This window comes from Eubalaena glacialis, chromosome 2 (genome assembly GCF_028564815.1).
Source record: "Eubalaena glacialis isolate mEubGla1 chromosome 2, mEubGla1.1.hap2.+ XY, whole genome shotgun sequence".
Classification (NCBI taxonomy): Eukaryota; Metazoa; Chordata; class Mammalia; order Artiodactyla; family Balaenidae; genus Eubalaena; species Eubalaena glacialis.
In genome coordinates, this window is record NC_083717.1 from 138,812,587 (window position 1) to 138,884,675 (window position 72,089).

Sequence of the window (72,089 nt, forward strand, 5' to 3'; positions counted from 1 at the left end):
GGGAGCTAAAATATATAGTAATAGCATAATAAGCAAGAGAGAGATTAAAAAAGATTTATGAGCTCTGTTTAGTATCACTTTTTCCTGCAAACGTATTGCTAAATTCAAAATGATGGGTAAAATGTCAATAAATTAAATAGAGCTTAATCTAGATTCACAGGGGGTGATGTCTCTTGAGATAATAGAAATGGATATTATACTCATCTTTATAATAAAAATTTATATTAAAATCTCTAGAGATACCACTAAAAGTAAAGGAATGCCTAAGCAAATGCTAATGAAGGGGAAATATTCACATGAAGAAGTCAAAAACAGAGAGAAAAGGGAACATAAATAGGTATAACATGAAAACTAATAAATATGTGATAGGTCTAAACCAAATACATCAGCAATTGCATTAAATATACTATGCACATATAAAGATAAAAAGAGAGTTTGTGTTGTTTTACCAGTATCAGAAAATGAGAATTTAAGGCAAAATAACAAACCAGAAGAAACAATAACAAAACATGTCTTTCAACAATCTTTCTAGTAGCCAGTCATAACCACTCAGAAAACATAGTGGGATTAAATAGAATGGCATTCACAATCATGTTGAAAAAATTCTAATATTCCTAAGAAATCATGTGAGAAATGTACAAGATCATTATGAATAAGTTTCCAAAATAGCAGTTCTCAAAATATTCAGTAGCGTTATTCAGAGGTTACATATTTGACGCATGTTCTCCGAACAGACTGAACTCAGGAACAGGTATAAGAAGACATCAAACATCTGTAAAAATTCAAAACCATGCTGCTCTTCTCACTATGTTTTGTTTTGTTTCATTTTGTTTTGTTTTGGAAAATATTGTTACTGTTTTCATAAAACATGTTAAATATATTAAAATGCAATGGGTGTATTAATACTATTTTAAATGAATTAATCCATTAATATGTTTTAAATTCCACAGTTCTAATATCTAACAAAATGAATATCAATATATATAATGCAAAGGAGTCCTGAGCCTAAATACTTGGGAAGTACTGCTCTAAACAGCTGACAACAAACATAAAAGATTTCCTACTACTATTGCAATAGATACATGTTAAAAGTGTTACTTCTCTCAAAATCAACCTGTAAAGGCAAAGATGGGTTCCATTTCCTTTTCTTTAGAAACATTTTACTCCATCCACAAATTTACATGTAGGCGTACAGATATATAATTAACTCAGTTTTTAATAGATGATTGAAACTGGGATTCTTGCCCATTAAAAATAAGAGAGAGAGGGAGAGAGAGAGAGAGAAAAGAAAAGAAAGGAGATAAAAAGCTGGTCTCTGAAATCCAGCACCAAGAGAGGTACACTGGTACAAAAAGATTTAAAAATTCTATAGCCTTAAAACTGGCTTTCCGATATGTTAGGAAAATGATAGTAGGGCAAAGCGTTGGGAAAGCTGAAGAAAGTTAGCAGCAGAAGACTTTTTAAAATCTTTCTTAATCTTAAAATTATCTAATTTACATATAGTCAGCAAAGAATCTGGAATAATATGAAGAAAAAACAACTAAGAGCTATACGTTTAAAAATTCCATTACTTTCCTTATTAAATAATTTAGATACTCTGTCTAGATGAGCACTTGTTGTAAAGGAGATTGAATCACAATTAAAATATCTGTATTACTTAACCTTTAAGAGTCTTTTCCATATAAAGTATACTTGGAAATATTTTAAATAATCTCTAAAGAATTGAATATTAGAACTAAGAAATTCTCATTAACATGCTTTTGTTAACCAAATGTCATATTTGGTACTGACTGCAAGCAAGTCAAATGAGAAACTGTCACACTTGACGTATCAGATTAAAAGAAAATGTCTGATGTTACTGTGAACTTTTTTAGAGTACATAAATATACTAAGAAACATTCTGACTTTTCCATTCAGATGAAAGTTAGAAGCATATCTGTCACTTACGCTATCCATTATCACCTTCTAATACATCTAGTTTCTAGGGCATCACATTTTAAGTTGCTTATACCCAAGTGTGCAAGAGTACCAAAATTAATCAATGATTAATATTTGCTTCCAATTTTTGGCACTTGTCACTACACAGTTTATAGATCGTTCATTGCTATCTGTTTTACTTTTTTTGTATTTTACCAATTTATCTTGTGGATTGTCTATCACATGCCCTAAAATATAAGTCTCATGAGGACATGTTTTTTTTCTACTTTGATCATAGCTTTATTTTCAATGTCTATAAATATGCCTGGCTAAGGTAGGTGCTCAACAATTATTTGTTGAATGGAGTAAATTAATCATTCCTAGTTTGGAAATTATACATTACACATCCAACCACCTAACTTTTTATTCAACAAATATTCATTCAGCATCCAATACGATCTAGGTATCCTGATACAATATAGAAATACATGAATGAGCTTGTAGTCTTGTCCAAATGTCATTAGTGAAATTTATGGAATTTTATCACTATGTATCATGCAAAACAAACCTTCAGATTTGCTGTATAATGAAAACTTTTAAAATAGGATTCCATTCTGGATTAGTGGATGCTTTCTATTTCAATGTAAGACATATTGCCTGACCCTGACAAGGTTTATTAAACCATTCAATTGTAAGATAGAGCCCTTCTGCCAACATTTGAGTGTTTTGCCTACAAAGAGTCAGCTGTTCTGATCACAAAGCTATTTCTATCAATTGTAGGTGTTATACATAAAGTAGTTTTATATTCTATAGACCAATGATATATGGGTATAAAAATAATTCAAGTTGATCTTCCTGTAGTTTGGATGGTTCTGAAAGTTTGATAAATGTGACAAAATAAAAACATATTAAATTAGGTATGGGTAAGAATGGGTAAAAAGCTAGTTTAAAAAAAACTATAAAGTGATATCAGATGAGTGTACTTCTCACTCTGTTTTAAGAAAAATCTGAAAATTATATATTAAACTATTTTAAAACATATTGAAACAAGGCACATGTGTAAAATTTTTATGATTCTCTGAAATAATTTCTACCATATGCAAATATTTTGTATGGTGCAACAGAAAGACACTTTACAGTATGATGGACATGAGTTAATCTCAACTGTGCCATTCATAATCTATGAGGATCTATATCAAAATAGCTAATCTCATGGTCTTCAGTTTTCTATTCTGTAAAATTTTGTCATGTGTCATGAGATAAAGAACATAAAGTAAATGGCAAAACAAGATCATTCAAAAATTGAAAGATGACATCACAAACATTTAATACTTAGACATTACCAACAGTAAAAGAAAATTTTAAATCCCACAAAGTGCTTACTGCCCTGAGAGTCTTCATCTTTGTTTCATGACAAATATTTCAGAGATAGATCAATTTATTTCAGGTGGTTTGACTTTGATGGAATGGTTAAAAGTTTATTTGGATTAGGGTACATGTTGTTTCATATAAGCTCATTTCCTTTGTTTAATTATGAATATCTTGGTTTTGCTAGTGTGATCCAAATTGCCTTTTCTAATTAAGATTTTAGTTACTGAATGTATGTTGAAGTACTCCCATGACATTCACATAACTTTATATATTTACTGTTAAATTACTTATAAAAACTGTAGCCTATCTAGAATACTCAAATATTGGATAATACAGAGAGTATTACTCAGTAATAATCGAATGAGGTAATATTCTAATTTCATGGCAGGTTAACAAAATTCCACAGAATCACATATCAAACCTGACAATTTTAAGACCTATTTTGCTTCTCAGTTGTGTTTTTCTGGGCTAGCCAATTATAATATTTGTATAAAAATATATATATAATGTGTATAAAATTATTAGTTTTTTTTTTATTTGCAATTATAACTCATTGTTAGAAGTAGCCAGGGCCACACACAGACGTTTATAACATGATAACAGCTACAAGGAAGAGTGATTCGATTATGATGGTTTCTCTCATACCTGCTCCTGTCCTGCTTCTCTAGAAATAATGACCTTAACCTTCAACTTCACATGGCAGGGTTTGTTTGTCACTCTTGCTTTCTACTTGACAGCAGGGGATTTATTAGAACCAGTAATGTATCTGTATTGATTGTTAAACTTCAGTTCTTCTAGGAGAAGTATAATTTTTTTCCTGCTTTCCCAATTTCTGTACTATTTTTTCTCTAGATCAACCTTAATCTGGTTCTCCATCCCTCTCTATAATTTTATCAGCAGCTCTTCTAGATCAACACCATTTCAGTCAGTTATTTTCTGTGGTCTAAAACATAAGAATAAACAGAGGGTTCTCTAAAGGAAGTAGACTTAATGTAGTCTTTGCAGATGAGGAAAAGCTTCCAGGAAAAGGTGACATCTAAACTGATGAGGCAAGGTCAGAATGGCCATCATTAAAAAGTCTACAGTTCTGTGCTGCATTCAAAATAATTTCTACCAATCTATCTTTCAGTTCACGTATTCTTGCTGTATCTAGTAAGCTATTTAGCCTAAATTTGAATTGTTCTTCTTAATTTTGTTTTCCATATATTTATTTCAAGAGTTTCCTTTTAGTTCTACTTAACTAAACCCTGTCTGTTGTTTTCCATGTTATCTTATTCTTGCCATAGATCTCCGTTATTGTTGTTATCTATTTGATCACTTTAAGCATACTTATTTTAAGATCTCTTCCATATTTTTCTATTATTTGCTGTTTCTGTGCTATGAGTTCTCCAGTGTATTGCATCTGTGACCTTGCTTTGTGGCAATCCGTTTCTTCACTTTTTTTTGGTAAGTTCGACTTATGAATTTGTCTTTTAAGAAATTGTTCCCATGGAAGTCCTGCATGCCTTCATGTGAAGATACCTCTATGGGATTGTTTTATGGTTGACTCTAAGAGTTTTGCCAGTACTGAATTAGTTTTCTGTTAATTTCTCAAATTGGAATTTCCTAGCTTTACACATTAAAGGATTTGGTTTCATATTTCTCTGTTCTCTTTTCCCACCCACTGTCTGTAGTAGTTGGCCTCTATGCCATATCCCTAGTACAGTGGCAGAGTTTTTGTAATCTTTTTTTCAAAGATGGGTCAGCTTTTCTTGGTTCATGATTTTATGTAAAGAGCTCAGAAACAGCACTTGACATTGGGACTGTGGCTGTAATTCCTGTATCCACATTCAGCCCTTTATGTGTATATCTGGTTCTGACACCCACATTGAGAAAAGGAGAAAATAGTGCTTACTTATTGCTCTGGTTTTGAGTTCTTTATTTCTAGCATTGAAAGTTTTCTTTAAATTTGAACACAACTGGGATACAATATTTTAAAATATTTAATTATAAGTTATCTAGCATTTTTAAATAATTTGAGTGAAAAAGTCCTACGTTAGCTCAATCTATTATATAAATTATACATTGAGACTTATTTTTTATTGTATTATTTTGTGTTTGTATTTCAAAATTTGTTGGAGGAAGGAAGCCTTAAAAATTGGTGGGAATACTTTGAATAGGGTGAAATCTAGAGGGCTTCTTAGGGAACTGGATACAAACATTAAATGAAATCCTCCCTCCTTCAATCTTTCTGTCATGGATGAGAAGTGAAAATAATGTTTTTGAAAATAATCACCTGTAGATGAGTCTCAGCCACTCTGTGGCTCTGGTCCATTACTGACCACATTTTCTCACTTTTGTTTTATTTTTGTTTATTTAGTTGGTTGTTGTACACTCTGGAAAAATATACAAACATAATATTTTCCTGTAAATTGATCCACTGCAATGGTGAATGGTTGGATTAAAATAGTTGAAAGACAAAAAAAAAAAAAAAGGTCTACAAATAACAAATGCTGGAGAGGGTGTAGAGAAAAGGGAACCCTCCTACACTGCTGGTGGGACTGTAAGTTGGTACAGTCACTGTAGAAAACATTATGGAGGTTCCTCAGAAAATTAAAAATAGAATTACTGTATAATTCCAGCAATCCCACTCCTGGGCATATATCCAGACAAAACTATAATTCAAAAAGATACACGTGCCCCGATGTTCATTCACAATAGTCAAGACATGGAAACAACCTAAATGTCCATTGACAGATGAATGGATAAAGAAGACATGGTACATATATACAATGGAATACCACTCAGCCATAAAAAGATCAAAATAATGCCATCTGCAGCAACATGGATGCAACTAGAGATTAGCATACTAAGTGAAGTAAATCAGAAAGAGAAAGACAAATACCATATGATATCACTTATATGTGGAATCTAAAATATGACACAAATGAACCTATCTATGAAACAGAAACAGAGTCACGGACATAGAGAATAGACTGTTGGTTGACAAGAGGGAGGGTGGTGGGAGAAGGATGGATTGGGAGTTTGAGATTAGCAGATGCAAACTGGCATATATAGAATGAATAAACAACAAGGTCTTACTGTATAGCACAGGGAATGATATTCAATATCCTGTGATAAACCATAATGGAAAAGAATATGAAAAAGAATGTATATATATGTATAACTGAGTCACTTTGTTGTACTGAAGTAATTAATGCAACATTGTAAATCAACTATACTTCAATAAAAAACAAATAAATTGATGAGACGAAATTATCCATTAAAGTGTCTTCACTATTTAAAAAAAGTGTTTTTATTGTAAGGATCATTTTTCTTTTAGTAAATGTAAATACCAAAGTGATTGTCATTTGCTGAGTCTGTTATACGTCAACCAATCACCTCATCACTGGGTAATTACCTTCAGAGTAGGAACTACTTTTCATAGACAGAAAAAAAAAAAATTAGGGGTCTATTGAGTCAACATGTATCCTTCCTTATAAAGAAGAGTGTCCCACATCCAAAAACAAGCATTCTTTACCGATATGCTTTTAGGTATGGGTGAGTGATTAAATTGTATTTTATGACATCCTAAAGCATTTCATAATTTATATAATAACATTGTAATTATAGTATTTATCAGTTATTTCCATCTAAATATGCCATGATGAAAAGCAAAAGCATCACTTTTTATTACTCTGTTCATCGCCTTTTATAATAAGAAGTCTTCAGAAAATTAAGGGAATTATTAACATTGTGCTTATTCTTATAACATTATAGAAAACTTTAGTAAAGGTCTAGTTATTTTATCCAGAATCTCTTTAATCACAATTGTTCTAATATGACAGAAGTGAATGCTAGGGTAAAGATCTATATTTTTCTCTTGTGAATAACAGCAATATTGACTGGCAATGCTTGTCAGTATTGCCATTGAGCTGAAGCAGTAAATAACTTTTTTATTAGAGGCATTAATCAAATGCAATGTATCCACATTTGACTTGTACTTATATATGAGCTCCATGAATATTTAGACATCATTTTTAAATATGTAAATAATTGCAGTGAAACTGAATATTAAGTATCCCTAGGTAACATCTACAACTTTCAATACATAATTAAATTTATGAAGAGGAGGTTTGGAATTTGACTTAGTTAGGAGATTGATTTGCATAAAATATGGCTGAGCCCTTCAGTATTAGATATAAAATATTTTTTTATTCACTGTTTCCCAAATTCTTGCCAGAATACAACAGAAAATATATGCAGAATAAGCTGCAATACTGAATCATGATGAAGCATTTTAAATCATATCACATTCACCATGGTCATATATGTTTTTAATATTCTTAAAAATGTTTACTTTTTTTTCAGTAAAACTTACCTTCTAAGAGGATATGGAAAATCTCATGGTGATTTTTCATGGGGAAAAGCTCAATATCACCTTTCACATATGGTATATATAAAATTAACAATTGGTCAATAGACAGATACCTATAAAAAAGCTTGTGGCAAATACTCCGCAAATGTCAGGGTGAAGGAAATGTGGTGTTTTATCTTTGTTTCCCTAAACTATGAGAACTGCTGGAGGAAAAAGAAGAGGACATAAGTTACAGTATTATTGAGTAAGTAGTCAATAAATGACTTACACTCAAATGACTAAGGTCAAAAGAAGGGGGGAGGGAGAAGAGTGATGGAGAGAGAAAGAGGGAGAGAGAATCTTGTTGACACCAAACACATGTTTGATTTTTAAGATGATGGTAGAAAATTTGAGATTTTGTATATCTGCTCACAAATAATTAATTTAATTGCTGTTTTTAAAATACATTAATTCTCACTAGAAAAGATTTAAAGTATAACTCTACTAGATTTTCATTAAATTCTCAATGATAAAGGACATATGTCAGATGTCAGTGTTTAGTAAGAACAGTGTTTATGATCCAGTGACAGAGAAACAGTAAATTCAGGGCAGTAAAAAAGGGCAATTGAATTATGGATTCTAGGCTACCTAAAATATTCTAACATCATCAATGCTTTGGGATTATTAAAAAGTATCCATATCAGAGAAAAATATCTGTGCAACTTTGAGACTACATTCACCATTCACTTTATTAATTGCCAGGTAAGATTTTATTGAGCCCATCCATCAATTTTTTTTTTTTTTTTTTCAAATTTCTGAAACTAGTTGTTTTGGGACTGATTGTTCCTAAAGGCTCTTCTTCACTTGTTTTCCCTGTTCTGTTAATATAAATAATTAAAGAAATTTGTGTGTATGCACTGCTCTTTACTTTTAATATACTTGTCATTAAATGTAAAATAATAGCAATAGATCAAGAAACTCTGTAAGATGACAAAACATCATTATGGAATTAAATATTTTCATGAAATGGGTGAAACAACTGTTTTTTAACTTTGAGATTACAATTTACCCTTCCTTTCCTTTTATTGGGGGGGATTAATATTTCATTATATGTGAAAGATCCCACTAAGATTATGTGTTACATATTTATAAGAATCCTGTTTGACCACACATACATACATGCATACATAAATTTTACCTATGAAGACCAAGAGATACAGAATAATAAAAAGAAAATATTTTTAGGATTGATTGATAATTTGTTCCGAGGAGAAAATAAAGGCACAAAAAAAAAAGTGAGAAATGTGTTATTAATAATTTTACTTAAAATTTATTTAATTATATGAATTATTTTAGAGTTGAAAAAGTCATCTTTATTGCATTCAGTGGTCCTAGCATCCTCTTGCCAAAATACAGATTCTCACAGAATATCAAGATGGAAAGAAAGAGATACAAAGAATGTTAAAATATAGGACTAAAGCCTTTTGTCTGTTAACGATATATTGAATGTGTGTATGAGAGCAAATACTTAAACCAATGAATATTTGCATTTTAATGTTTAAAATATTTGGAATTTGCTAGTTGAAAATAATTTAATTTTGATATTGTGATTAAACTATCCTATTATTTTGATTTGATGTTGGGTACATGACTATACATATTGTCCAAAATCATAAAAGTGTATGCTTAAAGTGTGAATTATACTCTATTAAATAATGTCTCAATAAAAAATGTATAAAATGTAAATTATTTCAAACATTCTCTCATAGATCAGACTCTACATATGTTAACAGGAAGAATCTTTCAATGCAAATAAATTGCACAGAATTATTGATTTTACTATTTGAATAATGACATTAAAATTAACTTTAATTTTTGAGAAATAATTTAAAAACTTTTTTAATCTTTAAAATACTGTATATAAGGAGCTTCCCTGGTGGCACAGTGGTTAAGAATCCGCCTGCCAATGCAGGGGACACAGGTTCGAGCCCTGGTCCGGGAAGATCCCACATGCTGCGGAGCAACTAAGCCGGTGCACCACAACTACTGAGCCCGTGCTATAGAGCCCGCGAGCCACAACTACTGAGACCACATGCCACAACTACTGAAGCCCGCATGCCTAGAGCCCATGCTCCACAACAAGAGAAGCTACCACAGTGAGAAGCCTGTGCACCACGACAAAGAGTAGCTCCTTCTTGCCGCAACTAGAGAAACCCCGCACGCAGCAATGAAAACCCAACCCAGCCAAAAATAAAAATAAATAAAATAAATTTAAAAAAATACTGTGTATAAGATTCATGTTTCAAAGATCAATCAAACTATTGGCTTACTGTAAGGTAGGTGATGATTTTAAATATTTGTATAGTAAATGTATTTGTATAATTTTTTTCCTTAAATACCAAGATCTGTTACTTTTCAATAAACTAAAATATTAAATAACAGGGACAGTTTCTTGACTATCTATCACATTCATCTAATCTTTCTCAGAATTTTATAGTATCATTACAGTGTTAATTTTTGGAATTCTGTCAAATATAGTTCAATTTTATTTAGACATTATCTCAAATTTAGAGAAAAGTACAGTAGAGAAACTTTAAAATATTTTTCTGAAGTATTTGAGAGAAAATTACCCATATGATACCTCAGTATTTTTATTTATATTTCCCACATACAAGAATATTATCTTATATCTTTAGTCTTTTCTTGATTGTAAAGATCTTGACATTTCTAGCCAGTTTTTTTTTTTTTTGTTATTGTTTGTTTGGTTTTTTGTTTTGTTTTGCATAATGTCCCAAATCTGAGTCTCTTTGATACTTCTTGTTTAGATACTTTTCATGCATCTTTGGAAGGTATATCAGAGAAGTGATACTGGGTCCTAGCAGCATCCCCAGGAAAGAAGTTTGACCCACTTGGGTTCTGACACCCTGTTCTAGCTATGCCTGGCCATCACCCTCTGGCATAGAAGCACTTACTAACTTCTTGTGAGCCACTATGGCCATACCTTTACCACCACACCAACACAGGAGTCTGTCTGCCTTATTTAACCCTAACTAGTAGCTTTAGGCTGATTCATTCATGAAGGGAAAAAAAGGAGGAAAAATAAGAGAAAGGAGAAATGTAACACATTTTAAAACTGTTAATCTGGTTTAATTTACATAAAATAAAATTCACTCATATTAAGTGCACAGCTCAGTGAATCCACCACCACAATACAGCTGTAGCTTATTTTCATCATCTCTCCCAAATTTTCTTGTGTTCACTGCAGTTGATACTGTCTTCTTGGCCCCAGTCACATGGAAAAACTGTTCTGCTTTCTGTCCCTATAGTTTTGCCTTTTCTAAAGTTGTTTGTAAATAGAATCATAAAGTATAGAATTTTTTTTCCATCTAGCTCCTGACAACTGGAAATACGTTGAGATTAATCCATGTTGTATATACCAATAGTATTCTATCGTTATCCCTTCACCATAATTTGTTTATTCACCAGTTGACAGATGTTCTGATTTGGGATATTAAGATGAATGTTGTTATGAATACCTGCATCTGAATTTTGTGTTAACATGTTTTTATTTGTTTTAGGTTGAACTGGTGGGTTATATGGTAAATACATTTTAAACTTAATAAGAAACAAATTATTTTCCAAAACTGTAGTACCATTTAGAACCTCTCCAACAATGAATGAATGTTCTAGATGTTCCACATACTTTCCAATAATTTGTATCATCATTCTTTTAAATTTTAGCTATGCCTCTGTGTGTGTAAAGGTATCTCCTTGAGTTTTTAATTTGCATTTCATGAAGCCTACTGATCTTGAGAAATGTTAATGTGCTTATTAGCTATTCTTTGTATACTAAATTGACTTCAAAATTTTTTGCCCTCTTTTTATTGAGATTTTTGTCCCATTGAATTTTAAGAGTTATTTATATACTTCTGTGGCCAGATGATTGGTTAGATGTTTTACAAATTTTCTGCCTCCAAGTGTGTACCTTGTCTTTTCATTTTACCAACGGTGTCATGAAATGCAGACATTTTAATTTTAAAAAATTTATTATTGATTGATTCATTCATTCATTCATGCTTGTTGTAGGTTAGGGGTCAGTGTTGGCTGACTTAGTCTGCACATGTCTTTTGTTCACTGCCTTTTTGTATCTTATTTTCTTATTCCTCGGAATATTAAGCATCCATACTCAGAACTCTAGTAGATATCTTGTGACTGTGCACAAATAAGCATAGAATAAGGGTGACTGTGAAGAAAGAGTCTGGGCTCTTAATGACACTAAAGTTCTTTAGTTCTAGCCCTGGACCATCACCTTTATGTTTCTTTTTATGTGGTAAAATTAAAACCCCTAATTTTTTCAAGCTACACTTTTTCAGGTCCCATTGACAGAAGTTAAAAGCAATTCCTCGCTGATGTAGTATGAAAAGTTTTTTTTAATTATAAATTATAAAATGCATTTCCTTTTGAAAAAATTACAATTAACATTCTCTTGACAAAATATTATATTAGTAGTGGAAACTACTTTTATCAGATATTTATTGGATACTTAAATATTGAAAATTAAATATTGAAACATATTTATTCATATACTAGTGAACTAGTGATGTTTGTGGTAAATCAGTATCAATAAAGTACAGAAATATACATTTTGGGGTTCCCTATATCAATTGTGGTAGTTGTAATAAGATTATATACCTTGGTAAGACTCTTTAAATATACACTCAAATAGAAACAGTGAATTGAATTGCATACGATTTATACCTCTATTGAGCTGCTTTAAAAATCTCATGTGACTTTTATGAAGGATTTAACATTGAGTCACTGATTCATATAAATGAATTCTAGATACCACAAATATGAAAATCTATTGACTAAAAGAGAAATTTACCAAATGCCAGTTAATTTTTTTTCACATGATAAAGTAAATACTTGTCAAACCTACAAAGTATGTGAAAAAGAGTTTTGAAACTTCAACTTTGTGCCTATTTTAATGGCTTACTATTGTGAATATTTCCGTCTTTTTTTGTAAAACAAACTAAGCTGATTTAAGGTCGATGGTGAAACTGTCAGCTGTGAATTTCTTAACTTCATTATTCTTTCATATCCTCTGTGAGGACAATCTCAGTTTATATTATATCATTCAATTGAACTTTGTCCAAGAAGGTACCTTTATTTATCTTGAAAATTGTTTTCTATTGCTGTAATATATGCCCACTGGAAGGTTTTGGTTTCGGATTGTTGGGATGGTTAGGTTTGAAATTCATGAAAGGACAATAAAATTCAGATAAGTATAATAATATTATCATTATTATTTATTTTGTTTCAGTTAGTCATACTTCATTGTAACATATTTATTCTGGAAATTAACCAGAGATGCTATATATGCCAAATCTGCATGTACTCTAAAATGTATTTAACTAGGCTGCTACTACTGGAGCCAGCAATAGATTTCCTTTAGGGTTAAGAGGGCTGCACTGATATCTGACAGATGTGTGTAGTGATTCTTCATATTCCAATCAGTATTTGATGCTTTTGAACTTACATGAGCATATGCCTGCATGCACTGCGTTTTCTGAGACTTTAGAAGGAAAAAAAGAAAAAAAAAAACAACAACAAACCTCACAAACAAGAACACTATGCATTTTTATCAGCTTGCTTAGAGAAACAGTCTGACACACTTTATTTTCATTTTGTGTCTGTCAAGGTAAAGTACATGCTCCAGGGTGAGAAAAGAAATAGGGAACAGATATTTCCCTGAATTGACAGACATGACATTTGTGCAACTAGGTAGATAGAATGATTCACAGAAATGGAATAAGAAGGAAGAAAGGTGAAATGTAAAAGCTGGAACTAATGTTATCAACCCAATCTGTTATCTGAGCTCACAAGTTAAATATAGTATTGCAATGTCAGCGTTTCTCCAGCAAAGTAGGACGCTATAAATATCCACTGCATGGAAGCAATATTTGACCTACAAAGAACCACCATCCCAACAGTACTTGGTGCAGAAATTGGATAATGTTTGTCTGCAAAGTGGCAGACTTTGGAGTCTGAGCTGAACAGAGTAGTAAGTTCCATGTAAAGTGGCAATAAAATATGTTGTAAATTTTCAAGTTTGAATTGATATGTTTTACTCATTATACATTTTTAAGAACTACCAGATTTAACCCAGCATCCTGAGCACTGTCTTAACAGAAACTGTGATATTTCAATTCCAAACTGTACTAAAATTCTAGTTGGATGGTGCAATTCTATAAAAATTATAATACTAATTAATGAAAAGGCACTACTATTTCCTGTTTCAAAGCATGTGTTCATGCTTCAGTGCTAGTGACTTAGGAGTGTTTGGAATACCATAAAACACAATTTATAGAATATTTGTAAATTGATAGGCTATCTGTATTTGGGTTTTGTTTGTTTGTGTTTTGGGCAGGTCACAGATATGCAAATGGTACAAATTAATCTAATATCTTCCCATTTGCAGAAAAATCTGTTGATTTTTTTGGATACAGAAACACTGTTTTTCACACTTTTCACAGAACGTGATAACATTTGCATTAGGCAGCAGTCAAAGGGCAAAATATTTATTAAAATATTATTTACCATTTCTGAAACAATTCCTGCCAATTCTGTATTGGTAGCACTGTGACTGGTGCTCCTCTAACATTTGATTTTTTAATCTATTTTACTTCCATCCAACCTGAAAAAATTATATTTCAGCCATGTTCACTATAACAAACATCCATTTTATCTGAAATTTATGTTTCATGAAATATATTTTATAATTAATGAAAATATTCAAAATTATTATTTCAAGATATGTCATAATTCTTCCATAGACAACAAGATAAACAGGTTAATACTGTGTTTTTTAATCTATGAACGTGTTGTTATAGCTATAGCAAAAATAAATGATACAAGTTCTTCTTAATGTTAAAACTCAGAAAAACAGTTCACATTTGGTGAATGCCTTTCCATGTTTTTTACAATAAAATTTATAAAAATAAGTTTACTCTATTCATAATATATTCAAATTTGAACTGCTTTGCTTGAAAATATAGTAAGAACCACGAAAAGAATCATTTTAATAGATATACTTTACTACATTAGGCATCATCGTAGTTTAAATGCCTTGTTGTAGAATTAGGTTATTCCTATTTTTTCAACTACATAAATATTTCTACTATAAATTTTTCTTTGATTATTTATTATTCAATATAAATGCCTAGAAGTTATACATGTAAGTCTTAGGACAGATACTTTTTATAGATTGGGCAAAATAGAAAAAAATTGCCTGCTATTTGTACTATTTTAAGCTTTCACTAGCATTGGCTGAAAGTGCTCATATCTCCAAGTTCTTATCAGTATTGGGTACTACCATCATATTTTGTGGTCGATGGAGAAAAAATATTCTTTTCAATTTCATTTTAATGATTTTTAATAAACATTTAAAAAATATAATAATTGGCTATATTCATATTTTCTCTAATGAGCTGTCTAACCAAACTCTGGTCCTCAGTACAATTTCACTTCTTAGAAAAGTTTCACTTAAGACAGCCCTACATTGAACTAGTTTCTCCAGCTATCCTTTATTAATACTCTTATAATCTTCCCACATATCTCTTTTCATAGTTTAATTAAATATTCATTTACATAATTGCTAATTATCTATCTTTACAATGGAGGGCAGAGACCATGCCTGCTTTGTCAACATTGTCCCAGTGCCTACAATATTCTATAATAAAAGGTACTTGCTAAATATGTTTTTGAATGTTTGGAGGGAATTTTATTCTCATTTTAGAGAAAAAATAGTTTAGCAAGGTTACGTTTTCTAAGTTTACATAGTTATTAAGATTGGGAACTAGAAATATACAGGAAATAGGAATATACAGGAACTAGGAATATACGTATATTCCTGTATATACACAAAAAGCATAATTTATAAGAATGATAGCCTATATTTTCATTTTAAACTCATCTAACTATAATTTGATTTCAGAAAAACATGGTAATCTTTGTTTTTACTCCAATCCTCACCAATACCAACAATATAATCTCTCTTTAGTCACCCAAGAATTTCTTACTGTTTAATCTTCAAATGTTTCCTTTTCTCACTTGATTTATACTTCTAATACTATTTGAGATTTGTGATCTGCCTTCACTGGTCCCACAAAAATAAAATTATTACTTTTAAACTCTTTTTCTACTTTTCTTTTTTTGTTTGTTTAATTCTTTAAAACATAGGCATCTTCCAACCCAATTTGTTCAGAGCAAATTAGGTTTTTAATAGGAGTGTTAAAAATCTAACACTTTAAGTAAAGAAGTCTAAAAATAACAAAAATTTAATAGGAAAAATATGTAAAATTAGAGATTATGAGTTTCATTGCATGGATGAAAAACTATTAGCAAAGTGGGTCATAAAAACACAACTGAGTAAAATATGCTCTCAGGAGAAATTGATTTTGACAAGTTACGTTAGGAATTTTATGAAAATATTATCTTTGGCTTTAAAAATATTCCTGCTTTATTTATCACTTTGTTAATATATCAATTATGAAACCACACAAGCAACCAAACTGTAATCATGAAAATATTTTTTTCTGTACATGATTTAAAAAGTATTTTCCATGTTCAGCCTTACAAGATTCTCATTTTCAGTACCAAAATTTACATTACCATAATGATTTTTTTTCTGTTTCTATTTAAAAATAAGTATGAATCAGGGTGAAACCTGCAAAATGATTTTTTTAATTGCTTGGATATTCTTTTTTAACTTATGTCCATGAAAATTAATTTTTATTTTTAATTTCTCCCATCATTCTTCTCTCCATATTTGTTGCAATTAGAGCAGTATCATTTACTGCACTATGTTACATTTATTTCATTATTCACTTAAATGCATAATATCTGACCTGAATGCTGGGTCCTAGATTTGTTCTCTTGATTAAGTTGTCCATTTTCAATCATTAAAATCAGTTCTTTGCAAATGGTGCAGCTCAGGTCATCCCAGTCATCTCTTAGACCCATCTGGATTTTCCCCAAGCAATTTAACTTGCTGTGGGGAAAAATGTCTAAGAATAGAGCTGACTGTTCTCACTTTGCATTGACGACCAAAGAGTTCAAACGGGTATAATCACTGTCTGGAAATCCTTCTATATTTTCAACTGTCCCAAATAATTATTTCATATCTTTTTTCTTTCACCTAAAACTGTCAACAAGCACTCCCATAACGATGGAAATGAAAGCTATTAAGAACTGCCACATTTCGTATCTACCAAATCAAGCTAACCCCACTGTATCCATCTTCAATGTTTTCCGCATTGCTATAATGAAAGCAGCAACACTGAACACTTGGTGTTCTCTCTTGTCTTCTCAAGGATTTTGCTCCTGTGATTGTTCTCCCTTCTATTTATCATACCTATCAGCATAGTTTTACTAAATACTTCTTTATGAGAAATATGCACTCACCATCACTCTGCTCCCCTCAGACTATCTCTATCTGCTCCCCTCTATTTCACAGGAAAATCCCCCAAACTGTGCATACTCAGTGGCTCCACATTCATCACTTATTCTCTCACTAACCTTCTCTGATAAGGCAAATGTCTCCTCTCTACAGAAATTATCACTGTCAAGTTACCAAAGGTCATTATTGTGCCAAATCCTTTTTATTAGTCAATTGAATACTGTAGAAATCCCTCTTTCCTTACCCACTGTCCCCTGAAGGCCATGATTAGCTCCTGGAGGCTGCCAAAACTTTTCCTTGAAAACCAAACTTATACATTTCCTCCCTAAAATCCCACTGGATGTCTAACAGCTTCTCAAAATTAAGAGTTGAAGAACAGAATCCATGGAATTTTCAGAAAACATTTTCCTACCCTAGATATTTCCATCTTGATTATAATATTGCATACACCAATAAACTCAAAATCTAAGTCTTCTTTGATTACTGTTATTTCTTTACCTACTCATCTATTTCTTCATTAGGACTATTTGTTTTATCCTCAAAATACATCTCAAAGGTGACCCATTCTGCACATTCCCCCGAAGCTTAGTTAGTTAACTCTCCACTGTTTCTGGCACTAACATCAACAACAGCCTCTGATAGGTTCCTTGCCTCCATCTTGCTCTCATATAATCTATAGAAGTCACAGAGACCTTTATAAATCTAATTTATACTAACATCTGACAGACCCCAAGGCCAAAAATTAAATGGAACAAAAATGACTACTTTTAATGATAAAAGGTACAATTCACAAAGTAGGTAGACATTGTGAACCACTGTACACCAAACAACAAAGAAACAAATATATATAAAGCAGAAACCAGAAGAAATATAAGAAAAATATCTATAATCATAGTGAGAATTACTTAACATTTCCCTGAGAATATTTTGAGTGTTGAAAAAATAAATAAGAATGTAAACATCTTGAATAATATTAATAATTTTAACATAACAGATTTAGAATCTTATATTCTACACAAATATACTTAAAGCTTTGCCTCATACATTGCTTTTAAATGTCTATAGGACATTTAGAACAACTGGCTAAAAGACAAATATTACTAAATTTCAAAAAGTAGAAATCTTGTAAGATACATTTTTGACTATAATATATTAAAACTGGAAAGAAAAAAACTTATACGTCTGTGTGTGTATATATGTATTATTTGGAATTACATATATATATATAATTCTAAATAGTTCTTGCATCAACTATAAAAAAATTCCTAGTAGTATACCAGAAGAATAATGTATCCTTTTGAAATATATTTTATTACAGGAAGGCAAAACTAGATACACATTAGGAAATGTATTAATACAATTTTTACATTAAAGGAGAAAAACAATATTCTAGAAGTTAAGAAGGAATTTGAGAGAGCCATTCTAAGTTAAGAGTCTTAATAAAATAGGAATAGAATGAAACTTCTTTAACAGGAAAATAAATATCCATATAAAACCAAAAGAAACAGCATTTTTGCCATTAAAGTAAAGAATAAGATAAGGATGCTCACTACTCTTAATAAACATTGTTCTGGAGGATTTAATCAATGCAATAAGACAAATTTATAATAAGCAGAATTCATTATTTGCAGATGATATAATGTTTGCTTAGAAAATCCAAGAGAATTATCCAAAGGAACTATTAGAATTAACATAATTCAGTCAAGTCACCTGATAAAAGATAAATGTATAAAAGAATAACTTTTTTATATGTTAACAATAACAAGTTAGAAAACGAAACAGAAAAATTGGAGTCACGAAATACCATTTCCTGAGTGATATTTTCCAGAATGTCTAGTACTAAAGTAATTTCTTCTACATTTAAACACCTGAAACATTTTATATCTAGTTTGTTTATACTACTTAGCAATTATTTATTATGCATTTTATTATTAGTGCACAGGAATATTATGCCTACTCTGTTATAAACCCCACTGCAAAATATATCTCTGATTTATAATTCTATACCCCTGTGGTACCTAATATGACAATTTCTATATTATGAACTTATTATCAGCAAAATAATGGATAGGAATCAAACACATATATATTGGAGAAATAATTTATGTTCTATGCTTTCCAAATTAGATCCGTGATGCATAAACACTTAATTTTGTTTCTCTTCTCAGGTGATCATACACATTTTTAAAAATTTAAAGTTTATTTGAAAAAGTAGAGATTATGACACACTTTACATATTATACAATCACAAAATATAAAATTAACAATACATATTTTTTCTTCTATGCCAATTTTGTTTTGTCTTATTGTTTGTCTTTAATTTCTAATGGTCTTGTTTTTGAGTTAAGTGTAGCAATTCTCTATGGTCACTGTCTAAACTTTGTAAAAAAAACCAATCTCTCATCAAGCGGGCCATGATTTATCAGGAATTTTACATTTATTTAGTAAAATGAAAGTTCCAAGGATGTCAAAGTAGTTTAAATATTTCAATACTAAGATCAGTGTTGTTTTCGGGTTTGGGTGTTTTTTTTGTATTGTTTTTTGTTTTTTTGGTATTATTGAGTAACAACTAGATGCAGGTTATTTTAATATTGATATAATATAGATAGATATAGATGTATAGCTATTTATATAGATACATATGTACTTATATATATGTATTCATAAAGAATGCATATATATATATAGAGAGAGAGAGAGAGAGAGAGAGAGCTCTATAGATATTGATATAGATATACTTTTTCCTAATACACAACATGATAAGAACATGCAAGGCATTTTTTTTTTTTTTCCTTTTACGTATCATCATTGAAGAGTTTAATCTCCTTGGTTAAGATTACTAAGAAAATAAATGTAGAGCCAGTATCAAACGCTGGTTTGTGTGGCTCCACACATCTTGCTTGTGACCTGCTGCCTCTGGACACTCTCTTTTTCTCACAGGAAGGTAAATTGTCTATGTTGAGGATACCATCCATATTTTCATCCTGTCTCATCAGTATCCATTAATTTTCTTATTGTCATCTAGTAAGTTCTCAAATGACATGAGGTAGGTGAAAGGTGTAGTAAATCATTTAGGAAAGAGTTAGCAAATGTAGGTGTATGTGTGTGTGTACATGTGCATACACACACACACATTAATGGTGGCAGTTAGACAGGATTCATTTGCTACAGAAGATGACCCACAGGACTAAAATGACAAGTTTTACAAATCTAAGGTTTAATGCAGGAAAATGATACCATATAGCAAAGATTACAGAAATAATCACAATTCAAAGGCTGGCTCCTAGATGAGGTTCAAATAATGTGCATACAATCTCCAATCATCCTTCCCCTGCAGGGGAACCATGATCTGCTTTCTTTTGGGGGTCAGGAATCACTATCTTGTGCATGGAGTACCATGGAATCAGAGAGTCCACAATAGAGTATAAGCCCAGACTTCTTACACCCTGCAGGTCACATAGGCTTAATTTTTCTATGTAACCTACTGCAATGGCAGCGTCCTCTTGTGGGTCTCACTGAGACCACATACAAGTCATTTATCTCCACTGTGAATAAACTATGCTGCTAAGCTTAAACTGGTTTTTAAGCTTTTTATACAGCAACAGTATTAATCGGTAAACCTATGCCTTGACTAGGGGTTAGTGTCATACAGATGCATGTCTTACTTCAGTAAAATGGCTCAGGACAATTCCAGACCTGCCAGAATTGGCAATCACGGTATTATATATTTTAATAATCAGAAAGCATTTTATACACTTTTTAGTTGACACTGTGAAGTGAACCTGAGTGTATAAAACTTACACTTTCTGATAGACCCTAACCTATTAGTCTGTTCCAGTCTCTAAGACTGACATGCCCAGGAATCATGAAATTTATATATGTGATTTCTCATTTTAATTTTTACACATATTTTCATAGAAATTATCTAGTCTCCAACTTTTTGTCAGAAAGACATTTTCTTTTTTTAATTTTTATATGAAATGTTACTTGATACTTCATTATATAGAATAGATTAAAAAATGAACTTATCTATTTGGGGAAAAGGCAGAGATTTTTTACCCCTACTTCCTCCGCATTCCCATCCCTTAATGGTCCCTGAATACCATCAAGTAAATCCTAAGACTCCATGAAGCACAGCTTGAAAATAGCTGCTCTAATCCATTCCTATTGTACAGAATGTGAAACTGAGACTCACTGAGGTCAACTTTTATTTGCAAAGAAGTATTGCTCGTTAAGTGGCAATGATAAGAACCAGATTTTCTATCTTGCTTCCCAGTATTCTTTTCAAATTGAAGTATCAACAGCTGTCCAGTTGACATGTAGATAATATTTTCTTAGAAATAATAATCATTTATAGATCAAAATTATTAGGTGATTATTTTTAAAGAACATTAAGCGGATTAAATATGCTCCCACAAGTATATTGGATCTGTTAATTTGCATAGTTAATCTCCTCTTTATTCAGTCAAAAATAAATACATATTCAGCTTGTGGAAAAGTACCATAAGCTTAAATAATTAATATTGAATACTAATTACTAATTATTTGAATAATTAATATCTAATATGTAGCACCACTATCTTTTATTGATTTTAATATCTATGTGTTAGTCTCCTTTTACTGTCTTTGCTTAATGCTTCTTAACATTGTGTCTATTTCATTGGCTATTTTTTCTTTCATAGGTATACATAAAATAATGGTGTTATCTTAGAATGGCTGATAACTTAGTTTCATGAAATACATACATTTTTTAGGAAGAGTTTCCAGTGTTAGTTAGGTCAGCATGTTAATTGTGCTTGACAGTTGAGTCACAGGTTGAACTTTACCTAAAATTCACTTAGCTTCACTCAGAAAATAATGTACTCTATGGCTTTTTTGCTACACCTACTTTCTATCAATTCTAATACTATGATAAATTGAATTATTATTCATAATTATCTGGTTTCCCTCCCTGTAAGGCACAGAATAGTGTGTAATTTATTCTAGCATAATATACTTTAATCAACTTACGCCTATAAAATGCTGCCAGAATTGTACAACCCTGACCATTGCCATGTGAATTGCAACAATTCCCATTGAAATCAGACTTGGTCAAGTCGCCTGCTAAGACAATAGAATGTGAACGGAAAAGACATACTTTAAGTGTCACTGAACTCTTTTTCCATTCCCTATCTTCCCTCTGCAACAACAATGTCATGGCCAGCTGAAGGTGGCTCCTTCATTCTGAGTCCTAGAATAAAAACTTTTGGAGCATGTTGGCTGTAAACTTGCAGCAAACATAAAACATAAGCAAGAAATAGCCTTATGAGATTTGAGGGGTGCTTGTTTCTACAGAAAAATTTAATAAAAATTGACAAATATAAATACATTTAGTGAATATATATTTTTGCCTACCATGTACCAGGCATTTTTAGGATGTTGAAGTAGAGTTGTTAGCATGACAGGCAATCCCCTTCCTCCCCTTCGTGAAGTTTACATTCTTGAGAAAAAAAATAAACAAGTAAACAAAAGAAAAGATAAATAAAAGAAAAAGAAATTTTGGAGAGTGGTAGGTACTATTGATGATATATAACAGTGGGTTTTTGGTCCTAGGTAGTTCTAGGATTTGAATATGATTACCAGGAAGGCATGTCTAAGGAGAGTGAATTTTGAGCTGAAATATGAATAACAAGAAGAAAATAACAATATGAAGATCTGAGGGCACAAGTTTTCTAGGCAGAGTTTACAGAAAATCTGAAGTTTGGGAAACAGGAATAGGGCATATTAGTGGAACAGAAAAAAAGCCAGTAGGCATGGCATGTAGTGAATTAGGAAGGCAAAGACAGAAGATACATTTGGAGAAGTGACAGAGGCAAGTTACATCAAGACTTGATGGGCTCAAGAAGGAGTGTGCAGTCTATTCTTAGGTGAGTCTATAATAACCAACCCACACCTGTAACATGCTTTCAATATATAATATGTCAATTATAGAACTGATAAAATATATCCTTATATCTTTAATTTTATTCCATTGAATTCTTGTTTCCTGACCTGTTTGTTATCTTTTACTTTCATTGTTACCTTTGGTCCTCATCCCTTAGCCTATGCCAATGATGGTGACCTGGAGATTCCTCCTATACTGGAATGCATATTTACACTTCTGATAGTATCCCTTTTTGTCACTTAACACTCCAGTTTAATCTAACCTCACCACCAGGGACCTTCTCTAGTGCCAACATCTATGGTTAGTTAGCATGCCTAATGAATCTTTCCTTGTCTTCTGAGATATAAACACAAAAGATATTCTTTTCTCTTTAAATGTTGTCAATCTTATGATTTTATTCAGTAAGACATTCTTTCTCTAGAAGGTGGAGAATCAGAATCTAAGTTAGTTTGGGATTGGTTATTAAAAAAATAACTAGTAGGCATCAATCCTGTCTTCTGCATATGGTTATTATAAACTTAAAATATTTTGTCTCTAGCCTTTTCTTGAAAATGAAAAATCAATTTTCAGTTAGTTTGGGGCATAATAATAGCTAAAACTAAGATAACGGTTAACCAATTAATTGCAAAAGAATAAGAAAAATCTCTTTATTCAATAGTACCTGATTTGGCCAAGTGCAATACTGACCTACTCAAAACTAGACAAGAAATTATACATTTTCAAAGAACCTGATAAGTTCCCAGAGTTAGAGAAATAGAATCTGAAAATATTATACAGACCTTTTAATACCTGACAAGATATAATATGTATAACAATGATAATATGGAGACTTATTTTAACTGTCACACTGGTAAATCATTTACTTGACAAACCATTTTACATTACAAATATCAAATCAATGGCTTGATGAATATTATTTCTAGAGCATGTCTAAAAAACTGAATTGATTTAAAATTCATTAACAGAAAAACATTACATGGATATTTAGTAAGGTGGTATATAGATATGACAACATTTTCAAGTTGTATAGGGAAGATTAAATTTTTAGGAGTATTGCCAAGACATCTATTAAATGTTTTAGAATAATCTTAATCAAAAGTCATTTTACATATTTTAGTTATTTTAGATAGCCACAAAAAAAGAGGCCACATTAGCTATAAATCTAACCATATAACCTTCTGAGTTCATTCCTGCTTACTAACTTAGGTAAGTTCACAGTTTATAAGACGTTATGGTTTTTTATTGATGTTTTAATGCAATCTTTATATTATCAACAAATATTGATTTCAAGACCAGTCTTCAAATTACTTCTCTTTCCCCTAGTCTTGACTTTAAATAATCACAGAAATAAAATTCAGGACATATATTTAAATCTATTGTATCCTGAACATAGTGTTTCTTTCATGTAACCATAGAAAAGGGGTTTGTCATATGTGAAATCAGATGAACTATTTTGACCAGCAAAAGGCATATTCTTTAAAAACCTATCCTGAAACCATTTTGTTCTAGTCTTTTGTTTATATTACTGTATAAAGAAGGCAGAAGTGGTTTGGCTGAAGTTCTCAAGCAAGTGTTCAGTGAGATATTGCAGTTATAATAGCTAAGTGTTTTGCAGTGTTATTTTTTGTTTGTTCTTAAGGAATATAATCTTATTTATGTTCACGTGTTTTATTCAAATCCCGCTCTTTGGAACACCTGTAGTATAATCACCTGTGGTGATGTTTAAAATGCAGTTTTATGAATCACTCCTCATCTGCTAAACCAAAATTTCTATGGCGAGCTCCTAAGAATCTTAACAATTTCCTCTAAATCACACTGAAAATGAAGTTTGAGAATCAGGAACACCTACAGGATATTCTAATTAGAGAGCATTGTAATGATAGTTGATAGCATGCTTCTCATTCTTTTTTCTTTAAGTTACCACTTATATAGAACAACACAATTTGCAGATGCTTATGTACATATTCAGATGTATTTTCTATATGAAGCTTTGCCACTCCCACTGTTTCCATTGGTCAACTTTGTTTTCTCATTATCAACTTTATTTTCTCATTGTATTAGTCAGGGCCCAATGTGAAACAGATGGCACAAACAAATTTGAATAACTAAGACTTTATTCACAAAAAATAATTTCAAAAGTTTGGGAGGTATTTGGGGGAACCATAATGAATAGTGCTCAGATTTGAGGTTAGTATCAATACAACTATCATCACCTCTAGCTCCAAATAGTAGAGATGAGGAAGAGACTTAGAATTCCAAAAGAAAGGAGAATTCTGTAGAATAGGTCATTATGGGAGAAACAGCACCCTTCTGTGAAGGGATACAGCAAGCACAGGGTAGACTCACAGTGTGGGAAACAGGGAACTGCATACCCTGACCTCTCTCTCCTCAAACTCTCCAGTCCTTCTCTATGATTTCTCATTGGTTAAACCCAACAGGAAGGCAAGGGACATGTGAACTCTTAGATGTGATTCAATGGATCAGGTAACCTGGCAGAGGATGGGATAGGGTAGAGTGGCTCTGGAAGGATGCAAAATATATCTCGCATACTTAGTCTCAAAATATGCATATATCATTGCTTTATACTGCTGAGCCGTTTGGTGATGATAATATACCTGAAATAGTGTATTGTTATGTGAAGTGATTTGTAGCTAATACAGTGCTGCTGTAATTTGCATGTATTTGTGTTTAAATGCACATTTATGTCAATACATTTTGTGTATATGTGACCATATGTGAAAAAGACAAGACTAAAAAGAGAAAAAAAATTGCCTCTCACTGTTGACACAACTTTTTCATTGTAGTATTCCTGGTTTGCCATGCTTTATTCTCATAATCTCTGGTTTAACTTTTCTTACTGCGTTTACCTCCTTTGGTGAATTGCAAACTTCATACCCCTTCTAATTATTTTTTCTTCTCCACCATCATGTATATTCAAAATATATGGTGTATATATTACACATTGTTTTTGTTTCTGATTTACACAAATACACATGCATACACATGGAGTAAATATGTATCCATGTTGCTGCTTTGGCATTCTAATTTATTTCTAATGTAAATATCACCTAATAAACAAATTGGTAATAATTTCCAATGACATTTAACATTTGCTGAATATTTTATAGCTTAATATAAACACATTTCAATTTTGTTTGCTTTTTAAGTAAATTGAAAGACTGCACAAATAATTTTTAACAGAGGTTTTATTTCAACAATTATTCCTTTCTTTTATTGGTAGTTTGTTCACAGGATGCTTAACATAATTTACCTAATCCAAATTCACCTCCTTATTTTATTTAAAATGTTATGATTCTTGTTTCCCCATCAGTTGAAGCAGGAACCTAGGGAATGTTGGCTTTAACACTAGCAAGCATAATCAATTTTTCAATTTCTCCAGAGAAGCAGTATTTTCCTTAGATCATTGCTACTTGCTCCTGGCTTATGAATAGATCATCACTGCCACTTTTCTGACAACTAATTCACCCAGCTGTAAGATGTAGCTTTACCAAGGAAACAACAATGTCATTTTAAAGTCTAGGCATGTTGTAAATTCAGCTATTTTTTACTCTAACCAGTCCCCAAAGTCTAAGTGCTTAAGTTATTAGAGAAACAAAAGAAAGAGTAAGGAAGAAATCTGAAATATCCCTCCCAGGAGATGTTTAAACATAGCACAGAAGTACAACTATCTCTGGTGTAGGTATATTCATGCTTGGAAATATAGCTTCTTATTTTCACTCTCTTTAAGAAAGTAGGTTTTTTTTGTCAATTGTTTAGAATATTTTTTAAAGTAACGATAATTTAAGAGGGAGGTATTTATAAAGAACTAGTATTTAAATCATAAATATTGAAAACCTTATGAAGTTACAGCATATTTGCTTGATCAGTCTTGGGATAGTAGTGGTAAATACAAATGTCTTTCTAGAACTTAGAGATCACTCAGAGGTAAGCACATCATAACCATTTAATTTCTATTCTGTTTACTTTTTAGGTATTGATTATTTTGTGTGTGAATTAACCTTGAGCTATGTTCAGATTTCTCAGAAGAAAAGTTTTAAAATAGTTTTGAAATTCAGTATTAACAGGTAGTACTCAAAATGCACTGTGAGATCCATTTTCAAACTTCTCTTTCCACTCTCAAAACAACAATAAATAGTAGAGAGGCTATGCATGTGTGAGTTTAGAGGGTATATGGGATATCTCTGTATCTTCCTTTCAATTTTGCTGTGAACTTAAAACTGTTCTAAAAAAAAAGTCACGTACACACTGCTATATTTATTTATTTATTGTATGGAAAATGGGAAGTCTAAAATTTTATTGAAATTTTCTGATAATCTCAACTAACTCTTCCAGTCTTTGTTTAATAACAATTATTACAGCAATAATAATAGCTAGCTCTTACATATTATAATACATACGATGGGGTGGGCACTATTCTAGGTGCTTTATGTGTATCAACCATTGATTTTTATTTATTTATTTATTTTAATTGGAGTAAAATTGCTTTACAATGTTGTGTTAGTTTCTGCTGTACTATGAAGTGAATCAGCTATATGTATACCTATATCCCCTCCCTCTTGGTCCTCCCTCCCACCCCTCATCCCATCCATCTAGGTAGTCACAGAGCAACGAGCTGAACTCCCTGTGCTATATAGCAGGTTCTCACTAGCTATCTATTTTAACATGGTAGTGTATTTATGTCAAACCTAATCTCCCAATTCGTCCCACCCTCCCCTTCCCCCTGTGTCCACATGTCTGTTCTCTACATCTATGTCTCTATTCCTGCCCTACAAGTAGGTTCATCTGTACCATCTTTCTAGATTCCACATATATGCGTTAATATACGATATTTGTTTTTCTCTTTCTGGCTCACTTCACTCTGTATGACAGACTCTAGGTCCATCCACATCTCTACAAATGACCCAATTTTGTTCTTTTTTTTATGGCTGAGTAATATTCCATTGTATATATGTACCACATCTTTTTTATCCATTCATCTACCGTTGGACATTTAGGTTGTTTCCATGTCCTGGCTATTGTAAATAGTACTGCAATGAACACTGGGGTACGTATGTCCTTTTGAATTATGGTTTTCTCAGGGTATAAGCCCAGTAGTGGGATTGCTAGGTCATATAGTTCTATTTTTAGTTTTTTAAGGAACCTCCATACTGTTCTCCATAGTGGCTGTATCAATTTACATTCCCACCAACAGTGCAAAAGGGTTCCCTGTTCTCTACACCCTCTCAGCATTTACTGTAACTAGATTTTTTGATGATGGCCATTCTGACTGGTGTGAGGCGATACCTCACTGAAGTTTTGATTTGCATTTCTCTAATGATTAGTGATGCTGAGCATCCTTTCATGTGTCTCTTGGCCATCTGTATGTCTTCTTTGGTGAAATGTCTGTTTAGGTCTTCTGCCCATTTTTTAATTGGGTTGTTTGTTTTTTTGATATTGAGCTCCATGAGCTGTTTGTTCACACTACTATATTTAAAAAGGATAACCAACAAGGACCTACTGTATAACACAGGGACTCTGCTCAATGTTATGTGGCAGCCTGGATGGGAGGGGAGTCTGGAGGAGAACGGATACATGTATATGTATTGCTGAGTCACTTTGCTGTGCACCTGAAACTATCACAACATTGTTAGTTGGCTACACTCCAATATAAAATAAAAAGTTTAAAAAAATAAATAAAAATAAAAAAATAAAGTCTTTAAAATAAAACAACAACAACAGTTATTTTTTTAATTAAAATATATAGTTACAATAAAATTACAGGTTTTATTTTTTTTCTTTTCTCATTGGGCTAGATAGGAACTGGAACAGATAGCTACAACCCAGGCACCTTGGATCCACTGTGCTCTGAGTATAAAACTGGGCTAAAGGATGGGAGTATGACTCCTGAATTAATAATAATTAAGACTGACAAAGTACTGAAAATGCAGTACTATGCAATAAATTGTTTTCCCAGTTAAAATGACAACAAATTTGCTTTGGAAACTTACAAAGTAAGAGGGAAAAATAAACGTATTTGGCCAGTACTCCAGATAGTAAAATATGCCATGAATCTGTGGTAATTATGATTATTGAATTCTGGAGAAGAGGTAATATTAAATATAAATTAAATGGATAAAATTCTAAAAATAGGCATACATATAAGACTTCACTTTATGATAGATAGTGAGTAAAAGAGGGCTTATACAGTGCAGTTTATGCTGTTGAGACAAATTGGGCAACTTATTACCACCATTCCCCAAATAAATATATATAGAGAAATTTATCTATCTATCTATATCTCCTAATATATTCTTTATATCCAAAATTAATTCTATATGAATCAAGTATTTGAGCAAAAAATAAGTCATAAAACTTCACAAAGAATGAATAAATGTTTGCAGAATGAAAAATCATGTCCAGTTAGACATAAAATTCAGAAGGCACAAAGAAAATTTTTGATAAATTTGACTACATAAATATTTAACATTTTGAATGTAAATAAAAAACAAAATACAAGTTAAAAAGCAAACTGCCACATTGAGTAAAAATATTTGCAATATATATGACAGAGAGGGATTTGATTTCTTCAATATTATACGTGAAGTGTTTAAACCAAGCAGTAAAAATAGACTGCACAGTACAAAATGGACATGAATTGAAAATGCAATTTCTATAAAAAAGAATAGTCAATCATACATGACTATATGAAAACTTGTAAACCATATGTAAGGTGTGATTTTTAAAAAACATGTAGCCATGAGTACCCAGCAAAATAAATAGAAGAGGAATACATTTTAAGCATTCTATTTGCTTTTGCTTTATTTTGTTTCATATTTCTTCCTACCTTTTTTTGTATTGAGTTTAAAATAATCTACAAGTAAGTTACTAGAACTAATAAGAGTTTTGCAAGATAAGCATATACATTCACTATATAAAAATAAAATTATATAAATGTATATACTTATATACACACACTATTAATGAACATCTGGAAAATAATATAAAAAATACTGCCATGTAGTACAAGGTATTGATATGATGTACAATAATTAGTAAAATACATTGTAAGATATACTTTATATGATAATATTATTAGTAGTATAATTAAGTATTATTACAAGGTATATTATAAGTCTAACACTACAGCATCAAAACCAATATATCCTCATAATTCTAACTAAATATGTACACAATTTCTAGGCTGAAATTACATATATATATATATATATATTTTATATATATATATAATTTTTTAAAAAGACCTGTAAAAATGGAAAAATTCTTACTACTTAATAATAGCAAGAAAAAGAAGAGTTAAAATGGACAATATGTTTGAGCCAGCACTCTAATAAAAAAATGGTACATATGATAAGCAAATGAAAAGATCTGTCAATAGGGAATTCAAATAATCACCACAATACAACACCATTATGCATCTATTAGAATGGCTAAAATTAAAATAGTAGACATACCATGTACTAGAATCCTTTACATTTTTGGTACTTCTTTCCACACTATATTTTGTCTATCCAGACATTCTATTTAGCAAGATGCTTAAGTTACCTTTGAAATTTCACCTGAAATTCGCAGCACTGATATATTTCAAATTTAGAGTGGTTTGTCACAATTGAAAATGTATTATAAAATATCAACATCTAAAATACAATATCTATCAATAAAAGACTCCTACCTTTTATTCATCTCCTTCTATTTCATGTATTCGTCAATTTATTTAATAAATATCTGTGGAACCCACCATATTCCAGACAATGTTCCAGCACTAAGAATATATCAGTGAATATAACGGTCAAAGTGACTTAGATCATACTGAGTTTCCTGTTTAGTTAGGTGAGAGAGATAATAAAGAAAAAAAAGATTATAGGATATGTTGTCATATAGTGATAAGTGCTGGGGGAAAAGTAAACCATGAACAGGTCAGGGAGAGTGGAAGAACCTTGTAATCTTGAATAGGGGTTTAGAAAAAGCCTCAGTGAGAAGACGGACTATAAAGGATAGCCAGAAGAGGTGTTGATCAGTGCAGGTATCTAAAGTCCGACACAGGAGTCTCTGCTTCTGAAAAATCTCAATGACAAAGATGGCTGACATAAAATAAAATTTGTGATTGTTTAAATACAGAAATATAGAAATTGAATGTTACATTTTAACAACATTAATGCAATTCATTATGTTCATGTGGTGTGTTCATATTTCAGATTGGGGTTACTCTCTCTTCAACTACCACCTCATCCTCTTACCAGTTTAGACTGTTAATTATTTTAGTAGATTTGCCTACTTTCATATTAACATGGTAATCATGATAATCATTATCAATATGCATTTATTCTGAGGGCAATTGGAGCAAAATCCCATGTGGGATGTTTAAATTTTCTCATTTGTAAGTTCAAGGAGATGGTAAAAATGGCCAACTATGCCATTAAACTGCTATAACCTAAGGCAAGCTGTTCTGAGAAAATCACTGAGTGGGAGTTAACCATCAAAATAAAGGTGAAGACCTCTTGGTCATATTTCATTGGATACACATGAATACATCTTCTTCAGAATAAAGACTAACTTCTGTAACTGCTGAAGGGGTTGAACAGCATGACATTCCATTTTTAATCTCAGAAGCAATAAATTTATGAGTGTGTCACCTCATTATGTTTGCTGTGTAATATATGCATTGTAAAATTCTATATATTGTTTAGAAATTGGCTCTGTTGTAAATTTCTGAGCATTTAATTTACAAATCTTATATATTAGAATATACTATGAACATTTTTTATAATATTCCTCAGAATTATTGTTTCCTATCTTCAGTTATATTAATTATATTCTTAAAATTAATATATCAATATTTCAAATAGTATATTCTTGATAGAATTTTTAGTTTCTACACATTTTAATGTTTTATAAAAGGAAAATGAAACTGAACAATCAACTCAGATAAATTAACCTAAATAAAATTTGTTATGTATCAACCTTTCAATCCTGAGTTAAGTATTTACAAGTACTAGGATAATAGACATAGCTGCCCTACGTATCAGACCCTGACCATGGTTGAATGTAATTTATTGAATGCTTTCTCTTCATTTCTAGGGCTTCTGTTTGGGTTATTATAATCATTGTTGCTGTTGTTATTATTAGCAGTATTGGTAGTAGTTTCATATTGGTTCCTCTTAGGCTTCTGTTAGAAAGCAGGAAATTCCAGCTAGGCTACTCTAGCTTTTTTAGGCACTGGAAAATACTAGCATGGAATGAAACCTGAAAATGTCAACAATATTTAAGCTGAATTAAAAAGATATTTGTTTCAATATTTCATGTAATTTTCTTCATTTTGATAAGGTCCAAAGTCCTTTTGTTTAACTCTCAATGCATAAGTATAATAAAAGAGAGGCTTCAAATTCAGATTTTTTTTCTTTCTTTCTTTTAAAGAGAATATAATTCTAAAGCAACACAAAAGCTAAGCAGGAGTAAGAATAAGTAATCACATAAAAAAGAACATAATTTTTCTTGGGATTATAAGAGGAGTAGAGAGGCAGTATAGAATCAATAATGTAACTTATTCCAAAATGAATGTAGAGAAGAAAGAAAGAAAGAGGAACAAGAAAATAAATAACTATGGTCTGACTTTAGAGAGGAAGTTATTTTTAAGTGCGTTTATTCTTTGAATATGTAATATGTTCACCTATACACAATTCAAAAATTACAAGAGTATATAATGAAAAGTCTCCCTTCCTAACACACAGCCACTCAGTTTCCCTACCTGGTGGCCAGGCAAGGTTTTCAGCTTTTAGAAAAACCCTACACCTGTACAAAGATAAACACATATATTATATTTTAATTTTCTTATACAAAAGGTAGTGTGTTCTACATATTATAGTTTGTTTTACAATTTATATCATATCTTATAACTCATCCCATATCAATACAGAAAGAACTTGTGATTTTAAATTTTAAATTACTTCATCATATGAGTAAATTATAACAACTAATTTTCTATTGGTGGATTTTGGTTGTTTTAGTTTTTCGCTATTATAAGTAATGCTGTAATGAATGACCTTCGAAAAGCAAGTTCATATACATGCAAGTATATCTGTAGGTTGAATTCTCATATGAGTAGATTTAATAGGTCAATGTATGAACGAGAATGCATTTATAATTTGGGGAATACATTATTAAAGTGCCCTCCAATTGGAATTTTGCCAATTTACTATTGCACTAGCAATATATGAAAATGACTATTTCCTCAGCATTCAACTACACAATATTTTTACAAATTATTAAAATTCTTTTCCTATTTGAAAGGTGAAACTTTATATCTCAATATGTTGTAATTTGCTTTTCTCTTATTACTAGTGAAAGCATCATCTTTCCATAAGCGTAAGAAAAACTTATATTTGTTTCTGTGAAGTTTTTTATAGCCTACTTTGTATATATTATTAGATTTTTTGCTTTTTGTTTAAAAGAAACTTGTATATGTTAAGGAAATCACTCTACTATTTGTCCTATGAGATGGAACTTTTTTCCCAGTTATTTCAATCACTTTGCCAGACAAAATTGCTTTACTGTTTGGTCAAAATTATTCATGTTTAATTTTATTATTATAGCAACTTATAATATGTTTAGAAAAGCTGTCTCCACTTCAATATTATTAATGACGACAAAAATATCTCACGAGTTATTTGAGCACATCTAGAGTCTTTTTATACAGCTGTATCTTTGAAATGTGGAATTCTTTTTGTGTAAGGATTGAGGGGTGAATCCAGCTTATTTTTTAGGTAGCTCTCAAGTTATTTCTGAACAATTTACTTATAGCCTTTCCTTTGTCATTTTATTTAAAATGCTATCTCTAATGTATAATAAATCTCATATTTACTTAGGTGTATTTTCTGACTTTCTATTCTTTTCCATAGATCTCTCAGTCTATTTTTGTGAAGTACTACAATATAGTTTTTAGATATATTTTAATATCTTGAAAAGGTAGGCTCGTACAACCTTATTATTAATTTTTTGAAAAAAAATTAGCAAAGATGGAACTTTTATTTATTCAAATGGATTTTTAAAATCAGCTTGTTTACTTTAAAAAGTCATGGTATTAAATGTATAGTTTAACATAAATAGAATTGATATATTTATGAGATTTTCTTCCTACTGAAATACCTGGAATCCTTTCTATTATTTTCCACATTTGAAGTGGGGGATCAGTAATGAGACATTTTTATATTGTAATATTTTGCTTAGTTTGTATTATACTTATTCCTAAGTACTGTTATTATAAATTTGTGTTTCCCATTATGTCTTTTTTAAATATTTTATTTATTTTCTTGTGATATCTTTGTCTAGCTTTTTTTAAAAAAAATAAATTTATTTATTTATTTATCTATTTATTTTTGGCTACGTTGGGTCTTTGTTGCTGTGAGTGGGCTTTCTCTAGTTGCGGCGAGCAGGGGCTACTCTTCGTTGCAGTGCACGGGCTTCTCATTGCGGTGGCTTCTCTTGTTGCGGAGCACGGGCTCTAGGCACGTGGGATTCAGTAGTTGTGGTACGCGGGCTCTAGAGTGCAGGCTCAGTAGTTGTGGTGCACGGGCTTGGTTGCTCTGCGGCATGTGGGATCTTCCTGGACCAGATATCGAACCCTTGTCCCCTGCATTGGCAGGCGGATTCTTAACCACATTGCCACCAGGGAAGTCCCCCATTATGTCTTTTTAAGTGGTTGATTTCTATAGATATAATGAAACTTTCAAAATATTTATTTCCATTAACCTCTGTTTTATGTAATTTATTTTAGTTGATTTTCTTGGAATTCCAAAGTATACGATTTTCAAACAGCATAATAAATGCCAAAATATCTTAGGAAAAGCTGGAAAAGAGATATACTCATCCAGAGACAAGTTCAAGTGTGTGCAAGAACCAAACATCACATGCAGAATGGTACATCTGGGATATAGCAAGGATACATTAACATACCCAACTGACTTTTGTAATTTATAAGGCAGTCTTGAAAATTTTTCTAACAATTTAGAATAGATTTGTTGGTGGACATATTATTCTTGTTGATAATGTCTTTATTTTAGAATGTATATATTTAATATATAAGCCTGTAATATATAGAATTTGTATTTTATTAATGATTACACTTTAAAACTACTGTCAAATGGATTTTAATTTTAAGGTAAACTATACCAAGCAGGAAAATATGATATTTATAAATTTATATTTAGCTACAGTCAGATGGAGATTACTATATAAACATACTGTATTTTGAATTGTTGAGTTATTTAAATAGAAGCAAACAAAGTGAAGTTTTTAAAAAAATCATTTCAGATTGATTGGCAATACTGAGTAAAGTGAGTTTACGATATTTGCAGACTTTTTCATTCTTTTTTTTTTTTTTTTTGTCAACCCAGCAGCTGACAATCTTCCAGTATTCATAATAGAAGCTGAAAATTTAAGACACTTACTTTTCTTGCCTCTTTTGTGTCTGGAGTATGGTCCCTGATCTTATTTTAGCAGAAGCTTTGAGGGGACAGCATTAAGGGGAAGAATCTACCTGGTATATATGGCAAAAGACAGGCATGCCTCATTTCATCGTGCTTTGCGTTATTGAGCTTTGCAGGTATTGCCTTGTTTAAAATTGAAGGTTTTTGGCAACCTTGCCCTGAGCATGTCTGTCAGTGCCATTTTTCCAAGAGCATTTGCTCACTTAGTGTTTCTGTGTCATATTTTAGTAATTCTAACTATATTTCAAACTTATTAATTATTATTATGTTTTTTATGGTGATCTGTGATCAATGATCTTTGATGTTACCATTCCAATTGTTTTGAGGTACCACAACAATTGATAAATGTTGTGGGTGCTCTGAATGCTCCATCAACCAGTGTTCTCCCATCTCTCTCTCTTTCCTCAGGCCTCCCTATTTCCTGAGACACAGCAATACTGAAATTAGGCCAATTGATAACCCTACAGTGACTTCTAAGTGTTCAAGCAAAAGAAGAGTTGCATGTCTCTCACTTTAAATCAAAAGCTAGAAATGATTAAGCTTAGTGAGGAAGGCATGCCAAAAGCTGAGACAGGCCTACAGCCAGGCCTCTTGTGCCAAATACTTTGCCAAGTTGTGAATGCCAAGGAAAAGTTATTGAAGGAAATAAAAGTGCTGCTCCAGTGAACACAAGAATCATAGGAAAGCCAAACAGCATTATTGCTGATATGGAGTATAGAAGATCAAACCAGCCACATCCCCTTAAGCCAAAGCCTAATCCAGAGCAAGGCCCTAACTCTCTCCAATTCTAGGAAAGCTGAGAAAGGTGAAGAAGCTGCAGAGAAAAGTTTGAAGTTAGCAGATGTCAGTTCATAAGGTTTAAGGAAAGAAGCCTTCTCCATAACACAAAAGTACAAGGTAAAGCAGCAAGTGCTGATGCTGATGTAGAATCTGCAGCAAGTTATCTAGAAGATCTAGCTAAGATGATCAGTGAAGGTGGCTGCACTAAACAACAGATTTTCCATGTATATGAAACAGCTTTCTATTGAAAGAAGATGCCATATAGGATTTCATAGCTAGAGAGGATAAGTCAATACTTGGCCTCAAAGTTACAAAGGATAGGCTGCTTCTCTTGTTAGGGGCTAATGCAGCTTGTGACTTGAAGTTGAACCCAATGTTCATTCACCATTCCAAAAATCCTAGGGTCCTTAAGAATTGTGCTAAATCTTGTACTTGTGCACTATAAATGAACTACAAAACCTGGATGGCAGCACATGTGTTTACAGCAGGGTTTACTGAATATTTTGAGCCCACTATTTAGATCTATTGTTCAGAAAAAAAGATTCTTTCAAAATATTACTGCTCATTGACAATGTACCTGGTCACCCAAGAGCTCTGATGAAGACGTATAAAGAGATGAATGTTTTCATGCCTGCTAACACAACATCCCTTCTGCAAGCCATGGATCAAGGAGTCATTTCAACTTCTAAGTCTTATTAATTAAGATATACATTTTGTAAGGTTAGAGCTGACATAGATAGTGATTCCTCTGATGAATTTGGGGAAAGTAAACAGAAGACTTTCTGGAATGAATTCACCATTCTAGATGCCATTAAGAACATCCATGATTCACAGGAAGATGTCAAAATAACAACATTAATAGGAGTTTGGAAGAAATTGATTTTGACTCTCATAGATAACTCTGAGGGCTTCAGGGCTTCAGTGCAGAAAGTCATTGCAGATGTAGTGGAAATAGCAAGAGAACTTAGAATTAGAAGTGGAGCCTGAAGATGTGACTGAATTGCTGTAATCTGATAATAAAACTTTAACAGATGGGGAGTTGCTTCCTATGGATGAGCCAAGAAAATAGTTTCTTGAGATGGATTCTATCCCTGGTGAAGATGCTGGAAAGACTGCTGAAATGACAACAAAGGATTTAGAATATTACAAAAACTTAGTTGATAAAGCAGTGACAGGGTTTGAAAGAATTGACTCCAGTTTTAAAAGAAGTTCTACTGTGGGTAAAATACTATCAGACAGCATTGCATGCTGCAGAAAAATCATTCATGAAAGGAAGAATCAGGAGATACAGAAAACTGCACTTTTGTCTTATTTTACAAAATTGCCGCAGTGACCCCAGTCTTCAGCAGTCACCACCCTGATCAGTCAGCAGCCATCACCATCGAGGCAGGACCCCCCACTGGCAAACAGATTACAACTTGCTCGAGGCTCAATTGATAGTTAGAATTTTTCTTGCAATCAAATACTTTTAAATTAAGGTATGTACATTTTTAAGACATAATACTATCGCACACTAAATAGACTACAGTATAGCGTAACTGTAACTTATATATGCTCTGGGAAACCAAGAAAAATTGTGACTCACTTTACTGTGATATTCCCTTTATTGTGGTGGTCTGGAACCAAACCCAAAATATCTCCAAGGTATGCCTATATATCTTCACTCAGTTTCTAGAGGCAGGAGTGATGTCAACACTAATAATACCTAGTATAATCATTAGGTAATTCTTATTGCAGGGTCCAACTATGGGGGAGGGGAGTATTGTGCAACCTCAATGTCTTGGGCTACTGACTGTGACAGTGGTATGTGTATCAGATTAGTTCTGCAACATAATCTACAGTTAGTATTCCTGGCTGTTTCATCTTTGAACTTAAATCTTTGGCTCTCTCGCTGATTCTGTGATCTTCGAAGCATCCTTTAATAAATTACCTAACTTCATAAATTAGCCAGATTCTGTTCTAATTGCTTTTGTTAAGAAGTGTTAAATAACTAAACTACAAATCAGAATTCTTTCACCTTGGCACTATTGATATGTTGGGCTAGATAATTCTTTACTGGGAGCCAGGGGCTAGCTGTCCTCCTCATTGTGGGATATTTATCAGCCTTTATCCACCAGTGCCAGAACCATATTTCCATTTGCAACAACAACTAAAAATGTCTCTAGACATTGCCACTTGCTTCATGGGAGACAGAATTGCCCACACCTCAACTGAGAACAACTGCTACAAATATATTGGTAGTTGTCAGGAAGGAAAATTGGATGAAATGATATATACTGTGATATTTTCTCATTAAATAGATGTCTATTTCAGTAAATAAATATGAGAAGATATTCCTTCAGAATCACATAATTATAAGGACAAAGGTAATTGAAAGTGATTATAAAATTTAATATATGATATGTATTTTATTAAAAGAAAGGGCGATACACATTTTATCTCTTAGAGTAAAACTAAATCGGGAATTCTCCAGTGAACAGTTCGGAGAGAAAATTAACGTTCTTTAGAGTATCTAGTATTATCATTAGAGATAGAACAGTAACAATAGTAATATTGCTAAGAAGATGAAATCAATATTTTGTGCTCTCTGTTTCTCAATTACGTGCTTTTTGCACAAAAGAATTTCCAGTTTATTACCAATTACTAAATATATTACATAATTCTTGTGGCTATATAACATTTCATTGATTAATCCTCTATTAGTGACCTAACCATGTCATGTATTTGGATGTTTGTGTCATTTCCAATTTTTTCACAATTATAATAACATTACATGGATAACTTCATTCATAGTACTTTTCTGTAATTTTTGTATTTGATTTTATTTCTTTACGATAGAATACCCAAAGTAAATTTGCCAGATTAAAAAAAATGTAGAATATTTTAAAGCTGTTAATATAATTTGTGTTCAAATACATTAATAGTATCCCAGTTTTAGTATACCAACAATATGTAGGAACTTCTCTTTTACTGTGAACTTAATTGGATTGATTTCTATTTACAACAATTGAATCTTTATGGAAAAATTTTTTTTTAATTTAATATCAGAATAAAGAGTACAAATTATGGGGTTCAGCAGATATTTTAAAAGATTATGAGATTATTACTTGTGGGACCTCAGGCCTTCATTCTCTCTATCTGTCCACCTATCAATATATATTATATGGATAAGTTCTATATATGGATATATTATGTGTAATATATGTGTATATATATTGTGTGTGTATGTATACACACACACACACGCAGTAATTTGAATGGTTACTTGGTTTGCTCTTAAAGTGAAGTATTGCACCTTAGGTGTAAAAGCCAAAGAAACAAAAAACCAAAAACACCTGATTTTAGTAAGAGAGTTGTTGAATAATTCACCATTTTTTTTTCTGTGTACATTAAGGATGTGAAACCATGGCATTTCATTTCAGAGAAAATGCTTGGCAAAAGGTTGATGAATTACTTTATGGAAAGGCATGAATATGGTTAATTTACTGTCACGTGGAGCTTTGGTCCTCCATCTTACACTTAAAAATTATTTTTATCTGTCCACTTAGAAATTAGTAGACCTCAGTGAAGGTCATAAAAAGAAAATTTACATAAGACTGATGAATGGAAAGTAAATTGAATGCAAAATAGAAGGGTATATCTTTCTAGTGACTTAAATGTTCATATTCCTTATTGAGGATAGCAATCCACTCTCTAAAATTAGGATTTATTGCAACTATATTAGTAATCAGTTGCTTTTTCATACAGGATTACACACAGTAATTCTTATGTATTCTTGATTCATTTTTTTCTACCTGATGTGTAGAGCTAAATGCTTATTTCTCTGTTTTGCCACATCATCATTGGTAATTTTTAATACCCCTAATTAATCTCAAATTCAAACAAGCAATAATTTCTCAGATCTGAACCTCATTTCTTTTCAAGCATTTTTCATGTTGTTTAAAAAATCCTCTTTGTTAAAAATACCAAACTACAATGTACAATTTTTAAGTGTATTTTAAAATGTACACTTCTGTAGCAAGTGTCAAGTGGCTAAGTTATGAATGTAAACTGTCATATAAGGTAGTTTATTATGGTTAGAATATGAATATTAGTTTTGGCTACATTAGAATTAAGGATAGAAAATATCAAACGAAACAAGCATAAAGAAGTTTTCACTACCTTTATTCCGACAGCCATCTATAAGCTAGCATATTGAGACCAACATCCAGAGTCTCTGAAGAAGTGATGCCTTTGCCAATGGAAATAACATTCTTACCAAAACACCTTGAGAATTATGTATGTCAGTCCATCCTAAAAATCCACAGTTATAATCGTTTTTCACACACAAAAAGAAGATAATTTGAAAATGTTGGAACTTGAGCTTTTCCCAAGAGAAGAGAAAAGCCTGGTCATGAAAACCTAGAATCGTTACTGATTCACAATACATGTATTTGGTTAAGAGCACACACAAAAACATACATATAGAGAATTAAATTCTGCCTCTCTCTGAGATTGATCTCAAATGATATCACGCAATTTTTTTCAGGCTATATAAGCCTCAATTTCCTACTCTAAAGAATGATGCATGACTACCTATATTGTAGGTATATTTTTGGGTTCATTTGAGATAATTAACATAATGTCCTAGGTATCTTTTATTTGACAAATACTCAGCATTCCAGAAATATTAGTTATTATTATTACTATTATTATTTTCCTATTAAATATATGATATGATGAATACTAATAGAGAGGAAATGATGTGATGAAGCCTCGCAATAGTCCAGAACACTATTACTGAACAAAGAGAAAAAAAAAGAACAATGGCATTCCATTTGACCCAGATCATTAACATTTTTATTACATTTCAACACATTTCTTTGAAGAACTGAAAATTAGGCTATTTGCTTCACTGTGTAAGATAACACTTTAACAATTCTTTGCATGGTCAAACACAAATGTCATCATCAACAGAAAAGGATTTCTATTTTTTTGGGGGGGGGGGCTTTTTTGGAAATGTCACAGTTCCATTATCTTTGATTAAAAAAAATCTGTAACCAGTACAATGTCAACAGCAAAAGAAATCTAGACTCTCTATAAATGGAGGAACTTCATGACTTGAAATGATTTTTGAACATTTGAGTGTCTTCACTTAATTGCATTTTATATCAATCTGCATTAGCATCAGAGGCTCTATCTAATACCTTGCAATACTATTTGCCTACTGACATGAGATTTGGCAACTTCATCAGAGGCATTCCTTCTTTTTTTGTGGTAAAATATACAGAATATAAAATTTATCGTTCTAACTATTTTTACATGTACAATTTTGTGGCACTAAGTACATTCACATTGTTCTGCAACCATCATCACTATTCATCTCCAGAATGTTTTCATCTTCCCCAACTAAAGCTCTGTACCTATTATACACTAACTCTCCATTCAGCCCTTCCTCTAACCCCTGTTAACCACCATTCTACTTTTCATCTCTATGAATTTGCTACTCTAGAAACCTTGTATGAGTCATACAATATTTGTCCTTTTGTGACTGACATTTCACTTAGTGCAATGTCTTCAATGTTGTAGCATGTGCCAAAATTTCCTTTTTAAGGCTCAAAATTTATTTACCAGATTTTGATTATCCATTCATCTGTCAATAAACACTTGGGTTGCTTCCACCATTTGACTACTGTGAATGATGCTGCAATGAACATGAGTATACAACCCTGTCTGAGTATCTTCCTTCACTGCTTTTTTTGTATATACCCAGAAATATAATTACTAGATCATACAGAAACACACTCAGTTCATCACCTTTATAGTTATTTTGTCAAGTAAATGAAGCATAGAAGATCTCTTATTTCTACTCTAGAAAAGTTTACTACTTTTCTATAGACAACTCAAAGTACCTGACTAAATACGGGTGGAAGTGTATTTACTAATTTACTTAGCTAGCTAGTTAGTTAGCTGGTTTGTTAGTAATGTAAAGTATACTTTCAAAAGAATTTGACGGCAATGTGTTCATTCATACTTTAACTTACTGAGAATACATTTACTTAGGTTACTCCCTTAGTTTAACATGCTTTAGACTAACATTTTGGTAACAATGACTTTTATTTAAGATATCTTTTTGGCTGATGTCAAAAAGCTACAACATTATTTAGTCTATTTGCTACTATGGAAGAGATTGAAAATGGATTACCATGAACACTTCCAATAAGGGGGTCTTCTGCAAAGGAATAACAAAGCATGGCCAACCCTTGCAGAAACTGGCAATCAATTGAAATATTATAAAATTATTTGAAAAGTATTCTCTTAAGATTACCTTCATACAGATTAGTTTTAAAAAATAAAAAATACAGATAAGTATAGAGAAGAAAATGGAAATTAACAATATATCCATTGTCCAGAAGTAACCATTATTAACTATTTGACATATTTTCTTTTATTCATTTTTACAAAAACTAAAAAAATTTTGGGTAAAGCATATGTATTCATTATCAATCATTAAAAAAAGCAGAAAGGGCCACAGATGAAAATTATAAAGTAATTTTAATGTTCTACAATAATCTTTGTTACAGTTAATTGAACTTCTACAGATATCTTTCTATATACATAGGTATGAGTAGACAAATACTTTTGTTATGAGATTTTACTTCGGGGTGCTATTTAAACCTTTAAAATAAATTATGCCTATTTTTATTTATATTTAAGATAAAAAAAGAAATTGACAGATTTTTAATTCAAATAAATGTATGTTGAAGATGAAGTTAGTTTCTTAGTTATATGATTTAATTTTCAGGAGATTTGACAAACTCCCAGCTATTTAATATAGGGATATTAGTATTTTCATTCCAATTTTCTCTGCCTCCCAACCTCAATTGTTTTTAGTCCTCTAATGCTACAATGTGCAGTTTGTAGCATTAACATTACCGTTTTATACCTAAAATTCCCATATGTTTAGATTTATCTTAGGTCTTTTTTTTATTTCTTAATGTTTTTATTTTTTGATAAATTTATTTATTTTATTTATTTTATTTTTGGCTGTGTTGGGTCTTCGTTCCTGCACGTGGGTTTTCTCTATTTGCATTGAGCGGGGGCTACTCTTCGTTGCGGTGCATGGGCTTCTCATTGTCGTGGCTTCTCTTGTTGTGGAGCACAGGCTCTAGGCGCATGGGCTTCAGTAGTTGTGGCTTGCAGGCTCTAGAGCGCAGGCTCAGTAGCTGTGGAGCACTGGCTTAGTTGCTCTGCGGCATGTGGGATCTTCCTGGACCAGGGCTCAAACCCGTGTCCCCTGTGTTGGCAGAAGGATTCAACCACTGCGCCACCAGGGAAGCCCCTTAGGTCTATTTTAAATAAATTATACTCATCAGTCCTTTTACCATTTTTCCAATTTCCCTCAATTTAACAGTAACTGGCTAAATATTTTAAATTTATTTTTAAAAATTGGTTTAATAGAAAGTACAGATAATACAGCTATTACATGTGGTGATTTAGTAGATAATAAAGGAAGCATTTTAATTCATTTTAGAAAATATAACTATTTAAATATTGGGTCATTTGAGTAGACATTTTCAAAATATATTTAGATTAATGCCCTCCACCATATGCCAAGATAAAATCAACATATATGGAGGATTTTGATGTTAAAAAAATGAATCTAAAATAGACAAATAATTGGACCACATATTTTACCCCCGGAGTAGGGAAGATCTTTCCAACAATAGTCCCCAAATCAGAAACCATTAAATAATGAATATAAAATACTTCCACATGCACAGAAAATACCATTTGTAAAACAAAATGATAAATGACTGAATTTAAATAAGTATTTGTAACTCATATAACAGCAGAATGTATGCAGAGATTTTGAGAAATTGAAAACTCTTTAGAAAAACAACCAAGGCACTATGTGTATTCACTGGCCCTCTTCACCAAGTATTCATTTCCATTTTGGAATATCACAGGATTGCACTTCCTCGGGCACTTGGATTCATTATTTGTTTTGTACAATAAAATGTATACAGAAGTGAAGTGATGTGTATTACTTCTGAGCTGAAACTTAGATCCACTGTATCCTCATCCTTCTAACTCAGTGGTCATGGAAGTACATTTGAAGATGAACCTTGGTCGGCCTAGATTCCTTACAGATTATGATCAGCAGAGTTCCCAGCCAACTTGTGATATACATCTGGCACAGTCAATAAACAAATCTTTCTTTCTATAGCCACTTTGATTATAAACTAGGGGTTTTTTGTTGTTGTTGTTGTTTGTTTGTTATTAGAGCATAAACTGGTCTTACCTAATTGATACACAGTGTCTAACAGAAGAGTCAACAGAAGACAAGCCATCTAAAGTATATTATATGTATTTTAGAACATTTTGAAATCAGTCCAGATTCCAGTGTATTTTGTAATCTAGTACAGACATACTAGTAAACATACAGCTTATAGGACAAGAGCTAGAATTCACTGCTTAACAGGAATAAATTCATAGATAAACTGACATCTTTACATCTTTGTGTCTACCAATATCACTGAAAAAGGAACCAGAATCCTGGGTCATGGTCTGGCTTGAAAGGCAGTAGAGAATACAACAAAGGAAAACATTTATTTTAAATTCAAGAGCCATAACAAGCACATTACATGTGCTAGAAAATCCTTAAGATAATTCCGATGGATAATTACAACTTTCCTTTATCTGTTTCCTCAATGTCAGATCTATCTGAAAATACCCTGATGTTTTGAGACAAGTAAATCCTCTCTTGAGGATAATTTTCATCAATTACAGTACTCAAAGGAAACCATACATACGCTGTGTTTCAGAGCAACGGTGACAAATTATATATGTCCCTAATCAGCCAGGGGTCCATGTGAGGAGATACATCACTAAAGTGTACTTTGCACTATGTTTTCTTTTCAGGATAAAAATCCTTTAAACTGCAAAAGGATTAGATTACTGTTAAATTATGTACAATGCAAAGTAAAAGAAGACTATTTCATACAATCTCCTTATAATTTTTCTTTCATAGCTAAAGAACCAAGTGATAAATGTAGCTACTATATATGCAAAAGGTGAAAACCTAACTTATGTTGTTTTCTACCACATATTTATTGACTACTTAGACATTACAACAGATATACCAATATATACATATATATTTTAATTAATTATAATTATGAACACTTCACTGCTTGATCTAATTATTATATATACATTTAAAACTTTTATGGAATCTTCAAAAGCAAGAAAAGATAATCAAGTCAAAACATACCAATTAGAGTCATCTCTGAATTTACAGTTTTTGATGAGATTTCATCTTTAGCTAATTTTATATATATACATATAATCTAAATGAAATGAGTACATATCAAACTAGCAGACAATAAGTAAAGACAAGTATTTTTCTACCTTGCAAAATACAAGCAAATGAGTTCTTCATGAAAATAACATACCTGTCATTCACATTATGTATCTCACATATACTGTATCAAGTTCACTACGTTTTTTTCTCCTGTTTTTTTTAATCCTTTCCTTTCTTCATTCTTCCCCATTTCATTCTTTCTTTTTATATATTGACAGAGTATTATTTCCTTATTTTCTGTTTGCATTAACTACATGAAGTCCTAGGTAACAATTTGAGACTAGAGAGGTTTGCCCTTTGGCTTCCTAGTTTATGGTAGTTATCTTCTCAGGACCCATTCCTCCCTCATACTTTAATTTCTTACTAAAATTTATGATTCTATTGTGTATTTGTATTAATCTGCACTGAAATATCATATATATTTTAATTTTTATTGGGGTATAGTTGATTTACATCATATATTTTGACACCTCAATTATCCAGGTTTAAATCCTAACCTCCCCACTTTTTGGAGAACTGATTTAGAAACACCCTTTTACCAGAAATGAACCTCAATTAACTCTTTGGTAAAATGGAAATAATTTTTCCTAGCTCAGAGTATAGCTGTGGAGATTAAAGAAGAGACATGCAAATACAGGTATGGTAATTGAGTTTTGGTAGATATTAAACTAATGTTATCTCTCTTGACACCTTGCTAAGCAGACAAATTAATCTGTGTTAATGGAAAATGTTGGAGGCTAAAGTCAGGCTGACTTCTGTATTTTACAGTTGTTGACTTTGTTGTTGGAATTTATTTCAGCTAAGAAACTTTCTAGAGATGTTTGGAGGAGTGAATAATACATAGCGGGTGTGATTTTGATCTTATGCAACTTTAACTGCAAAGACATCTGCTTTTATCACCTAAGACTGAGGTCAGTCAAGGGTGCAGTACAACTGGTGATCACAAAACAGAGTCAAGCTAACTGCCTCACATGAGAATCGAATTGTGCCTTATACTCTCTGCCTTTTAAAAATTACTTTAGACATATTAGCTTTCTGAATAATTGAATATTAAGTTTCTAATAATGAATTATTTTGATAATAACAATGACATTTTAGTTAAAACTTATTAAAATAAAAATTTTGTTGAAATGTACATATTAAGAATCTGTGTAGCAAAAAAATCTAAATCTATAATAGCAAAATTATACTGTGACATCTGTTCTTTTGAGTACATGTCCAAAGTAATTAATATAGAGAGTTGCATTTACTTCTACTTGTATCATAAGCTATGGTGATGGTGATCTCATGGTTGACAGACCTATAATATAGAAACTGACATGGCACAGTGGGTTTTCTTTGAAGTATAATTCTGACATTTACTTTGAAAATGCCAGTAGTAATGAGAGGTCATACAGCCATAATTCAGTTTTCAAGAACAATATATACATTGTGACTCTGTTTTAAAGAACAGCCACTTTTCTTATTTGGTCTCTCAAATAAGTAACAGTGTTGATAGTCTGTCATTTATATTATTGTTTTTCTTTTGAAAATTAGCTCCCATAACTCCTAGGGAATAAGAGCTTTAAGACATAGATGTTTAGTGCCATCTCCATACTGAATGTTTTCTAAGGGATACCTTTAATCAGTTCTTTGAAAAAACTTGTAAAGAACATTATTATAACTTTTATGTTATAAAATTTTATATATAAAATTTTAAACTTTGATGGATTTCTAGCATAAGTATGAAGATAGAATGCGAGTGGTATTCTCAAAAAAAAAAAACCAGAAATGAAAACATGCATGAACTAATAGCAAGAGAAGGTGGTAGCATGTTTTCTAAATAAAGTAAGAGATTAACAATAATAAGTATAAAATAGAACAAATATAATGATATACTGTAATACAGGTTACGTGAATGTGGCCTTGTAATAGGGAAGAACCTTTATATTCTATTACAAGTTAATCACTAAAGAGATGTTGCCTATAAGCTTAAATTATACATATTGGTCCATCTCTGGGAACCCTGCCTCCCAGGCAATGAGCATTAAACTAAATGCCTTTATTTAGCTCACAAGAAACATCCTGACAAGGCCCACCTGTGAATGACTACAGGAAGGAAGAAATTAACACATCCCCTCCAGAGGCTGATGGAAACCAGGAAATGTTTGACTTCACTCCTTCACCTTTTACAACAGTATAAAAGAAGACTGAATTCTAACTCAGGCAAGATGGTTCTTTGGGACACTAGTCCACCATCTCCTTGGTCTGTTGCCTTTCTGAATAAAGTCACTATTTCTTGCCCCAAAACTTGTTCCTTGATTTATTTGTCTGTTGTGCAGCAAGCAGTATGAGCTTGAACTCGGTAACAGCCTCTCTCAAAATATCTATTGTACTCACCCTTCTTCTTCTTGTGATGATGTGAGATGATAAAATGCCTACACCATGAGATGAAGTGAGGTGAATGATATAGCCATTGTGAGGTAACATTAGGCTACTATTGATCTTCTGACAATATGTCAGAGAAGGATCATCTGCTTCAAGTGATCCTGAATCATAAAGCCATGGTGATGTCATTGGTTGGATGTCAGGAGCACACCATGCCAATGGTTGGGAATCCCAAGTGGGAAGGGGCAGATGGCATAAGATTTCATCACACCACTCAGAATGGTGTGCAATTTAAAGTGTACAAATTAGTTCTGGAATTTTCCATTCAATATTTTCAGGCTGCAGTTGACCAAGGGTAACTGAAACTGCAGAAAGGGAAACTGTGAATAAGGGGTACTAATGTACTTCATAAAGTAAATATAAATAGAAATGAGAGGAAAATTGGATGAAAAGGTAGGAGTGACAATTGCTTCCTTTGCAAAATGAAGGACAGGAAATTCTATAAAAGCTATTAGGACAAAAAATAGATATACAGGTTTTTATGAAGTCAGCAAGATAGTGAAAGAAGCAAAAATTAGTGATGTAACAAGAAAAGATTGGAAAAGGGAGAGAAGAGGGAATTGGAAAAGAAAGTTACCTGCTTTGCTATCAAATCAAGAATTCAGTAGACAGTATTAATGATGATAATCTCAGAAAAAGCAGAATAGTATACTATTTAGAGACATGCAATTAGCTACCATGTGAGCAATAAGCAATACTGGTTACATTGATGACCCTGAAAGGTGGTATTATAGTGAGAATGGGGTGGAACTGGAGCCTGCTTTGTGCTCTTGATTATAAATTCTTCCATAATATTGTTTACTTTAATAATATATACTACTATGTGTCTTTTTGTATATCCATCTACAACATATTTAAACAAAGAAGTAAAAAGGTATCAACACTCATTTTTTTTTTCTTTATTCAATAGACATTACTGAAACATGCTAGGCCTAACTTAAATCCACCTATAATATCACAATGAAAGAGAATATAACCCTTCCCATTTCAGAGCCTACAGTGTAGAGAAAACAGATGATTAAGCAATTATAATGACAGAGAAATGTATGTACCTTAGGTGGACAAGAAACATAATAATGGAGAATAATGTAGACAAAGTTATACTAAGGAAAAATTATAAAAACTTGGATTTAAACGGAAGTAAGTAGAAAATATCTAAAGGAAAAAGTGGCATAAGAAAAGCTATTTCTCTAAATTTTGCTTTTTTTTTTTTTTGGCTGTGCTATGCAGCTTGTGGGATCTTAGCTCCCTGACCAGGGATCGAACCCAGGCCCTCGGCAGTGAAAGCACAGAGTCCTAACCACCGGACCAGCAGGGAATTCCTCGCTATTTGTTTTTAATGATAACATGATATGTGGACAAGAAAAAGACAATAGAGGAAAAAGCTGAAATTAGAGACAAGAAAGGTATTAACCAGAAACTAGTATCTGAGGATGTGGGATCTCCAAAAAAGGCACTTTGGTGCTAAATTAAGAATGGATTTAGAGAGCTGGAGATTAGGAGCCTTCTATACTGAGGATGAAGCAAATGAGGATGCAGAGTGTGAACTTTGAACCTTGATTACTGAAAGGGGATGGGATGAGAATCTGTGGTGAGTCTCTGCTTTTTCTATATAAGGCCCAATATAAAATTTATATCTTAACTCTAATACTTTTTTTTTTTTTCCTGGTAGTTAACTCCTTGACAGCTTGCAGTTTTAGAATTATTTTGAAAAGATCCCTCTTACCATTTATAGGGCTTGGGGCCAAGGGTACAGGTGGAAGTAAACATGTATGTAAAAGTTTAGAAGTTACAAACAGAACTAACAAAAGGATTCATTCATGTTCCAAAAGGCCAGGTTTCAATCAGACTTCTCTGACTCCTAGAAGCTCAGAGCCTGAACCTGAATAGGGCTTCAAGCAGAGGGCCTCCCAAGCACTGCCTACTCTTTTCCTATGGCCTCCTCCATCCTTCCTGCCATGTGAAGGGCCTTGTTTGTCTGTGCACAAGTTTTGTGGGCAAAGACTTGTGTGTGCACATTCCAGCCTCAAGTGCAAGCACCCAACTTCATAAATGCTGTCCTTTGGCCACCTCTTGGGCCTAAGAATGCAAAATTATAAGTTTCTCAGGGCTTGTTCGACAGTTAATGCCAAGGTCACAAGTAAGGGAGCTAGTTCTGGAAGACAGTGTTTAGCTCCCTGGTGAGCATGTCTGGGTGGCCTCAGGTCTCCTCAATCACACGTGCAAGGTACAATCAGAGGAGGGTCAAGCCCACTCTAGATCTCAGCCAGGGCAAGGGATCTTCTGCAGGAGATCAGGGGCAGTCTTGGAAAATAAACTGATAGGCATGTGCACCTCTGTGACTTACACTTAATCATTATCTTGATTGAAATTTTAAAATATAAGTCAAATTTTAAGTATTTGATATAAAAGTCACACAATTTTGTTTTACTATATTAAATGAGCTTTCTCTTCCTTTTCTCTCCTTCCCCCAACCTTATTTACACCCTCACTTTTTTCATTTCTCCTTCCCAATAAATGACTATTAAAAGGATAGCAGATACATTTTAATCACCAAAGTAAATTTTTATCAAATGTGGAGTATAATGGCTACATGGAAAAAAAAATAGACAGGAGGAGGAGACTTTGCTACTTTTTTTTTTTTAACATCTTTATTGGAGTATAATTGCTTTACAATGGTGTGTTAGTTTCTGCTTTATAACAAAGTGAATCAGCTATACTTATACATATATCCCCATATCTCCTCCCTCTTGCATCTCCCTCCCACCCCTCTAGGTGGTCATAAAGCACCGAGCTGATCTCCCTGTGCTATGTGGCTGCTTCCCACTAGCTATCTATTTTACATTTGGTAGTATATATAAGTCCATGCCGCTCTCTACCTTTGTCCCAGCTTACCCTTCCCCCTCCCCGTGTCCTCAAGTCCATTCTGTACGCCTGCGTCTTTATTCCTGTCCTGCCCCTAGGTTCTACAGAACCATTTTTTTTTTTTAATTCCATATATATGTGTTAGCATATGGTATTTGTTTTTCTCTTTCTGACTTACTTCACTCTGTATGGCAGACTCTAGGTCCATCCACCTCACTACAAATAACTCAATTTCGTTTCTTTTTATGGCTGAGTAATACTACATTATATATATGTGCCACATCTTCTTTATACATTCATCTGTCGATGGACACTTAGGTTGCTTCCATGTCCTGGCTATTGTAAACAGAGCTGCAATGAACATTGTAGTACATGACTCTTTTTGAATTATGGTTTTCTCAGGGTATATGCCCAGTTTTAATATTAGATCAATATCCCAAGGGTCACAAGAAAAAAAATTTCAAAAATGTCCATTTAGTTGCAGGAAATGTAACCTTCAGCAAACTTCATATCACTACTCTAAAAGCAAGTTCAAATTCAGTATTGCAGGGGCTTCCCTGGTGGCGCAGTGGTTGAGAATCTGCCTGCCAGTGCAGGGGATACGGGTTCGAGCCCTGGTCTGGGAAGATCCCACGTGCCGCGGAGCAGCTGGGCCCGTGAGCCACAATTACTGAGCCTGCGCGTCTGGAGCCTGTGCTCCGCAACAAGAGAGGCCGCGATAGTGAGAGGCCCGTGCACCGCGATGAAGAGTGGCCCCCGCTTGCCACAACTAGAGAAAGCCCTCACACAGAAACGAAGACCCAACACAGCCATAAATAAATAAAAATAAAATTAAAAGTATGTGTCACATTAAAAAAAAAAATTATAAAAAAATTCAGTATTGCAATCATTTATTACATGACAAAATGTAAGGGGAAGGAAAATGTTCTCTTGTGTAAATGGATTAGACACTTACTGTGACAGAGCTAATTAGGCTCTTGGGAGAATTTATGCACAGCTAATAAGAAGCACAGCTAAATGTCTTAATTTACCCTCAAGCTCTCAAAAAAAAAAAAAGTTGTTCATTCAAGTTGAACTAATTGGGCCAACAACGATTAACCCTTCTTTTCTGGATACATTCCTGTTTTAACAAACAGAAACTAAGCTATATGTTTGCCGAAGAGTGAAATTTGTTTTGTTTTGTTTTTCCATGCAGCTTTGAATATGTATCCAAAGTGCACTTTATTTAAAGATAAAGAAAATGCCCAGAATTCAGAAATTTATTTTTTCTCTGTATGGCACTTTGATGATTGCTTTTACCTTTTAATATGGTACAACAGAATGAAAAGACTTAATAATTACCATTATTATCAAATGAGGTTAAGCAGGCTCTCAGATAATGTTTGTGAGAGTGTGAATTAGAACACCCCGTGATGTGAGGCAATCTCTTTATAACTCAAAATTTTAATATTCTTCACCTTTAAATGTGTCTCTTTAGGAAACATGTACAGAGATGTGCAATAATAATGATATATACAAATAAATTAATTAAAAGATTATGAATCAGATTTGGTGTAAATGACCCTAAATTAGACACATTTACATTTTATATTATATGTACAAAAACTGATGTAGCTCTATGTATACCAACTTGGAATAATGTCTTCAAAATTGGGTGTGATATTTATGTTTGGGCAAATTTATATCAAACTTCTAGCTATGGCCTTCTTTTTGATGGTGAGATTGGATGAACTTTTATTTTCCAGTTTATGGATATTTTTTATTATTTGAAGGTTTTACTATGAATATATGTTACTTTGGAGATAAGAAAATTATTTTAATTTGTATGATAAACCTCATTAATAGAAAAATTTAAATTATCTTAAAGGACATACTTGGTCATACAAATTTTAAATTAATAAACAAATCAAGGGAGTTAATAAATTTAACTTATGTGGTAAAAGTTGAATTACACTCCTTTGATGTTAAAAAACAAGCACACCAAAAAAAAAGGCTTTTAGGAATATATACTGATGAAGTTAAACTGCATAAAAAGAAAAACAATGGATTGATAACAATAGGATTCAGGAAGGTTATGTAATAAACAGAAGTGGAATTCTGCAGCTCAACAGAGCTAGATAAAATTTATTGCCAAAGTCATAGGCTATGTTGGATGATGATTTCAAAGTTACTTATTGACTTATTAAAATAAATCTATTTTATTAGAGAGGAAAGGAGCATCCATGAACCAATAATCTTGATTATTTCATTTCTATGGACCTGAGTTACATAAGAAAAAAATGAAAAAAAAAGTTATATGAAATTAATACCCTAAAAAAGCATTCTTAAACTCTTTTTAGTTTTTAATATTAAAGATTTTCTGTTAAACCTCACCATGTATACATAAAATAGAAATGAGAAGTAAATACTACACAATTTTAGTAGTAATTTTCTGTAGATTGTATACTTAGACAAGTTTTACTCATCATCTTCTTTTCTATAATTTCTCAAGTTTCTATAATAAACATTCATGATACTTTCTAGAATTTTAGATATTCAGTGAAATATATTTTGTATTAAAATACTTCAAAAATATAAACTATAAGAAGTTTTTCTAGACACATTTGCAGAAGGTCATTGGAACATTATATCTGCGATTCTCTTCTATACTTTTCGATATTGCACAATAGAGACTAATGAAGGAAAATGATTCTCTTTACCACAAATTTTAGTTATAGTTAAAATGGGTGTTTAATAATGTGGGCAGGATGTCTCTCCAACTGACCACATGCCAAGGTCACTCTAAGCATTTTTATTTCTGTAGACGGATTTTACTCAAGTTATCATTGTTAAAAAAAAAAAAAAAAACAGAAAAAACCCACAAAACTATTTTTACCTCTGATTTATCAGCACCATGATCTTCAAATATTAAATAAGTTTCATGAGAATATGCTATGTTATAGTTACTGAAAAATATCAGACAATCTGATTTCCAGAACCCTGGGGTGATCGGCAGATGGACTTGATGCATTTATATATACATATCCCCTAAGGCACTGTGATACTAACACATATAACAAAAAAGTATATATATATATATATATATATATATATATATATATATTTCTTCCTTTGGAGAATTCATAGCATAGGGAAATGAGACATGTGACCAGATACAGTGCCTAAATGGTATTTAACCTCTTCTAGTGATACATCCAGAGTCTTTTTATTGCACAATGTGAAGGAGTGCATTCATACTGTAATTAATGCCAGAATGCTGAAGCTCTAAATGCACTAATACAAAAAGAAAGACAAAAAGAATATGAAACCTCTATGAAAATATAGGCATATTTTTATATTTATAAATGACATACATTCACTATTGTATTTCTAGTGATACACTATGGAACATTTTTTAAAGGATAAGTAAATATGAAGTAAATGATATTTTGCAATTTTTGCTCTACTAAAAGAGTTTTTGGCTGTGTTCTAGGTATTAGTTTGTAACTGTCTGCAATTATGCCTTATTAGTAATATTAGCACACTGTATTCCTAGGGAGAAACTTATTTTTAACAGTAATAGATACAAATCTGTATTTCAAATTGCCTTTTTTGGCAAATTCCAGTGTTTTTTGGAGGCAACGTCTTGTCAAATTTGAGTTAATAGCATTGTTTCTAACCTGTAATATAGCTGTTGGTCTATTTGTGTCTTTCCGTTTACTTACTATTCTTGCATTATCTGGATTATATTCTTCCTGGAGCTTTTCATTTTTCCAGATACTTGATCTCATGAGGGTTAAAATTAGATATTTTGTTTCTATGAATTCACATACCTTGGACATACAAACTAAAAACACTATATGAAAACAGGTAGAGAATACTAAAACCCTCTCTACTGGGATGGACTTCTCCCTCATGTGCAGGTAAAAGCTAACATATGGACTAATTATTTTCCCGTAAGTATCAGCATATTAAATATACCTTAAACAAATTAAATGTTTATTTCAATTAAAACATTCAAGAGATATCCTTACTCTTCATAATATTGCACTAGAGTATGTGGAATCAACTGCAAAGAAATGTGATCAAATCTTGGAAAGCCATGTATGATGTATTTAATAGCTTGGCTGTTAACTGGCAGTCAGTAAGAATCAATAGAATTTTTTTTTTTTTACAAAGTAACCAACATGACTAGAATCTTTTGGTTGGATGGACAACTCTCTGGCATGAAGGAGGGTAGACTAGAAAAAAGAATAACTTGTGTGGTTCAGAATGTTCCCCTTCCCTCACGTTCCCCAACTGCATTTGTAGGACCTTAATTCCTACATAGGTCATATTTTTCCCTATTTAAGATCCAGTTGAAGTAAAAGAGTGATGTTCATTAACATCGCTTTGTCAGTTAACAAATCACTGAGGAACTGAGCCATGTAAACTGTGAAGAGGTAAAGGGTCGAATGCCACAGTGGTTAGACAAAAAGTCCTGAGTGCCTAGAAAATGTGTGAAATATGAAAAGAGCAAACTTTGAATATAGGTTGCCCTGACTTGGCCTATTTAACAATAGAGCCCATTCGAATGGAAATCTCTAAGATATTGTCTCATCAAGTCCAGGAAGAGATCGTAACAACTGAACCAGTAGGGATGTATCTGCCCCAAAAAAGGTTTCTCATAGGTATGACTAGAAAAAAGTAAAAAATTCATGTAATGTTGGGGCCGAATCCCAGGAGCTCTCTTCTTTTGGCTTTATTGAGGAGGAATGTTTAAACGTTTTGCCTCATACAGAGATCTATTTTATAAATAGTGAATCTGCTGGAAATGACTGTCCAGTTCACAGCTTCATATATAACTAAGGCCATCAAAAGGGATCAAAATCCCATTTCACAATTCTATATTGAAAGGAAAATGCAGAGCAAATGGACACTGAGCACAAAACAAAGAAAAGGTTTAGAAAATTTTCAAGTCCAATTTTGTGAATAAGCATACGCAATGAGGGTGAGGATTACATCACTTCAGCATGTGTGAATTTGCTGGTAAATATACTACTTTAAATTTTTTTAAAAAAAATCTAAGTAGATCTAGCCCCAAACTACTCTATTTCCTATATCACTTTATTTGCATCATATAGTTCTTTGAATTTCTCAAGAAATTTGAAACAAATTCCGTAAGTTCACAAAATAGAAGGCACTGTAAATTTAGAATAAACAGTCTCTTTATAGATATAAAGGGATATAACTCATTTTACATTTATCGAACCTACCAATTACAGTCACATTGTTAAAAGTTGGGGACAAAAAGATCAAACACACCTGTAAAAGAGCAAACACAGATATAAAAAGGGTATGACAACCCCCAACTTGATGTTTCTGTGTACCTATACAAACTGTATTATGCCTCAGGGAGCCTTCTTTCTGCCCGTGAGTCTAGGCGCGAATAGGAGCTTTATAAGCAGTTGGAGAAGGCAACTGACTATAAACAAGGACTTTAGGTATTCTAAACCTGTCCTTACTAGGGTCACCAATGCCATCTTTGTTGACAATCTAATGAACACTTGAGCCCCTGGAAGAATTTAGCTTTTTTTTTTCTGTTGTTGGGTGCTGAATATTTTTAATATATATATTCTTTTTTTTTTGAAAATCCAATTTATTTTTTTCTTTTTTCCAGTTTTATTGAGATATAATTGATATATAACATTGTATAAATTTCAGGCATACAACATAATGATTTTAGATATTATAACTCATTAAATGACTGCCACAGTAAGTTTAGTAAACATCCATCACCTCACATGGTTACAAAGTTTTTTCCTTGTATTGAGAACTTTAAGATCTACTCTCTTAACTTTCAAAATATACAATATAGTATTGTTAGCTATAGTCACCATGCTGTACATTACATCCTAAGAACTTATTTATCTTATAACTGGAAGTTTCTACCTTTTGACCTCCTTCACCCAATTCTCCCACCATCTCCCCTACCCCTCAACCTCTGTTTCTAGGACCTTTTTTTTTTTTTTAGATTCTACATATAAGTGAGATAATAGAGTATTTGTCTTTCTCTGATTTATTTCACTTAGCAGAATGCCCTCAAGTTTCATCTATATTGTTGCAAATGGCAGGATTTCCTTTTTTTAAAAAAATAAATTTATTTATTTATTTTTGGCTGCAGTGGGTCTTCGTTGCTGAGTGTGGGCTTTCTCTAGTTGCGGCGAGTGGGGGCTACTCTTTGTTGCGGTGTGAGGGCTTCTCATTGCAGTGGCTTCTCTTGTTGTGGAGCACGGGTTCTAGGTGCGCGGGCTTCAGTAGTTGCGGCACGCAGGCTCAGTAGTTGTGGCGCACGGAGAATTTAGCATTTTTGATGATTCCTTTAATCACAGAACTCTCTCTCCCCTTGATATCTATGATAAACTCTCCCAATTTTTGACTAGTGCTATAACTCTTCTGTTTCTTTTGGGTGCTCTGTTTCCTGTCTGGACTGTATAGGTCAGTTTCCCTAAAGTTTCAAGCTTTGCCATTTCTGTACATTTTGAACTCTCTAATTTTTGTGAAAATCCTTCTACATGGACTACTACGAGCTTATACCTATAAGTACACATTCTTGCTCTCATTTATTTTTCATGTTTTATAAATTTTTTCAATGCTAGATATTTTTACTTCTTTTACACCTTTCTTAGTTGCCTAGGATAGATGATGCTCACCTTTTGTTGATCGATTAATGTGTAGTTACCAACAATTCATTTTCATGAATTTAAAAATGACACATATGTTAAGCAAAGCGGCCTTGAGGATGTACCTGTCAGTAGGTGTGCCATGTCACACTGTGCTGAACAGGCCAGGCAATGGTGCAACATTCTAATGATCCAGATGGGCTTAGAAATTATCTAACTAATTGTGTAATCCTGTTCTAACATTAGGGACATCAGAGTCCAACAAGCTTTTAAATGACAAAGCTTAGGCCCCACACTGAATAATAATGATAGAGGTGAGAGAAGAATCATGTTTCTAGAGTCATATACCAATTGTCACTCAGCAACTAGCTGCCAGGGACACTGGCAAAACATTAAAAGTCTAAGATGGTCACAGGGATCTGCATGAGTCACCTTTTATCATCTGTTCCCTCCTGTTGTCAATTCCCAGTCATTGATCTCTCCAGGAATAATGCAAAAGGAACTGTTGAGTACAGTGGTTGAAGCAAAAACCTTACAGCTTTCCTCTCAAACAAATGAATTTAGTTTTTTTGGAAAGTGCTTAGTGATTATCTGGGTAGAGTCATCACAGGAGAAACACTTGTTCAATAATTTCTTGCCCTAATTATACTCTCACTCTTCTTTCCTATTCTGTTAAATATTCAGGTTTTAAAATATACATGAACATATTTCAATATTGGTTATAGAAGAATTATTTTATTCAGTGATATTCAAGACATTATTAGGTCATGGCCTTATATTCACAGTTTCAAGTTGGAAATAATTCAGAAATAATGATTAACATTTGGAAATTAGCCATTAGTTATGGATTCAGAGGAAAAAAGCTTTTGCTGAGTGAGTCATAAAGGACGCTAATCACATTAATTTTACTACATTTGGTATGTCACAAAGCAGAAGGGCTGGTAAAACATTTCATAGGCTGGTAAATATTTTTCATCTATTTGCATGGTTGACTGATACTATTTACTAAATTTGTTTTAAAGAACCCCATGCCAAAGGCAGTAAAATATAATACGAGAGAATAACAAACTAATTAAAGCAAATTACTGCCAAGCAAGATAATTATATTTAGACTTTAATACATTTTATGCAGTGGATTTATATCTGTATCACATTATTACAGATTAATCAAATGTAGGGTAAATGTTAAGAAAATAAAGTATTAATACATTTGATTTAAGTTGTGTGAAAATACAATTGAATTGATGGAAAATATTTTCTTGAATAAGATGTATGGTCATAACTTAATCTATATTCTTTTTTTGGACAATGTAAAATATCATTCCTTTGTAAACATATATCAAATTTGTATGTGAATATTCTGTCTTAATGTGCATTTTTCATATATTGTATCATTTGATATTGACAATTATTCAAGAATTTTGGTGTTTACTGCAAATGTTTTTAACTCAAGTGGAAACAGACTCAGAGAAGTTATGTGACTTTTCATTTTATTATGATATCTTAAGATATGTAGTCTTTTCAATCTACCTATCTGTCTACCTACCCACCTCTCTATCTACACATACATACTTGGGAATAAGTTTCATATTTTATGCTCACAAATGTTAAAATCAGTTATTACAGTGCAGCAATGAGTGAAATTAACAACTTGGACATATCATTTAATAACATGTCATTACACTGTATATTGAGAGCTGAGGATTGGCAATTTATTAATGGTTTGAGAACTCAGATATCATGGCTTTATATTGAACATTAGAATTTATGTAACAAACAGTTTTTATCTTTAAATTTTTAATGAAAATTTAAAATATTTTTATTATGAGGTACATATGCATGCATACAATATATAACTTAATACAAATGGGACATGAGTTTATACATATACACATTTATCTTTTTTTTCCTTTTTGCTTATTTTCCTTGTCACCACACCACATCACCTCTTCCCTCTACTTGCTTGTCATCCAACCTAAGTAATCTGTGTTAACAGCTGATTAAATATCTTTCATCACTACTTTATAATCACATTTATATAATAATGCACATCTATCCATGTTTATATGGGAAAAAACATTTTCTACAAAGAAAATTTTAGAAATTTTAGAAAGAAAAATTTGCTGATTTACAAAATGGATGCATACTATATGCATTACTCTGAATCCTGCTTTTTTCACCCAATACCTCATACAAATTCTTCTAAGTTTACTGGTAGAGCTTTAATTCTTTCTTGTATAACAGCTGCATAACCGACTCAACCATAATATATGCAACCATTCTTCAGCGATTAGCAGACAAGTTATTTACAGTTTTAGCTACCATAAATGATGGTGCAAAATGAATCATTATATTTTTACCTGTAGTTAATATACTTTTGCTTTCTATGAAGTAAGTTATATGTAGTAGGGTGGTTTAATTAAATAGTATAAGTATTTTTAAATTTAGGAGATATTATCACATTGCTTTCTGGAAAGGCTTTATAACAGTTCACATTTTCACAAGTAATATATAAGTACATACCATATCTTGTTCACCTACCAGCAATAAATGCTCTATTATTTTTTTTGCAATATATTTTACATTAAAAATTTGTTTTTACTTTATTTGCATGTTTATAAATACTGGTGAATTGCTCATACCTTCATATGTTCATGTGTTTCATCCTCTGTTACTTTTCTCTTCACATATTTTATTCCCCTTCCAAGTGGATTTTTTTTTTTCCTTATAAATTTGAAGGAGGTCTTCCTTTATTATTTACTATTATTTAACACTTAGTTTTAGTGTTGGGTTATTTCTTTACAATATTTTTCTAAAAAAATTTTCTAAAAATTTTAAAGCTAGATATCGATGTATATCTAGCTTTACTTGTATACCTTCTGATACTTATGTTCTTTCTTAAGAATTTCTACACATATTTTCCCAGATTGTATTGTGGGCTTTCAATTATTACATTTTCTTTTCTCTCCATGTGTGTATAATATTTAACCATCTGAAATTTATATTCACATTTATTATAATAAAGAAGTTCAAATGAAGGTATGATTGTTCTAATTTATTAAGCAATAGTTTTCTCTATTTCTTGAAATGCCATTTACATCACATAATTGTAATAACAAGAAAAATGATAGTAATAATAGTAAGCAATATTTATTAAGAGCTTACTGGTTTCCATACACTATTCTACATGGTTTTCACATATTTATTTAATTAATGAACTGAAAAAATATGCTATTCCCATTATGTAAATGAGAAATCTAAGCCATAGAGAGTTTAAGCACTTGCTTAATGTTTCCTAGTCAGGAGATAATAGACTTGGGTTTCAAAGTGACATAGTTTGGATCTAGAGTTCATATTTTTACTATTATGCAGTGATATATCTTTATTTGCATATTTGTGTAACTACACACACAAACACATGCCCATTCCATTACCATCTATGCCTGGATCTATTTTTTGCTTTGTTATTTTTATTCAATGGTCCATTTTTCTATGACTCACACAAGTGCACACACTCACAAATACACACACATATATTGATTTCAATATAATTATTATTTCCTAATATCCAATAAGGTAAGTCCTCACCTTCATTTCCCTTGTTTTATATATATTTCTTGATTATATTCAGGCAAACTTTAGTAATTCTAAGATATTTTATCCCTGACATTGGGCAATCATCAACCACCAACCTCTCCCCCTCCTACAGAGTCACTATTTGAATTTTGATCACCACAGATTACTCTTGTGCTTGGCTTCTTGGACTCAATATAATGCACTTGAGAGTTAATCATCCATGTTGTACTGAATATTAGTAGTTGGCACTTTTTAAATTTATGTGTGTGTTTAGCTTTTTGTCTCAGTTTATTTATTTATATTTGTGTATATATTTACTTATTGGTTTTAATGAATATACTCCATTGTATCAATATAATATGATGTATTTATTTCCTATTCTGATAACAGGCACTTTGATTATTTCTAGTTGGCTCTTCTTGTAGAAGTCTTCTTATAACATAACTTTTTAATTTTTCTTGGGTAATAATGAGAAATGGCAATGATAGGTCACAGGATAGGTCTATGGTTAGTTTTGGGAATAACTGTGTCAGACATAGAGATCCATTGCTTAGATTTTCCCTCATGAGAGACTCTTCTATGAGAAGTATAGGCTTAGAGCCTCCAGCAGAAACACCTTCAGGAACTGCCAGTGCCTTTGAGCCAAGACTACGTTCTTCACAGAAGCTCCCCCATGAGGATTGAGCATTGCAGTGTACCAGTGCTCACTGGGCCATTCTTTGCTCTGGGGTTATATGTTGGTCTGGCTGAGACTTCCTGAGATGTACATCACAATCTGAGGATATTCCTACACGTTCCTCCTTCATTTTCCTCTCATTTAATAGAGTCAGATCAGCATGATGGTCTGAAAATTTTCCCTTCACACTCCTGGTCTCTTTCACCTTTACCTAACCCTAACCCTAAACTTAACCCTAACCCTAATACTAGACCTAACCCTAACCTTCCCTATGCCCTGCCACTACCTTCTACATCCCACTCTGAAATCAAATTCTATTTACTTTCTTTTTATGAACATATTTCTGAGGTTTTAGGTCAATGGTAACATACACTGTTACACAATTTTATAGATGACACATTAGAAATTATTTAGCCTATCCTCTCTATTTTAAAATAGGAGGCAAGAAAGAAATATCAATATCACACTACTACTTTTTTAGCAAAACATCGAAAATGCTTATTCTGTATCTTAGTTCATTGCTAGTGTATTATTTATTCATTGTTATTATTGATATAAATATTTTGTAATAAAACCAAAAAAAGCAAAAAAGAGAGAGAGAAAGATAAAGTTTAATTACTAAGAAAATTAATCTCAGTGCTTTAAATGAGATCTGGGCCAATTACTGGGAAAAGCTATATTAACCAATCTCTTCAGTTAGTGTTTGTGATAATAATTGCATTTCTTTAAGAAGAAAAAATACAGAAATTGGATCATTTCCTCTTCCCATATGTATTGAGCTCTTCTGTTCTGACAGTATGAAGTTAAATCTGTAGTATTTGAGAAGGATATGTACCACACAAGATACATTTTCCCTATGTTCTGAATAAGAGAAATTTCAATGTTTAGAATCATTTATTATTACAAATTACATTATATCTTGAAGAAAACTAGATAGGTATGAGTAGGACAAAACCGAGCACATAAAAATTGTTAGAAAGAATACAGATCTAACCTGTATATAATTTGCTTGTTATAATTAGTTTCTAATATCAAGAATTACTTTTATACTGAATCTATTAAACAAATAGAATTAAGACAATATAATCTAATGAATTTGTTCCGAGAAAATATTCTCTATATTAAAATAAATACTTATTTACACCTTCCATCAATAAACAGATGTATGTTCAACATAGCTAATTATTACAGAAATGCAAATCAAAACTACAATGAGGGATCACCTCACAATAGTCAGAAGGGCCATCATCAAAAAGTTTACAGGTAATAAATGCTGGAGAGGGTGTGGAGAAAAGGAAACCCTCCAACACTGCTGGTGGGAATGCAAATTGGTGCAGCCACTATGGAGAACAGTATGGAGGTCCCTTAAAAAACTAAAAATAAAGTTACCATATGACCCAGCAATCCCACTCCTGGGTATATATCTGGAAAAGACAAAAACTCATTTGAAAAGATACATGCATCTCAATGTTCACAGCAGCACTATTTACAATAGCCAAGACATGGAAGCAATCTAAGTGGTCCATCGACAGATGAATGGATAAAGAAGATGTGGTATATACACAATGGAATATTACTCCATCATAAAAAAGAATGAAATAATGTCATTTGCAGCAACATGGATTGACCTAGAGATTATCATACTAAGTGAAGCTAGACAGAGAAAGACAAATATCATATGATATCACTTATATGTGGAATCTAAAAAAACGATACAAATGAACTTATTTACAAAACAGAAACAGACTCACAGACATAGAAAGCAAACTTATGGTTACCAAAGGGGAGGGGGGGGGAGGGATAAATTAGGAGTTTGGGATTAACAGAGACACACTACTATATATAAAATAGATACCCAACAATGACCTACTGTATAGCATAGGGAACTATACTCAATATCTTGTATATAATAACCTTAATAATGGAAGAGAATCTGAAAAAGAAAATACATATATATACAGACATATATGTATGCATATATGTTTATATATATTTGAATCACTTTGCTGTACACCTGAAACTAACAGAACATTGTAAATCAGCTACACTTCAACTAAAAAAAAAAAAAAAAAAAGAAACAGATATGTTTTCTTCCTTTATTTGTCTCAGTTAAAACTGTAAATTCTTATGATTATGCCTCTAGCAACCACTAGCCACAGATTCCTATAAATTGTATTTTTTGTTATTCCTCAGCATTATTATGAATTAGAGTCATTGGAACTAGAAGCGCATTTTTTAAAATTGCAAATACCAGATTTCCAGTTTATCATAGGTGATTATACTTTTTAATTTTATTGGAAAATGCCGCTTGTTTATTAATACTTTACCACATGGGAATTTACACCTCTACCTCCACCCCATGCCCCATACCGCATACACAGGCATAAATCTACAAGGAGAAGAGACGAAAGCAAAGCAGATGAGAGATGTAAACAAAATATGGTAATGCTGGAAAGGACAGATGAGAATTAAGTGACTCATCAACACAAAAAGTTGAAACCAAGGTATCTAGAAGGGGAAACCTAGAAGCAAGCAAAACTCTATCAAAGGTAAGGGTTTGGAGAAATCTGATACTTCCAAATGAGGGCATTTGTCTATCGTTGGATAAATGTAGTAACAGAATGAAATCCTAGACTTAAGATAAAAAACAAAACAAAACAAACCCCAACTTGCTTTAAGCTGGGGTAGTGAGAAGGAGGCATAATAGCGGAAAAAAGTAAAATTTAAAAAGATATATAGATATAGATATAGACATAGATATAATGAATTTGGGAAGACTATGTCTTCCAAAAATCTTGTCAGATGGTCTTATGTTCTAAAGATCTCTGGTAGTCTATATGAAATTGTATCCTTAATTATTGATTGTGCAGTCTTACTAAACTTGATGTGATAAGATATCTTACAACAAGTTCTCCTAAGAAGTAATGGCAAACCTAGTTTTCTTAAAATATCATGGTTAGCAGCATTTAGATATCACAGATTTCATTTACCAGTTCCAATGGATACACAGATATTAAAATGCTGAGATAAACACTTTTTTTAAGACTTTAACTATTTAATGTTCAGTTGCATTAAATTGAGGAAGATAGGTTTCTCATATGCCTCCTGACTTTACACATGCATAGCTTCTCCCATTATTAACATCCTCCACTAGAGTTGTACATTTGTCACAATTGATGAACCTACATTAATGCATCATAATCACCCAAAGTCCATTAACATTCACATTACATTTACATTACAGTTCACTCTTGATGTTGTACATTCTATGGGTTTTGAAAAAATGTATAATGACATGTATCCATCATTACAATATCACAGAGTATTTTTACTGCCCTAAAATTCTGTGCTCTGCCTGTTCATTCCTCTCTCACAAACCCTGGCAACCAGCGATATTTTTGCTATCTTCATAGTTTTAACTTTTCCATGATGTCATTTGGTTGAATCATACATTATGTAGCATTTTCAGATTGGCCTTTTCTCACTTCGTAATATTAAATTAAGGTTTCTCAATGTCATTTCATGTCTTGAAAGCTTATTTCTGTTTGGTGTTGAATAACAGTCCATTGTCTGGATGTACCACAGTTTATTTACCCATTCACCTACTGAAGGACATCTTGGTTGCTTCCAAGTTTTGGCAATTATGAATGAAACTGCTATAAACATCCACGTGCAGGTTTTTGTGTGGACATAAGTCTTCAACTCCTTTGGGTAAACACTAAGGAGCTCAATTGTGGGACTGTATGGTAAGAGTATGCTGAGTTTTGTATAAAACCACTAAACTGTCTTCCAAATTGACTGTACCATTTTGCATTTTCACCAACAGTGTATGAGAGTTCCTGTTGCTCCACATTCTCCTGAGCGCTTGGTGTTGTCCGTGTTCTGGATTTTGGCCACTCTACTAGGTGTTTAGTGGAATCTCATTGTTGTTTTCACTTGCATCTTCTTGATGACATATGATGCAAAGCATTTTTTCAGATGCTTATTTGCCATCTGTTTTTCTTCTTTGGGGAGGTCTTTATAAATACTGTTTGTGTTTTCACATGTAAATGTTTTAAGCTAAGGTATTAATTTTTAAATGTAAATAATAAGAATCTGAATTATTTTATAAATTATACAAGGTTCTGGATATCTTACTTTGACAGGTTAAGTAGCATTTGTTTTTGTAGGCCAATTTTCTCTTTTACTCTCCCTCAACAATGTAAAGAGTCATAATTATTTAACTAATTGGTTTTACTGTCGATATTTTAAAACTTGGTAGAATGTTTCATTATTGTCATAGCTCACATACTTTAATTTTTAGATTCAGACATTTATTATTAAAAGATTACATATTATGAAACGACCAACTTAAATGCTCACAGTAAACAGATTTAAAAGCATCAAACCAAAACAACATCCTGTTTCAGAGAGAGCCATTGAGAAGCACCTGCCTCTCCTAAATATAACTACATAATCAGGTAAAAGGAGCCATGTGTATTAAGTAAATCTTTTTCAGTACATTTGCATTAATCCTCTAATCATTTGTGAAGTACTAGCTTCTGTGAAGTCCAATATGGCATGTATTATAAGAAAAAAAGGATTCCTAGATATTTAAAGTTTAAGTTTTTTAAGTATGTCTTTCAAATACACTTTTTTTTTTTTTTTAAACATCTTTATTGAAGTATAATTGCTTTACAATGGTGTGCTAGCTTCTGCTTTACAACAAAGTGAATCAGTTACACATATACATATGTTGCCATATCTCTTCCCTCTTGCATCTCCCTCCCTCCCACCCTCCCTATCCCACCCCTCTAGGTGGTCACAAAGCACCGAGCTGATCTCCCTGTGCTATGCGGCTGCTTCCCACTAGTTGTCTATTTTACATTTGGTAGTGTATATATGTCCATGACACTCTCTCACCCTGTCACATCTCACCCCTCCCCCTCCCCATATCCTCAAGTCCATTCTCTAGTAGGTCTGTGTCTTTATTCCCATCTTGCCACTAGGTTCTTCATGACCTCTTTTTTTTTTTTTTTTTTTTCCCTTAGATTCCATATATATGTGTTAGCATACTGTATTTGTTTTTCTCTTTCTGACTTACTTCACTCTGTATGACAGACTCTAACTCCATCCACCTCATTACAAACACCTCCATTTCATTTCTTTTTATGGCTGAGTAATATTCCATTGTATATATGTGCCACATCTTCTTTATCCATTCATCCGATGATGGACACCTAGGTTGCTTCCATGTCCTGGCTATTGTAAACAGAGCTGCAATGAATATTTTGGTACATGACTCTTTCTGAATTATGGTTTTCTCAGGGTATATGCCCAGTAGTGGGATTGCTGGGTCGTATGGTAGTTCTATTTTTAGTTTTTTAAGGAACCTCCATACTGTTCTCCATAGTGGCTGTATCAATTTACAATCCCACCAACAGTGCAAGAGTGTTCCCTTTTCTCCACACCCTCTCCAGCATTTATTGTTTCTAGATTTTTTGATGATGGCCATTCTGACCGGTGTGAGATGATACCTCATTGTAGTTTTGATTTGCATTTCTCTAATGATTAATGATGTTGAGCATTCTTTCATGTGTCTGTTGGCAATCTGTATCTCTTCTTTGGAGAAATGTCTATTTAGGTCTTCTGCCCATTTTTGGATTGGGTTGTTTGTTTTTTTGTTATTGAGCTGCATGAGCTGCTTGTAAATCTTGGAGATTAATCCTTTGTCCGTTGCTTCATTTGCAAATATTTTCTCCCATTCTGAGGGTTGTCTTTTGGTCTTGTTTATGGTTTCCTTTGCTGTGCAAAAGCTTTTAAGTTTCATTAGGTCCCATTTGTTTATTTGTGTTTTTATTTCCATTTCTCTAGGACCTGGGTCAAAAAGGATCTTGCTATGACTTATGTCATACAGTGTTCTGCCTATGTTTTCCTCTAAGAGTTTGATAGTGTCTGGCCTTACACTTAGGTCTTTAATCCATTTTGAGTTTATTTTTGTGTATGGTGTTAGGGAGTGTTCTAATTTCATACTTTTACATGTACCTGTCCAATTTTCCCAGCACCACTTATTGAAGAGGCTGTCTTTTCTCCACTGTATATGCTTGCCTCCTTTATCAAAGATAAGGTGACCATATGTGCGTGGGCTTATCTCTGGGCTTTCTATCCTGTTCCATTGATCTATATTTCTGTTTTGGTGCCAGTACCAAACTGTCTTGATTACTGTAGCTTTGTAATATAGTCTGAAGTCAGGGAGCCTGATTCCTCCAGCTCCATTTTTCGTTCTCAAGATTGCTTTGGCTATTCGGGGTCTTTTGTGTTTCCATACAAATTGTGAAATTTTTTGTTCTAGTTCTGTGAAAAATGCCAGTGGTAGTTTGATAGGGATTGCATTGAATCTGTAGATTGCTTTGGGTAGCAGAGTCATTTTCACAATGTTTATTCTTCCAATCCAAGAACATGGTATATCTCTCCATCTGTTTGTATCATCTTTAATTTCTTTCATCAGTGTCCTATAATTTTCTGCATACAGGTCTTTTGTCTCCTTAGGTAGGTTTATTCCTAGGTATTTTATTCTTTTTGTTGCAATGGTAAACGGGAGTGTTTTCTTAATTTCACTTTCAGATTTTTCATCATTAGTATACAGGAATGCAAGAGATTTCTGTGCATTAATTTTGTATCCTGCTACTTTACCAAATTCATTGATTAGCTCTAGTAGTTTTCTGGTAGCATCTTTTGGATTCTCTATGTATAGTATCATGTCATCTGCAAACAGTGACAGCTTTACTTCTTCTTTTCCGATTTGGATTCCTTTTATTTCTTTTTCGTCTCTGATTGCTGTGGCTAACACTTCCAAAACTATGTTGAATAATAGTGGTGAGAGTGGGCAACCTTGTCTTGTTCCTGATCTTAGTGGAAATGGTTTCAGTTTTTCACCATTGAGGACAATGTTGGCTGTGGGTTTGTCATATATGGCCTTTATTATGTTGAGGAAATTTCCCTCTATGCCTACTTTCTGCAGGACTTTTATCATAAACGGGTGTTGAATTTTGTCGAAAGCTTTCTCTGCATCTATTGAGATGATCATATGGTTTTTCTCCTTCAATTTGTTAATATGATGTATCACGTTGATTGATTTGCGTATATTGAAGAATCCTTGCATTCCTGGAATAAACCCCACTTGATCATGGTGTATGATCCTTTTAATGTGCTGTTGGATTCTGTTTGCTAGTATTTTGTTGAGGATTTTTGCATCTATGTTCATCAGTGATATTGGCCTGTAGTTTTCTTTCTTTGTGACATCTTTGCCTGGTTTTGGTATCAGGGTGATGGTGGCCTCTTAGAATGAGTTGGGGAGTGTTCCTCCCTCTGCAATATTTTGGAAGAGTTTGAGAAGGATAGGTGTTAGCTCTTCTCTAAATGTTTGATAGAATTCGCCTGTGAAGCCATCTGGTCCTGGGCTTTTGTGTGTTGGAAGATTTTTAATCACAGTTTCAATTTCAGTGCTTGTGATTGGTCTGTTCATATTTTCTATTTCTTCCTGGTTCAGTCTTGGCAGGTTGTGCATTTCTAAGAATCTGTCCATTTCTTCCAGGTTGTCCATTTTATTAGCATAGAGTTGCTTGTAGTAATCTCTTATGATCGTTTGTATTTCTGCAGTGTCAGTGGTTACTTCTCCTTTTTCATTTCTAATTCTATTAATTTGAGTCTTCTCCTTTTTTCTCTTGATGAGTCTGGCTAATGGTTTATCAATTTTGTTTATCTTCTCAAAGAACCAGCTTTTAGTTTCATTGATTTTTGCTATTGTTTCCTTCATTTCTTTTTCATTTATTTCTGATCTGATCTTTATGATTTCTTTCCTTCTGCTAGCTTTGGGGTTTTTTTGTTCTTCTTTCTCTAATTGCTTTAGGTGCAAGGTTAGGTTGTTTATTCGAGATGTTTCCTGTTTCTTGATGTAGGCTTGTATTGCTATAAACTTCCCTCTTAGAACTGCTTTTGCTGCATCCCATAGGTTTTGGATCGTCGTGTCTCCATTGTCATTTGTTTCTAGGTATTTTTTGATTTCCCCTTTGATTTCTTCAGTGATCACTTCGTTATTAAGTAGTGTATTGTGTAGCCTCCATGTGTTTGTATTTTTTACAGATCTTTTCCTGTAATTGATATCTAGTCTCATAGCATTGTGGTCGGAAAAGATACTTGATACGATTTCAATTTTTTTAAATTTACCAAGGCTTGATTTGTGACCCAAGATATGATCTATCCTGGAGAATGTTCCATGAGCACTTGAGAAAAATGTGTATTCTGTTGTTTTTGGGTGGAATGTCCTATAAATATCAATTAAGTCCATCTTGTTTAATGTATCATTTAAAGCTTGTGTTTCCTTATTTATTTTCATTTTGGATGATCTGTCCATTGGTGAAAGTGGGGTGTTAAAGTCCCCTACTATGATTGTGTTACTGTCGATTTCCCCTTTTATGGCTGTTAGTATTTGCCTTATGTATTGAGGTGCTCCTATGTTGGGTGCATAAATATTTACAATTGTTATACCTTCCTCTTGGATTGATCCCTTGATCATTACATAGTGTCCGTCTTTGTCTCTTGTAATAGTCTTTATTTTAAAGTCTATTTTGTCTGATATGAGAATTGCTACTCCAGCTTTCTTTTGATTTCCATTTGCATGGAATATCTTTTTCCATCCCCTCACTTTCAGTCTGTATGTGTCTCTAGGTCTCAAATACACTTTTAAAGGACTTCGTAAATTCATAAAAATACTGAAATTTAGTGCAGCATACCTTATGACTTCCCCAGGCTTATAATAACATTCCCTTTCATATTCCTTTATCAGACTCTACAAAATTTCCCTCTCAGTTAAGGTCCCAAAGAGTAGCTTTTTTTCTTTTCTTTCCCTTTCTTTTATTTTCTATTCTTTTCTTCCTTAAAAATTCCGAGTGAACAACACCAGCCATGATATTAACTGTAATATAATAGTCCATTCAAAAACCAACTATCTTTGAAAGACCCATCTACTACTGAGACAGCATTTCTCAGACAGTCTGTCAGACTGATGCCTTGAACCTCCTCTATCATTTATGCTCAAATTCTAATCTACATTACAAGTATTTCAAAGCCATTTGCCTGGACCTGTCACAAATCTTGTTTCCACTGCTATGGCCCAAGTTCATGTGTTAACTAATTCGTACGTAAAATGGTTTCCTTAACATGGCTATGCTGTTCTCGGTCTTTCACCATCTTCTAGTTACCTTAAAGCTTAAATGAGATCTTTTTCCACAGGCTTTTTAAATGCCCTTCATTATTATAAATCAGCATTTAAGACCAATCCTAATTTTTCTAATATTAATATTTCTAACATTTCATCAACAGGATATTAAGAAATTAATGTTCATCTACTTAATATCAAACATTCATAATATATGATTAATTGAAAAGAGAACTAGATATATTCGTAATCACAGGCAGATTTCAACAAATATTCACTTACTGATAAAATAAGTAGATAGAATATGAGTAACTTTTAAAGGTCTTAAATAATACTGAAAATCAACTTGAAATAACTACTTTATATATAACATTTCAACAAAAATGGTAGAGTATACATTCTTTAAAGTGCATAGAAGTTATTCATCAATATACCACATACCCTGGATTGTGGTAAATTTAAAAGAATTCAAATAATACAAAGTATATTCTCTGACCACTATTAAATAAAATTAGAAATCAATAACAAAAAGGTACATGAAATATCCCCCAAACATTTTGATACTAAAAAATCCATTTCTAAATAACACATGGGTTAATGGAGAAATCATAAGAGAAGTAAGAAAGCATTTTGACTTGGATGAAAATTAAAACTATGCATTTCAATATTTATGGAATACGTAGGTAATGGTGCGATAAGGAGAATTTATAGCACGAAATGATTATGTTAGAAAAGAGGAAAGTCTCAAATCAGTGACTTTTTTACACCTTAAAAAATAGACATTAAATGAAATATAAAATAAGCAGAATAAAAATTTATAGAGTAGAAATCAATGAAATAGCAAACAAAATGTATTGAAAAGCTATAATACCAAATGCTTGTTCATTGATCTCACTAATAACATTGATAAACTTCTTGCCAAATTTATCAGGAAAATAAAGAGCAAAAATACAATTAACCAATATCAAGAATGAGAGCAGATTGACAAAACTTTTTTTAACAAGATAAGAACAAAACACTACTCAATTTCAAAATGACTTATAAAGCTACAGGAATTAAGAATGTGGCACTGACA